The sequence below is a fragment of the Pomacea canaliculata genome, linkage group LG2, assembly GCF_003073045.1.
Source record: "Pomacea canaliculata isolate SZHN2017 linkage group LG2, ASM307304v1, whole genome shotgun sequence".
NCBI classification, from domain to species: Eukaryota; Metazoa; Mollusca; class Gastropoda; order Architaenioglossa; family Ampullariidae; genus Pomacea; species Pomacea canaliculata.
This window is the reverse complement of record NC_037591.1, coordinates 36,716,470-36,788,558: the sequence shown is the minus strand read 5'-3', so window position 1 is coordinate 36,788,558 and position 72,089 is coordinate 36,716,470. Positions and strand designations below refer to the sequence as shown.

Sequence of the window (72,089 nt, the reverse complement as noted above, 5' to 3'; positions counted from 1 at the left end):
GAAAAAAGAGCAGATTGAAAAAAAAAAAACTATTATAAGGTGATGGAGGGAGGGAGAAACCTTTCAGACTTGAGGTGAAATTTATGTCTTCAGTAGTTCAGAGGCGCAAATTCTGTATTCTTCAGTAATAATTCTCACCTCGTGACATTGAAAGAAACAGAGAGAGGGGGGGAAATGATGAGGACTGCTGTTGGTAATGATAAATAGTCGAGGAAAGGCTGTCGTTGTTACACCCGTGAGCAAGCGATTATCGAGCGCGAGACCACAAAAGACCCTCGACATGGTTGATTGCGCAGGAAGGCGCGAAGCTGGGCATCTTCTGTGGTCCTCCCGCACACACAGCCTCCCATCTGTTCCGCCTGTAGCTCAGACTTCCCGCCTGTTCCACGGGGAGTGGCGCGAGGTTCGATCAACATCCCGTCTAATGGATCCAGAAGTAGATGTTGGTTCAAATCCCCGTGTGGGAGGGAAGGGGAGAGAGGGTGATTCGTCTCGAATGTCACCCGCTTACTACTCTCTACCCTTTCTCTCCACAACTTACAGCCCTTAACCCCCTGCCCAGTCCCTCCCTCTCTTTTTTTCACATTTCAAGCATGGCGGATACGTGGGATTGATTATGCAAAGCAGGTGTTGTGAAAACACGCATTTCCATACACTGATGAGCTTTTGAGTGGCCTATCACTAAGATCCAGGTTCCTTCTGTCGGAAAATGAAAAGAAAAAGAAATATTTCCAGCTGGAAAAGAAAAAAGAAATGTCTCCCGCTGAAAAAGAAAGATGAATAAAGGCTCTCCTGCCCAGACCGTAGCGAAGACGAGGGCCAGGTGAAAACGCGGGTGTGGGCCGAGACAGCAGCGTCTGGATTTTCACACTCGATGACAAAAGCGAGGAAAGTTGAAGCTGCACTAGCGATGACAAGATGAGACCAGCCTGGCGGGGGAGGATTCAGGCAGGCAGGCCGTGACCGCCGGGTAGGACCGGGAAGCCACTCACACCGCAGCCCCACACGGCACAAGGGAAACAACTCATATTTCTTGCCAACGCTGCAACAACCAAGGTTTTACTAATTTTTTTTTTATTTTTACTTTGGTAGTAGTCCAGTCTGCATTCTTTAATTACAAAGAGGGAAGTTCTGTAAAAAAATTAAACCAAGAAATATATATAAAAGAAATAGAAAATAAAACAAAGAAGGGAAAAAAAGAGAAAGGAGTAACAGAATTGTAAAATAACAGAGAACAGAAAAAATAATGACAGTAAACATTAATACATAATGGCAAAGTTAAGTGAGTTTGTAAGATCAGGTTAAAAATAGCAAAAAGAAAAAAGGAAAAACGAAGAAAAAAAAAAGAAAAGAAAAACAACTGTGCTTTCTCGCCTCAGGCCAGGATGAGTGATGCCTGACATTATGTATCATTGTTGGCTTGAGGCTGTCAGACTGCCGTTGATACTGAATGACAAGAACTCAAGAAATATACAGCCCACACCTGCTGTCTGACAACTCATTGTCATAATGAAAAAGTTTTTTTTTTTAACAATGCATATGTGCGCGCGGGTGTCTGTGTGAGTGCGTGCGCGGGCTTGTAAATATCTATGTACCTGTATGTGTGTGTGGATAGAATATTCAATGCAGAACTTTTTCTTCTGAGACGAAAGGAGACACCTTTATAAATGTTTAATATCAAGTTGTATATTTCTTAATGTAAAGGTAAATATGGACAGATCACAATCTATTTTTTCACATTGCTATTCCAACAACATTCCACAGTAAGTCACAAGGTAAGTATTTCACTCAGCTCTTCAGTTTCTATATTTAGACTGGTGGTTGCGTGTTTGAGTCGAATAACTATGTCTAACTGTATGAGAGAAATAATAAACCCTTTTAAAATAGTTTTTTCAACCTTTAAAAGCTTTTCTCTGTTTCTTTGTTGGAGTGAGTGAATATTTCAGTGCTTTACTTATTCTCCAGTGTGATGATTTTCTACCAGGAATAACACAGAATCTGCCAGAAACATTACCGGCGGTTATGGAAGAGACAGAACTACCTGGAGGCCTGACTTCTACTGACAGATGAACACAAGCATTCTGGTGTCGACTTCCACCTACACCCAGGGTAGATTGCTTTTCATTGCTCTTCATCGGACTCCGACACACTGGGCCCCTCGCTCGCTCGGCATCGAAGACATACACGCCGACAAAACATTATTCGCTCCTCCATCGCTCCCCCAAGACAAACAGCATAAAACACAAACATGGTGTTAGAAATACTGTCAGGGTCTTTCAGCGGTGAGTGTGCAACTCGTGTTTGTGAAATCCCTCCATCTGTTTTTGCGGATTCGGAGTTCTTTCTGCATCTTTCTAACGACTTTTGCCCCAAGTAGACTCAAGATTGTTTGTTTGGCCCGACGGTTCCCTCCTTCCCTAGAATCATGGGAAGGGGAGAGAGGTCTATATCCCCAGCCACCTCCATCCCCGACAGGTCTGGATAATAACATTTTTTTTCTTCTCTCACTCTTTCTCCTATTCACTGATCTCATTTATGTTTTCGCTAGCTCGGTCAGTCTTTTCTCTTTTTTAACTTTCATGCGCACTCACATACACACGCACATAGATAGCAACGGACGGACGAATATACGGCTTTCAAAATAAAAGCTGATACATGCACTTTCTGTTTGTTTGTTGTTGTTTTTTATTATTTTTTTAGTTTTTTTTTTTAACTCTGTTCCTCGGATTTTACGGGGTCTGTGTTTGGAAGCGAACCTCGCCACTTGCAGCAAAGGTCGGGGTGGCGAAGGAAGAATAATTATTCATTCGTTCGCTTCACCACAGCTTACCACACATGCGCGCCGGAAAATACATCGTAACATGGTCCTCTTCATGGTTCACCTCCAGTTCAAGCAAGCTTCTGAGGGATAGAAGGTATTGGCTGTTCTTTCCTTCTGTAAAACAGAAACATAAAAACAAGTATTATGCAGCCTATGTCACTGTGTCCTAGTTGCGGGCTTCCTCACCTAAGATGCTTATTCGGAAACCATTTCTAAAATTCACAACCTTAGCAGATTTAAAATAGTCTTGACTAAAACTGTATTTTAAAACTATAATGTTCATATTATTACATCTATAATATATATTATTTTTAATGAATCTGCCGAACTATTTTGCGTTGTATTTATCACTCTCCTTGTATTTTCGTGGAGGTTTTTTTTCACCCGTCTCGTCTCCTTCATCAGGATTTTGTACCTGCAGCCAGGTTTTCTTTCCACACAAAAGTTTACTTTATTACCAGTTTATAGTTGTATCATATGTTGCAAGATTGATAAACTATTATCTTACCTAGCTGACTTCATCAGTGTAAGAATATAGAAATACAAAGAGATAAAAGAGGTGATTATGTGTCATCTGAACACCATGAACCACTTTCGGAAATGAACTTCTTTGCTTGTGATTGGGTAACGAGAGTGAGGGATGAATGGATGGAGGAAGACTGTCTTCACTTTGACCTCTCCTACCCAGCCTCTACACTTATTCATCATACAAGTCAATAGGATATGTATAACAATAAACTGTTTTCACTTCTCGTCCTGAAGCATTGTCAACAAACATAACAAACCTAAAAAAGAAAACTTTCAAATGTTATCTTCACACCATTCAGAATTCCATCTTTTTTTTTTTTTAAATAGCAATAGTGAGTGTGGGAGTGCCCAGACACGACTCAATCAAGCATGGTCAACAAGCATGGTTACTCCAGACCAAAGCCCCGGGAGTCCGACACACCATGACCGAGAAGATGTCAAGCGATGGAGAAGGAGAACTTTCAACTCCGGGACCCACCAGATCCTTGCACCGACTCCTCTTCAGAGCGCCCTAGGGAACTCGCCGGCTGCTGCAAACATTTGAAAACGTCTCTTTTCGTCTCGCTTCTCGTCCCTTCTCGCTTTCTGGTGCCACTTGTCCTCGCCCGTCTCGTCTGGCCGACGACAGACGAAGTCGAAACATGGTGATTGATGTAAACACCGTGCAGCAGCTCACTCCTGCCAGACCACCCGACTGATCTCCCCTTTCCTCCCTGCCCCCCGCCGCCATTGTTCTAGCTCGCAGCTGCGCAAAGACAAGAAAGGAGAGCAAATCAGGTCTTTCGAGCAAACAGGTCATGCCGTAATGGCCGCGAATTTTGACAGGATCAAAATTAAAGCTTGCAGACAACCAACGTGTCCGGAGACAAAGAGTAATTTTCCCCGCAGGTGGATGAGAAAAGGGTGGAGGGAGGACACACAACGGAGGGGCTGTCATGGCGGAACGGATTATCGACTCAAGTGGGGTCGGGTGGGAGACGGACATAGCAGTGGTGATGGTGTGATGGTGGGGAGGAGAGGGGATCCTCCAACTGATTCGATCGATTAAACACGAACAAACTCTTCTATCCTCACCATCCACCCCGACATTCGCCGGCCACGATCAAACGGTGATTGTTGTGACGAGTTGCGGTAGTCGTGGTGGTCGGACAAACTTTAAATTTCAATACCGCAACATCTTATTTAGTAGGTAGTCATCTGGAGTCCAATGGGTGCCATGAAACTGCGAACAGATAGGTGTCTCTTCCATCTTAGCCATCGGATATGCGATTTGTATGTATGTTAGCCCGCTTGTCCACTTGTTCCACCGCTTGCCTCTTCAGTGCTGGAGTGTAGTTTTCATGAAACTCTAAATTCTCATCCTACCACTCCATCCATCTGTAACAGAACCCTCTTTGCATTTTGTGTCCCGTTAGGTTTAATTGTACAATGGAACCTGTGCCTTCAAAGATGTGTCGGCTGCTTTTGAAGTTACAAGTTAATTAACCTGTTCAGGGATACGTGATGAGTAATGAACAATGGGAAGACTGAAGTCTTTTGTGAACTTGACATCGAATTAAGAAAACAGAAATTGGTCTGAGCCTGGTATTGATTAGGAATGTCACGTGTCTAGGCAAAGCTCTTGTTGATTTTATTATTTGTTTATGTGTTTTGGTTACAGTAGTTGTCATCAGTGCTTGACAGTAATCTTGAATGTTGTTACCACCAGACTTCCACATCCACAGGGTGTGCACAGTCCTTACATGCAAGAGCGAATGCTTTACGAGTACAAATTATCTTAAAAGTCATTTTTTAAATATTGTTATTGTTGCTGATATGAATCTTAAAAACACTCTTACAACACACGGAAGGAACACAGAAATATTTTGGAAACAAGAGCACACAAACACTTCGACATACACACCCTCCCCTTTCCAAAAAAAAAAAATTCACAAAATGGACAGGCTTTAATGGCAATGAAAACTTCACAAAAAATTAATACGAGGATACACGACAAAAAGAAATGTGGACACGTGACTTAATGGATGGATGGGTGGGCTGACGAGAAGGAAAAGAAAATTCACATGGACATGAGACAGTGGCGCTCACACCAGTTCCAAACTGCAAGTGGGTGTTGCAGGAAGGGAGACAAGCCGCGGTGTCAAGACAGGTTGCTAAATACACCGCAAAAATAATGAGATCTTGAAATTCCCCATAGCCACTCTTGGGCCAACCATGAGGACGTCTGATCGAATTCCTGGTAAAGCTGTTAGACTAAAAACAATGTCTCGAGCAGGAAGACGGGGGAGCGAAAAAAATCGATGTTTTCTTAAATTCATTTTCGGACAACCAAATCGGCTTCTCCTTCGGATCCAGCCCTTGCAAGGGTTAACACGTTCCAAGTTTTCTTAATCGAGATCTTGAAGGTTTATATTTTCATGGACATCAATAATGTTTCCATCCCTTTCCTGATCACGCGTTTTCAACGAAGTTTCCCCAAAAGGTCTTTCCTTTCTTCTCCGGTTCTTCAGAACTGGACTACATCTTTGTTAAAAAAAAATTAATACAAATAGAAAAAAGAGGGCAGTATATGATCAGGATTTAAAAATTATTGACAAATATTGGACCGATGTTTGATTGTACATGTGACTTTTTTTCTATGATTTTTCCCCGAAATATTTTTAATGTCAGTAAAAATTTTCAAACGATTTGAGAAAGCGATTTTTTTGTGTGATCTACTTTTCTAAAAAAAATTTTTATCTTAAGTAAAACAAGGAAATCATTGTTTTAGCAGTTTCTGTTCGTTATTGCTATTTATAACTTGATCCCGTGACCTCGTGTCAAAGGGCAACGCGTCAATGATTGTCAGGCGGAAATGACGCAGGTGATTGACATTACTGGGAAAAAATGACACAACTGATTGACTTCACGTGGCACGTGCTCAGGCTTGTCAACGATTATTTTAGTTTGAAATGGAGACATGCAGCTACTGTGGCACGCTGGGAAAAAGCCTGGAGAGGAAATGCTTGGTTGATGGCCGTGAATAATTAAGCTTGCTGCAAGCGAGCAGCTCGTGAGCGGCTAAATGGCCTCTGAAGCTGATCACTGCATCCCAGTAATGCACGTGCTTCTGCCTGAGTACTGATGAACACCGACACCATGGCCACAGATGGCGTTCACACGGCCGACTGGACGTACAAGCACTCGACCAACGGACAAACACTAAGGTCATGGCCGAGGGTTACGATCATCCAAGATCTTCCTCACATCGTTGGCACGTGATGCGGATTCCGAGGGAAGACGATGTGGTGTAGCTTCAACGAAAAATAAAGATGCAGGCAGGAATTCTGGGAAGAATGGTGGAAAGGAAAAAGCTTGAGGGTCAGGGTTCGCGGAACCCCTTCTCAGAATCTATGGGTATTCGCTGACATCAAGACCTAAATCCACTTTGGAGGGAATGAGATAGGGAGCAGGAAAGACACGTGTGGAATGAAGACAAATGACTGGCAATGAACCCAGCGCCATCGAAGCCATCTGGTCAACACTCCCCCATCAAGACCCGCCATATTGCTTTGAACAAGGTCCTCTCCTTACTTCATCACTCTCCTTGGCGGCAAACTTCACAAGCAAACATCTAGCAAAAGATCTACGATGCCAGGAATTCTTCAAGCTGTGAAAAAAAAACTAGGTCTCCAGTTATTCTTCCCCTGCAGGAAAGAAATCCGATAAAAAGGGAATCTCTTCTTGTTGCTGTTGTTGTTGTGGCTGGTTGTTTGGTTGGTTAGTTGGTTTGAATAAAACTTTTTCTTCTTGTATCAAGTGAATGTAAACTAAACTAAATACAAAATTCTATCCACAAACTATTTAGTTGAAGAATGTTGTCAATAGAAGACCAGACTAGATGCATAAACACTCCTGTTACTCCTTCTTTCTCTTCTCCCCTGTCATTTCTTTTCCTCTCTCTCACTCAAACAAAGGCACCCACTAAAATTCAAAGAAACAGTTATCGAGTGTGACATAAAAATACTCTTGTTGTAATGACAACAACATAGTGATAATAATAATCAATGATTGCTGTCCGACACACCTCTAGAGATGTCTTTGAAAGGTGAGACCGACATACACGCCGATAAACATGCCAGGGGAGGAACCCGGGGGTCGGTAGTCAGAAACAGGTAAACTCATTTAAAAGCAAATAAGATTTCTCAGGCCGTAAATTTTCACTTGCTGTTGGGTTTCTCAAGCCAGCTCTTCGAGAAAATAGTCTGTTTTCACCTTGTAAGCCCGCTTGTGTGTGCGTGTGTGTGTGAGAGAGAGAGAAAGTGAGAGTGTGTGTGTGTTTTGCATGCTTGTTGTGAGTGTGTCCGCGAACAGGTAGTCATGTTCATGCGACTGAACCTTTGGGTATAAATGTCTGGAAATTCCAGCACTTATTGACTAGTGTAACTTGTAATTACTAAGTCTGGAAGTTGTTCAGACATACTTCTGGGGTGGAGTAAGGTTAACCTTAACTGTGCAAATGTTCACTTTTTGTTTCTTTAAATACTTGTTTACTATATATATGTAATGGTTTGTAGTCAAGCGAGAAGCGACTCAAGAGGCGTTGTCATTCAGACTCCATCCTCCTCTCAGATGCAGGGAACTCACCGCCCTATTTCACCCGCCCACACTCATACTAACTTTGATATCTGACAAAAATCCGACAGTGAATGATCGGGTAGCTGATGACTTCCTGCACCCGCTACGATGCTCGCAGATACATCCACATGCCTACCCGTGATACCCGGTATTCTTAATGTGTGGAGTCCCTGGTCCCTTTTCTGTGTTTGTTGGTTTCCGCCTTCCTCCATTCTGTCCCACTCCTGGCCTGCAGTACCATGCAGCGCACCACGTGCCCAGTGGCGGCCAATTACCCAGGGCGACTGCACGACGCATGCGCGCGCAACCACGCTTTTGTTTTTCGCACGTGCACGGTGGAGCGTCCTCCCACTGTGTGTCCACCCCATGGGAGAGAGCGCGGCACCAAAGGGCGATTACTGAGGAGAACTGCAGCCTGGATAATTAAATCCGGAGTCTTCTCCGTCAACCTACCACAACGGCAAAGGGACGTGATCTGAAATTGTCATTCGCAGTTACCCCGCTTTACTGCTGTGCTCATTTGGGCCAAAAAACCACGTATAGCTAACATGGCGGCCGCCACGGGAGGCGAGGATGATTTTTTGGGGGGTGGGTTGTTTCAGGGTGAGATTAGAAGCGGTCTATTGGTAAAATGATAGATGTTTTAATCAGAAGTGGAAGCAGGAGGACATGACAATCCAACGAAGAAGCGGGAGGATTAGGGTTTGATTACAAGGCCAACTAAGTAATGAAAATGTTTATGAGCAAAAAAAAAAAAAAAAATAAAAAAACAACAACAAACCATGTCTACAGGTATAATTCCTGTGTATGCTGTAGAGTTCTTGTTGATCCATTTTGAAAACTCAACGCATCATCCCACATACAAATAATGAAAAGAATCACTATTGCGCACTCATGATCATACCCAAGCGGACATTAACACCCATACAGACACATTCTCATAGACATTCACATCAAGTGAGTCAAGATCAATGTGTACCTAGAATTCCTCCAAGACTTATCTATGGCTTCAAATAGAGCGGGAGGGGTTCATACCCGAGGAAGAACTGCACTTGACAAACTCCAGCCACTCCGACCGAGACATACTTTTGCGACAAGTTGGACTTCAAGTGGAAGCAAGTCTTCTGGAAGTAGTGTTGGATCCCTCAAGAGCGAGCGTATGAAGAGTTGTCAGAAATTTCTCAATTTTCTGTCTCTGATTGTTAACACATTATAGTGCGTCTGCCATTTGCTGGTGTTTGCTTGAACCTTGAGTGCATTACCACCCGGAATTCTTGGATGAGACTGGTCCTGGGTGACGATACTCAACTCCTCGGCATCACAAGATGTCTGACCTGATTCAAACACATCTGAGCTTATTTATCTTTGACTTCTGCAAAACCTTTCTCTGCTTATGGTGCAAGACTTCAAACAAATTGTCGAATCATGATCTTTTCTGATGATGTACGGATTCAGACCATCATCAACAGCTGTTTTCAACAAGACAATGGCACTCTAATCCTTAAAGTATTAAAAGTTTGCATTATGAGATGAACTTAAAATAACAAGAATAATACAAAAATTCACGATCTCTCTCAAGTTTGGGATTGGTTTTTTTTGTTTTTTTTTTTTTTTTTTTTTTTTTTTTCTTTTGTCTTTGTTTTTAAAAAGGGGGTAAAAGCACTGTGAAGAAATGTCAGCGAAACAAGAGAAGGTAAGAAAGTAAGATGACAGTAAGTTTTGTATGGCTGTCTCTTTCGGCAAATTTATGGAAAAATTGACCAGTAGATTAAATATCTAAACTGCATTGGTTCGTTAATGAAAACACGACCGGAGGCAGCCCACTGGAGGCTGCTGATCAAGTCGCGATGGCGGCCAGATATTCATTTCCATCCGCCGCGGGTGTAGAAGTGAACACCACCAACACCGCCTCTCGAGGCCCGTTTGCACTGGGGATGAATAACTCCAGGAAGCAAAGCACTCTCTGCCCCTTGGTCTGTGGCATCCACAACAAGAACCAAACCTGATTCTTTCGAGTTTAGCTTGCACTCGTCGAAGTAAGTTTATCGGCGATCTTCGTTGTCTGGCAGCTTGACTCCATGATCAGGGTTAACGGACCTGTTGGCATTTTCTCTGAATTTTTAAACATCCGTTTGTGTCAGTTCCTTTCTGCATTTCCAGAGGGATGCTTGATTTTGCATGCATGAGACGGTTAAGAAAACACATTTGTTACAAGCATTGATTACTCTTACAAAAGTTGTCAGTGAACGGGTCAGTGAGTTACAAAAGTTAGCAGACCAGACGACCTGAGCTAAGTCTCACATCTCAGAGAGATTAGTAAGTATCAGACGCTAGTAAGCCAAGTAGACATAAAAGGCAATAAACCACATAGATAAACTTTGTTTTCACTTACAAGCCCATTAGAGTGGATAAGAGAGTCACATGAGATGTTTCAAACCACGAAGAAAAGACATGAGCTACTGAATCACTATTAAGAGTACATGGGTTAAAGAGCCAACCGGGGTCTAGTTATGTTAGTGAGACCAAGCAGTTTCCCCAAGGCAAAATAGGGAACTCAACGAGAAGTGCCTTGTTTCCGAAATTACAAAACAATGTCCAGGTCCCAGTGACACTAATTCCTATAAAACATATATAAGTACGTGGTGTTAGTTGTGAGACATAAAACTGCAGATAATGTGGATGACCAACACCTAGTTTGTTGATGATGATGGCGATGCGCTTTCTTCATGCTGAGACAAGAGGTGGAGAAGTACAATTACCATACTAATCAAACGAAAAAGCGACCCCTTGAGGACACTGCGGGAGGTGGAGAAGGACGAGTGGTGAACAGAAAAAGATGAGATCAAAGGCCCGCCGCCTCACGAGGGGTGTGCTATTACAAACTACTCATCGAAAATTAAATTCACAAGACTCCTTAGTTTGGGGCGTGTGAAGAAAACGAACAGTTTGGGTGAACACGTGAGGCTGTGAACAAATTTAAAAAAATGAACTGGCTGGTTAAGCGGCGACAAGGGAAACAAAGAGCATCCGAAACAAATCCACCCGTAAGCTCCGACTGGCAAACAGAGAGGAAGAAACAGAATCTATCAGTGTCCACAGTGTCTGGAAAACCTCCCTGGCCAGCCTCCCTGCTGTCTCCAGCCATCGAGCTCTAACAAGCGATTCTTCTGCTGAAAACGAATAAGTAATGGTCTCTGGTCCGCCTGAATCTTCGAGAAGAAAACGACAGCAACTTCTCCGGTTAATAAAAAAAGGGGAAGAAAATGGTGAGTGATGTTTGTAACCCTCGGAGTCTGTCTTCGTGATGATGTTCGACACTGTTGACCCTTTATTATAATTCTTCCGTCAAGACTATCATTTTTCCTCCTTTTGTCCCCATCAACCCATTGCCCCTGCACAGTTAGCCTGGATCCAAATCTTTCTCATCATCATCATCATCATCATCATCATCATCATCATCATCATCATCATCATCATCATTTCAATCAACTCGTTTATTTATTTCATATCGTTTCCCTTCCAACATGCTACCTCAGTCGCAGACTCGATGTCCGGCTCCAGCCATCAGCCAACCAGCTTCCAAGATGGCCGACCTCAACTGTTCTTGGTTACGTACAGCTCTTTGAAGAACATCACCTACCTACCCGTGTGAGTGCATGAGGATGGTTCTGAACTCATTTTCTTACACACTAGGACAGACGGACACCGGCCAATCAATGCACAGATCGATGGCCTCCAAGCAGGCCCGGCCTGCCCCTCCTCGTCATCAAACTTAGCTTTCCTTCTTACAACCAGTTATCTCCCCCCGAGTGGTCCAACGAGAACTTGAAACGCTCCTCCGTGCCGTGGTCAGTGCACGCGCGCCGCAATCCTCCGCAGATTAAAGGCGCGAGACCGGCGAGGGGATTAGCTTTAAAGAAGGAGAACTTTGTCCTACAAGTCTTCCTAGGTAAACGTTTTGCCGGCATTTACATTGATAAGTAGATTATGGATGGTGAGTGGCACGCCTGGACTTGGGAAAAAACATGAACAGCTTTCATGCACAGATGTTGAAAACGGTTGTGATTGGGGGTGATGGGGATGATGGAGTCATTGGTGAATAAGGATGTGATTCCGTTCAGTCGAAACTAGCCATGAACACACCGAGGATTCAAGAATTTAGAATTCTCTCTATGCAAAGCTGCTTGTTTATTTGATTATTGAAAGTTTATCCGTTTCTCTTTCCCTTTCTCTCTATCACACACAAACACACATACAATGCACATGCACACACTTAGTTTTACAAACACTGAGAAAGAAAATAGGAAAAAATGAGAGAGAAAATAACATTTCTTTATTGACGAGGTTTGTCAAAAAAGTAAAGGATGCTTTTTTTTTCATCTAGCCCTCGCTCTTTACAGGGAAATATTTTAATAGGTTTCTAACATGACATCAACAGAGAGTGGATGAGAAAATCTGTTCAAAATTAATAGTTATTAAGTTATTAATATCTACATAATGGTCCTGAGGTCACCAAATATTTCTACGGCTCCATCTCTTTAAACCATCATGCAAGTTCATTGCACATCTTGGTGCGAGGCTGAGGACAAAACAGGGGTGAGAGGTCTCAGCATTTGATCATAGGTCTTGGTACAAGCCTTTTGAGTCATTCCTGTTGGAAGCAGGTCAGAGTTCATCTGCCGGAGATGAAGAGGGTGGCCATGTCTGGGCACGCTCCTTGACTCTTCCAGACTTCACATTTAAAGAGGTGGAATGAAGAAGTTACGCTTGAAAGATATTTACATATTTTTATTTTTAAAAATGGTAAAGAGAGTTTAGTAGACAGTTCACCTGTAAGTATCTGACTTTTCAAAAGGGAAAAAGCAGGGACAGAGAGAGATTTGCTTGAAATGATGAGCCAGCATAATATTTACGACAAGAGAAGAGTATAATCTACCTGAGCAGGTGCGAAATTTACGACCAGCCCTGTTCGTGCTAACAGCTTTACAGTCAGATAAGCGACGACAGGTTAAAAATAATTAAAACCAAACCAACCTAACACCAGCAAGAAACACGCCAACGCTCCGTAGTTGAATAATGCTGCGGACGCGGTAGTACGTCAGCCACGTGACGACAACGTTTCAACGTGGCGTCCATCTTGTTTTACGGCTGGCAGTGAGACAACAGAGCAGTTCTGCTCGCACGGCTTGTCCGATCTGTCCGATAACACAGTGCAGGCGGCATTGGTGAGCGTGCTTCCCTTCTGACTGCTCTCACGCGCGTGTGCACTCGCCAGGTGGAGATGGATGTCGCTTGCCGCTCGCGGTGCCGCCTGCCGCTCATCTACCGCTCGCGGTACCGCCTTCCGCCTCTCGCGTGGCTTGGGACCATGCAGCACCCATGCGACCGTTTGTGGTACCATAATGATCAATAACTCGTATTGTATTGTTCATCCAGTGTGAGGACAGGTGAGCGCCGGATAAATGCACACCTGGCTACATGACTGAAGGATGGCGGGAAGGAGGGACTGGGAGGGAAGATGAGCGGGTATTGAACCTGTGTCTGCAAACTTTGACATTTATGTGAGTGTGAATGTTATAACACTAGGTATTCCATTTACATAATACTCTGACTTCCGAGCGCGTTTTTTTAAAAAGAAAATTTTAAAGATGCTCAACACTCACCTGTACGCAGGTGTGTACAGTGCAAAGTGGGATGAAGCGAAAACTAAACAAGACAAAGAAAGGTACAGGTATGGCTCAAGGGGGTGTGAAAGATAAATTAACAAAGAATACAGAGAAAAAAAATTAGTAAAAAGTAAACAAAGAGCCACAACTCCTGCCTATCAAACGACCTGACAACAGAAAGTTACAAAAGTCGTGAGCGAGGAAGTTTTCACAAACGATGCGAAACTGAAAAGACTTATAAACCAATCAGAGCCTGCCACACAACAGTCCTACCAACACTAAAGTATGTCACATCAAGCCACACCTCACGATGTTGTATTGTCTTGACATCAATGCTATCATGTAATCAAGTTTCACGACTCATTTCCTGCTCCTAACTGTGCGTGCAGGGGAGGGAGAGATGAGAGAGGGAGGAGTGAGGGCGGTGTGAGAAAAGAGAGAGAGAGGACAGTGAAGGAGAGAATGAGAAAGACTGGTGGAGGGTGCAGTGAGGAAAGATAATTACGGACCACCAGCATCCAGGGTCCCACGTACGAGTCTGTTGTAGCGAAGACAGACAAGTTGCAGGCCGCTCCTGTCGTCTTTGAAGTCAGCGCCAGAGCCTGAGTACAATGAAGCTGAGCAAGGCGCACAAAAAAAAAAAAAACGACATGAGTGCAGCAATTAGGAGAGGGGTTGCCTAGGCAACCTGGTTGAAATAAGTGAAGGTCAAGTTTTTCTAAAAAAAATTTTTTTTTAAAATTTTTGTGGTCATAAACTAGTCATTGTTTTTGTTTTTTGTTATTGTTTTGTTTATTTGTTTGTTTGTTTATTTTGGGAAGAGGGAGAGTAAGAGTGAATGAAAAAGGCCAAACACATTGCTAGTCCATGTTTCTGCAATACTGAAAAGATTTAATATAAATAGTTAAAAAATAAAAACAAAATCTTAAGTCTTGGTTGTCGGGACATTTCTGGAAAAAAGAAAACAGTAATCCCACGATTTCTTCCATTTCATGCTGAGAAGGTGGGAGTGAATTGTATTTTACTGACCATTCCGGTGAATCTGGCAACACTTTCCTCTCAACTTCCCACAAAGTCATTCTTTGTATCTTTAGCTCGTCTGTGCCTGGCGTCCTGCAAGTCATAATTTGTCTAGCTAAGTCGACCCACCTCTCTCCTCTCCTTCCACGAGACATAAATTGTAGAGAGAGAAGTGCAGCAGAGATTTCAGGGAAGAGGGTAATGATGTACAGGAATCCAGCGACCTGTAAGTTTTTCTCTGATGTTTGAGGGTGAAAGATGTATAAGGCTAGGTCCAAACATGCACATCTGTATTGTTGTTTCAGTGACAGAGATGAGGGAACTACTTCCTCCACTTCCAGTAAAAGGTCTCTGGTTAGTTCTATGGTTGTTTGTTTGTTTGTTTGTTTGTTTGTTTGTTTGTTTGTTTGTATGTTTGTTTGTTTGTTAGGTTGGTTGGTTGTTGGTTGGTTGGTTGGTTGGTTGGTTGGTTGGTTGTTATCTCGCTCACCAAATAAATGCAAGATTTTATAGCCGATGGCTTTTAGTCTTCGCTTCTGATGGTTGGACATCTGGTTTCGTCAGGTAAAATTCCTGTTTTCTCCTTGTAAAATACTCGTGCTAGTCCAGGACCCAGTAGTGAGAAAAGATGGTTACAGTGAACTGTCAGTGCGATGGTCTTCATGTCCCTGTGCAGTTATGCTCGTAAGATCACATTCCAGCTGCACTCAACCATAAACTTCCCTAGCTCCGACTCCGGATTTTTCCCCAAACTATACATGTATAGCTCTTCAATATTCGTTTTTTTTTGCAATTTGTGTTCCAGGAGATTCCCTTTATTGTGGAACTCGTGGTCAGATCGCACTAGGGCTCAGTTTTATCGTCCGGGAAATTCCCAAATTTAAATTTAAAAGAAAAAAATGAGGATAGCGACAATGGCAATCTCCAGAAGCCTCCCTCTCCTCCCACCACAGCCCTCTGCATCTCCTCATGATAGCTTCTCGCTTCTCCAACTCGACCCGGGCCTGGCGGTGCAATTTGGAGAGAACGAGACATCAGAAACATCGATTGACAAGCAGAATTTGAAAAGCTCTTTAGAATTTAGAAAGAAAGAAAAAAGCAGTAAGGGGCGAAATAAGAACACATCAATACTGTTAGCCATAATAATATTTTTATGAACTCACGAAAAATGCGCTTGATGGCATATTCTGTCACTTTTCAAATCTCCGTATTCTGAAGGCGCCGCAAACGGTTGGAAGAGAAAAACTGTCAAATGAAAATGGAATGGACAACAACAACAAATAAAAAAAAGGAAGTTTTCGCGGACATTAACTGCTTTGCCAGAACACCATAGTAATTCTTTCTTTTCTCTCTTCATTTTTTTGAACACATTTTTTTTGAAATACTTCCTTAGGGAAAACATTTTGTGAGGAACGTTTTATGCGTTCTTTTTTGCGCATGCGCTCTTCAATTTTTCATGCAATTCAGTGTCGTCTGCAATGATCTGTCTGAAAGGCAGAAGTATTTGTGTCGTCTTGCAAACTTCACAACTCACAACAGAGTTCCTTCACGAGCGTGGACATTTTTTTATAATCTTCCATCCATCGGGTATATGTCACGGAGAAAAAATATTGCTGCTTACGTATCCATCTTAAATAATATGAAGGTTGCTTTAGAAAATTATTTTAGAATTTTCGCAGTTGTAAGATATTTTGCTCATTTCCTGTACAAAATGAAAGGGTAGGAATGAAATCGTTTAAGAATTGATTAGCTTTCATTGTTATCTTGTTTTTCTTTCCTCACTCATTCAAAACTTTGACGGAGAGAATGTCTTTTGTGTGTCAGAGAAAGAGAGGCCGAGTTTCTTTCTCTGTCACTCCACACTCTTTCTTTCTCTGTCTCTCACATTCTCACCCTTTTTTCTCTTTTTCTCTTTTTTTCTCAGTCCTGTTTCTTACTGTTTAGCTTTCTTTTCTTGGCCTTCTCACCAACGAAAAGATGGGAGACAGGGGTTAAGAATGTTGTGGTGAGGCTGCGGCATACTTATCGTGCGAGCTCCGAGGAAAGAAAACACAGACAGCCCGGTACTTCATTCGAGGATTGGACGAGGCAGGCAGTGAGTTAAGGGCAGTGAAAAAAAGCTTTCACCAACACAGCAAGGGGGAGAGAATGCATACAAAAGAAACCGGAAGTCGTGCTTGCGCAAAGTCTCGCCAGACTGACGAGATGTAGGTCATAGGTGGCGCTCTCGACTCATGCAGACTGGACTCGAGTTGCTTTTCTCTTCCAGTCTCATCGTTGACAAAGATTACATCTTTTGCGAACACATTGAAGACAGAAACATTGAAAAAGACTTCAAATGCTCATCTTAACAGTTGTCTCCCTTCTCCCCTTTGTTTCTAGTGTTACAACGTGAACCAAACTCAAAACATTTACATCTTGTGTGTATGTAATGAGTATTTCTCTCGAGAATAATGTTGATTGTCGAGGAACTAGTTTTGTGTTCCCGTGAAAAGTTGTGAAGTTTTCTGAAACTAAATCAACACTTTAAAAGTTAAGATTTGCTGCTTAAAATTTATAAAATATTTTCTGTCTTGAAATAATCAAACAAAACTGAAGGAAAGAAAGAATGTGGAGCTATCCATCTATACGGGAGGTTGATGGCGTCTGATGAAGGCGAGGTTAACAGGATGACAGAGCCTGGGGAGGAAAAGGAGAGACAAGATACAAGAGAAAATGGGGGCAGCCGAGGGGTTAATGTGAAAGTGCAAACAGCGGAAGAATGTGTGTGGATGACGTCACCGGCAGAAAACTTCGGTCTTCCGCCCGCAACCTTGGGAACATTTGAGGCCTTCCTGTCTTTAATGATGTTATCTTTCAATTAACCTTTGTGCTCAGTTTGCGTCCGCTTAAGTGACAATGATGCTTTTGGGGGCATCGAGCATGCGCAGAGAGTGGACGGCAGGACATGCAGGAAACAAACTTGTGGTGGGACTGTCATGGCTGACTTGGCTGGAGGAGCGATTGGGGAGTGTTGTGTTGTGTGAGTGAGCGTACTTGCGTGCATATTTTATTTATTTTTTGATTTATGGTAGTCGGCAACTTTATCACTTATTAAATCTCGTAGACAGACATCACAATGGTCTTCAGTATGACTGGGTAAGACTTACCGCAAGATACTACCTAGAGTTTCAGCCATTAGCAGCTCATTTTCGGGGTACAAAATGTGAGAAATCATGTCCAGAAACCTTGGGTCTCCACGAGGTCTTCGAGTGCTCCCAGTAGTTGTGTGAGTCTCCAAATGCCCGGAGTCCCTGAGACGATGTTGAGTTGTCAGGATGTCTGGGAATCAGGCCAGGACATCTGAGTCATGCCAAGATGTCTGAATCATGCCAAAAAGTTGCTCGTAGGCTCATTGTCTCGTCCGTCAGAAAGTGAAGGAAAGGTATTTTAGAATAGCAGAGCTCATTCACGCCTCCTCCCACACAGAGAGATGTGAAAAAAAAACCACTTCAGGTAATACAATTGTTTCATTTTAATTGGAGACATTCTAGCATGTCTGCTCCAACCATCCTTTCTTCCTTTTCTTTCTCTCTCTCTCTCCGATATTTTCTCGCTCTTTCCTCACTATCTCTATTTCTCTTATGCTTTCCCTTTCTCGTGTCTCTCTCTGTATATTGAGTCCCCCACCCCACCCCAACATTAACATGCAACGTGTGTCTGAAATGAAAAACGCAAGACGATGAGTTCTCAATACCCGACACTCAGCAAAGTCTGACTGCATCAGCGTTACCAATTCCACAAACTGCGTTACCTCGCTCTTACTCTTCACCACTTTATCAGCCATTGTACACATCCTCATGGCTTCAGTGCCGTAGCCACTGTCACGTGACTACCGCCTGGACGACACTTCTCGAGGGCGATGGCGGGCGACAGACGTTGTCCGCAATCCAGCTTCTCTCTCTTGTCGATGACCAGGTCATCTTATTGCACTGATGGATGAGGTCGAGTCGGGAGGAGGGAGATGGAGGTTACCTGTCCACTTCTGTCCTGTACCACAGACTCTCTTTTACTGGTTAATTAGTGTCTATGTCTTGACATACCCTGGGCCAGCCCTCGTGTAGTATTACAAACAGCAGTCGCGATCACTTTTGGATGTTGTTTATGACGAGGCTGCACGTGAATGTCGGGAAGATGATCTGAACTGAGTACCGCCGTGTACACGATAGGTTCTGTGGGACTCGGTAGCTATTTGCCAGAGTTGGACACACACAGAGGACAGGACACAAACACACGGGACTAATCAACTTTCAAGTTGATTCCAGCTTTGACATGAATCTGAGACCAGGTGCACAAGTGACCAACGAAAACCACCAACAGCGTCTGCTTCCCCAACCCTCCCATAGCGGGTGAATTCAGTTGACCCCCTCCAAGTACTCTTACATTTGTTTACTAACTATCAATTTACCTTCCGGAAGGGTTAGGGTTAGAGGATCATCGATTTCCATTGCGAAAATCAATGTACAATATATCGAACTAATTTGTAAACAAAAATAGTTGTGAATGTTTTAGGAAAAGGTTTTAATTGCATGATTGTAATAGTAATGCATTTTATTTTGTATTTTTGTTGAATTTATTTTTATCCCCTGCTCTCTCCTTGTCCTTTTTGCACTCGAGTTCTGTCTCTCCTGGAAGGATGCCTTGGTACGTATTCTTTTGTCTGTTTAGTGGAGGAAAATAAATTAGTCCTATCTCCTGGCGTCGGTGACACCATGTGACAAGGACGACAACCTCTCTCACGCCAGTCGTCTCCCTTTCGCTTATCTCTTCCTCGCTGTAGTCAGGGTGGAAGCTGTTCAGCATGATCCCAAGATGCACGATGCCAGCATTTTGACGATCAGAAGGTGAAAACAAGTTGGATGACACCCTCGACAAGAATACATGGCATCCTCCTGGTGCCCCCTCAGACCTGTATGTTAGTTACGATTGTAAGTAAGCGACTGTTTTGCATCCCGACACTTTGATCAGAAACGATTCAAACCGTCAGTATCGATCATCTTGCTGTCTCCCTTACTTTTTTCCTTTAATGGAATATTTTTTTCTTTCAAGAATGAATTGAGACCCTAGGAGATGGGGGAAAAGGTCTAGTCTTGTCTCGACAAAAGCAATACAGCAGCACAAAGCACCCAACGATTATTAACCGACAGAATTTGAACAAAGACACGTGTGAAATTTTTTTGTGTTGCGATGCATGTGAACAGGCAAAACGATTTGGTTCTCCTTTGACCACATCTGCACCAAAAAAAAAAAAAAAAATTCCCGACATTGTTTGACAGTTGCAGCTCCTCCTTCTCCTCCAACGTCCCAACGGTTGTGTCTTCCCTCCCAGGAAAGCTTTATACGCCCCCACCACCCTCAACCCCCTTCTCCACCTTTCTTCCTCCACTCTGTCCACTCACTTGCTCGAATCCATGCTCACTCACGAAGCTCGACATTGGGGGGTTATCTCCCTTGTCATGCTTTCACCAGCAACCTCAAATATCCTGAGGGAAAGATTGAAACAAAACATGGCGGTCATTCTAACGCCGCCATGCTTCCAGCCCAAAAGATGTCCCATGAAAGCCAAATGATATGCATGGGAGGCCCCCGAGCGTTTGTTTTTTGAAGAGCACATAGCGATAGACTTCCGTCTCCGGCCCCAGGGCGTGATGGGAAGGCAGCACACGCGGCGAAATGACCGGGGCGAGCGTTGGAGGGACTCGATGGTCGAGGGTGAGAGAGAGATGGAGCTGCCATTGTTTCTACTGCTCGTCGTTGGTGCTAATTGCGTGTGTGGAAGAGAGAGAGAGGGAGAGGAGGAGGGTAGTGTGTGTGAAGGGATGGGAGGAGTAGGGGGGATGGGAGAAGGACGGTAGCTAATGGGACGTGCAGGGTGTCCTCCTGATTCGCTAATTGCACTGATCATCTCTTAATCGCGCGCTGTGCTCCCTCTGTGCGCGTGGAAATGTAAGACTAGCGAAGACTCCCACAGGATACTCTTAAAGACTCACCTGAGTCAAATATAATCGTGAGCTCAAATATGCAAGCATGGGTATGTTATAGGTAAGTTTTTTGTTTGTTTGTTTGTTTGTTTAGAAACACATATTTAAAATAAATTATTCCGACTACTGACGCCACTACGAGAACCTGGAGTAGATGTACTCACCAGCCGTTACCATGAGTGATTCTACTCCTGTGACGTCACTGCAGCTCGAGCGTAAACTCTTTCCAGAACCTCGGTGAAAAATGCGATGTTAAAAGGTTTGTGTCTGACGAAGGGAGCAGAGATTGGGGGGAAAATAGTATCTTATAATAAATAAATCTCACTCGCTTGACAATAATTTTAAACTCGTCATCGCCTTTAACATCGATGGTGGGAAAGGCGGACAAGAAAATATAGAAAAGAAAGGGAGAGGGATGAGTGCGGAGGTTGTTTAGCAGAAAACCAGCCGAGAGATGTGTGGCCGGGGTGGAGGGCGCGGTAGTTGCGGGGTGGGTGGCACAGCGTCGGTTGTGACCGCTGTTGGTAGAGATCGATCATCGTGATGCAGGTCTGGACGAAGTGCTGGGCGTGGAAAAAGAAAAAAAAACTGCAGAATAATTACCAACAGGAACACTCACTCGGAGCAGTTGACTAACAGTCTTGAACTTTCTGGAAAACATGGAAACACAGATATCCCGTGTTTTATCATTGCTTACACTCACTATAAATAATTTGTCTGAACGAGCTTTAAATTATAAAGAAGTAATACGATCTTCCACTCTCTAAAAAGCCTACATCACTACTCGGAAGTATACTTTCACAAGTATAAGCTGTTTGTGGTGGATGTTTAGTAGTGGTGTTGATGTTTAGGCACGATCTCATTTACTTTTTCTTACACGGTTGCATGAGGTTCTACTTTTATTAATTATCTGATTGAAATTTAAATAACAATGTTATTCGGTCTAGTCCTGTGAAAGGAAAGTTCCCACCAAATAAAGTGCGAAGTTTAACATTCTCTCTTTCTCTCTCTAGGTGCAGTCCCATGGCGCAATTTAACGCCTGTCACCAATACAGTGAGGGTTGGCTGTCCTGGGTTGAGATCTCGCTTCGGGCACGGTTTTTTTCTGCATGTGGCATCTGTTTACAGGGCTGGCTGAATTTTCATGATATAGCCTTAGTTGCTGGCTCTGTGTAAAACACGAATAGTCCTTCCTCCACCTCTCTCTCAATATCTATATATTTGATGTGCGTGTTTGTTTGCGCGCGATGCTTTTCTAAATATGCATGACTGCCTATCTTTATGTGCATTTATCGAGCAATCATATTCAGTCGCAGATGCAGCTTACCATAACTTGCTGTATTTTCATACTTATTTGATTTATGAACTAGTAATGAATCATATTTATCCTCTCCTCTTACCTCCCTTGTCCCACAACAGGCGTTCACAAGGCAGCAATGAACGCTCATTCATGTGGGTGTGACCTAGCACATGTGTGTGACCTAGCACATGTGTGTGACAGAAAACTGCTCACCTTACACTAGTCTATTCACGGACAAAAGATTGTAGGTGTGTGATTGCATCTGTAATTTTGGTTGATCAGCTTTTTTCACACTCGCATGTTGTTTGGTTTTGTGGAGGTCCACTGATGACTCCTGAAAATGAACTGAATATCGCTGTTTTCTCTTTCGATCTGTGAAATAAAAAAAAGATAGAAATCTGCTCTCTTTCAATCACTCCTGTTCCTCCTCCATCCCCTACATTCATACATATATAATATATCTTAGACACATGTGGGAGCAGTTGGAAGTGCAGGTGAGTGTTATGTCCATGCGCGTGCATTGATGAACAATTTCATTATCTAATTACACACATGACACAATTTCAATTCCTGAAGTTTAATACTATAAATCCTGCCTTCATCTTCCAACTTCTCTCTCACAAGCCAACAGCCAGTAACCGACAAAAAAAGTTGTTGCACTGGTGTTGTTTGGACAGGTTCCAGACGCTCATCGCCTGACAAGACAAATGGCGGAGTTGCTTAGATTACCGAGCATGATACTGCCTCAGTTCTCTGAGGAAAAGCCCAGTCCTCACTTTAAAAAAGCATCTGTAAGATAAACGACAAGAGCGAGGATAGTGAGGATAAAGAGTGCAGTCCCCCACAAATCTCGTTAGTCTGTACAGACCTTACAGAAAAGGATGGCGGGAAGCGACAGAAAAATAAACGAAAAATAATAAATACCCTAATTTTTTTCTTAGTGTTTTGAACTGTGTTCTTTCCAGGATTTAGTTTTTGTTTTTTGTTTGTTTGTTTTGTTTTGTTTTTTTGTTTTTGTTCGTTTGTTTGTTTTGTTTTGTTTGTTTTTGTTTTTGTTTTTGTTTTGTTTTGGCTGAGTAGTTCAAATCGCGTTCATTCTGTTATTTTTCGGCAACGTTCGCAAATAAAGTCGATCAAAGCGATCGTGTGGCAATGTACTTTACAGCTGATTATTGCAGTCAGGCACTGAAAATGTCTAAACTGGTCTGGAACAGAAATAACAGCAATACTTTGTTATATAAATATGTCGGTTTTAGTCTTTTAAACTTTTAGTTTGTGCGCGTGTGTTTGTGTGTGTTCACAAAATACAAGGCCTTACGTACGTCCATATCATGAACTATGAAAACATGTTTTTGCAGATTGGCGATCAGTGATGACTCGTCATTGACATTTGTTACCGATAGATGACAGGTCGACTATTCCCTTGCTTAACTGACTTATAAATTGTTTTAATAAAGACTTAATAATATTTTCTGTTCTCTCAATACTCCCTCTCCGCAGAAACTGAAATGTGTTCCAAAGACAAGATCTTTCTTTAAGAAGGAGGAAAGAAGAAATAAAAACGAAAGTTAGGTAATAAAGAAAAGAAACAAATGAAGAAATGAAGGAAGAAAGAAAACTAAAAGGTTGGACAGAGAAACAGGCAGATTGGTAAATCTTTGGGTTTGGAAAACCAGGAACCAGAGTTCCAGACAGACAAGAAAACAGTAGATGTAGCAAATACTCGCCAAAAAAATGTATGAAATAAATGGAGAGACTGACAGCAGCAACAAACAGAAATCACAGAAGAAAAAGAAGCAGATGACATTACATTATTAAGTCATTGGCGAGCGTGTCTCGGAGTCTGTCTCAGCAAGCACGTGTGAGGCCGGCAGTTTACTTTCCAATCAAGGTAAGTAACTGTCAGTGGTCAGGGAAATACTTTGTAGTGATCTCCCTTGCTGCTTTCATTTGTTCCCTAGAGACAGACCGGGAGGGTCAGGTTACCCATTCCCAGCATCGTGTGCCGACAGGTCTGTGAGATGAAGAGACTGAAAGAGGGTAACAAGGCACATCAGGGTGGACACCCACAAGCCCACCCGGCGATGAACTGAAGGTAATGATAGGTCGCCCTCTCTCCACAGGACTCCTCACCTACTCATCCATCAGTAGTAATTCTCTGCCGCTCTGTGGAAATTGGACTAAATCTTTCAGGAGATGGATTTTATATGTTTAGAGAACAAAAAATAACCATCATTCATTCATAAACCTTCTTAGTGCTACGTTTCCTCAACCCTCTCCAAGAAAAAAAAAACTGTTGCCAGTAGATGGCAGCAAAACAATTCCCAGACCCACACCCGAGCTTAAGTGAGTTCAAATCAGGTTAATCCGGGTAACCTTAGCTTACCTATAACTCCGACCCTGAAAGTTAACGCTGGAGGTTAGAAGCTTCCGAACGGATTACGTGATCAGCACGTAGCCACAGAACCACTTCCGTCCTTCGCTACGTCTTCGCGGTTTTTTTTTGAAGGTTGTGGATTTTTAAAAATTATTTTTTGATGCAGTGCTGTAAGTCTTGCGGACGTGTAAGACAGCTTTAGGAACAACAACCAGAGGGAGGATTCTAGACAAGAGGAGGAAAGGGAGTTACGACTCTCAGCTCGCGTCTGTCGCGGCACGCCCTTGCAGGCAGCTGAGACGGGGAACCAGGGTGTAGGGGGTAAGGGTGAAGCCAACTTCTTTCTTCCCCCTCCTGTCTGCCCCATCACCCCCCTGCCACCACCCCGCCACTTGTTTGGACAGATGACGAACGCTGATGGAGCGGAATCAGGCACGACGACCAGGAGACAGCAGCTTGCAGGCCGGTCACAAACAGCATCACGGACTTGAGTCACTGACCGCCCAGCAGGCAGTCCACCCAGCATGCAGTCTATACAGTGGAGCCTGTTCATCAGGCCTCTCCCTCACCCCACCCAACCCCACCCCCGAGCCACTCCAGCCACTGATCGCTTCATATGCACGTGCACACATTTCTGAGGAATAACAGATGAACGTAAACAAAGAGTTCAGAGCCGCCATTATCAGACATCAGTGCGGTGTTTGATGTGCCATGTAGCCGAGAATAAATAGTTTTCACGCACTCGACAAATCACCATTCGACCTTCAGTCGAACTGCAGGAAGATAATAGATAACAAACCGCGATAACGCAGGCATTAAAATGTATAAATAAATCGTATATAGTTAGTTACTTATCGCTCAAAAGCAAAACAGTGCGGTTCGTTTCTCAATCTCCGATTTTACTATGCGACAGAAAATCTCTCTAAAGTCTCAGCTCGTGTTCGAGAAGTAAAGGAGAGTGGACACTGTGGACTACAAACTCCATGAGTTCCAGTCTGGTAAAATCTGTCTCAAAGACTGAAACTGGAGTTCTAAATATAGCTCACACTTAGCATGATGGGACACCGGTCCACGTCTTTGCGGTGGCTTCCAATCTCAGCCTCTATTTGAAATCAAGCGATTCTGCAAACTTGCCCTTTGCCCTCCCTGGCTCCCACGATGGTTGCAGGTCGTCCAGATATCGGCAGACAGCTATTTAAAAGATGAATGGGTGACACATTATTAAGAGATGCAACTCCGAGGGCAGATGTGAACCACACCCTTTCATCTTCATGATTTTTATTTGTTTGTTTACTTTCCAGAGGAAGTGGTTGGTGTTTGTTTTGTGTCTGCGTTGTGGAAAATACTAGATGTGTTGTTAGGTAATTTACAAAGAAATTTGTTAGACAGAATGTAGAGACAAGAAACTTCATCAACTATCTTCTTCCCTTCCTTTTCCTCCTTTTGTTCTAGTCGTTCTTCCTTTTCAACAATACTTCCTGCCACAACGAAGCATGGCTAATTATCCGTTCACCACTAATCTAACGACCAGCAGCTGCAGACGATCTATGACGTCATTAACAGCCTCCTCCTTCACCCCACCCGCCACTACCAATTTCAAACTGAAACGCTCCTATCCCTGCCATCATTCTATTTCGCGCCCGCAGCCTTCAAACACCATCCGGGTACGCGTGCGTGACACCCGGTGATTGAAGCCGACGAGCGATGCGAGTAAAGACCCTTCAACAACCACCCCATCGGCGTGGACACCCAAACGACCGTGACGCCTGGTGACCGCCATCAAACGAGGCACCCTGACAAATTTAATCAGAACCAGCTTAGATAATGCTACTTGCAGCCTTCACCCCACCCCTAACTCCCCCACCCTTAACTCCCCCACCCCACACTGCCCTTCCCCTCCCTTGACATCGCCAAAGACTGGCAGAGCCACTTATTAAAGTCGGCCCATCTGCTTAGTCGCTGTAATCTATCAACAGCTTTTCTGCTGTTCGAGCTTTAATGTGACACGTCTTCAACGGACGAGAGGGTTTAGCTGTGAAGAAATGAACTTTGCCCGCTGTCGACCTTTCGTGGGGACACTCAGGTTTAAACAGGCAACTGCCAAACACGAGGAAATCTCCATACAAATGAGATAGAAGCTCGTTTAAAAAGAAAAAAGAGAAGAGAGTGTCCCTAATTTCCAAGTCCTATGTGTCCTTTGAAAAAAAAAAAAAAAACAATTCTCGCGAGGCCTGGCGAGATTCAACCGGAAGGATGATAAACTCTGGAAAAAGAGTTCAGATCTATCACCTGACTAGGAGATTGCCAAAAATTTGTCACTCGGCAATAGAGGTCAAAGTTTGTCAGCCTTACGCTTGATTTGGCACAGCGATGCCTGCAACTTCATCAACGTCAGCAGCGATTAGACCTCGTGGAGGAGGAACGAGATGTGGGCGAGGGTGGAGGAGAGAGAGAAATGTGAGTGACGTGTGCCTCGGCGTCCATCTTGATCTTGCTGGGGGTCATCACACCTCATCACATGCGGGTGCCACTGTCACTGTACCCGGATAAAGGTGATCGGGGTGTGGATGGCGGGGGGACAGTCCAGGCTCACAGTGGACTCAGGGGCTCAAAACGACTTTGGGAGTTTGGATATCTCTTGCTGGCTTTTTTTGTGTCACGTGACTTGTGTCACAGGTGTCAAAGGTGTCACTGGCATGTAAAGAACAAAATTCGTCGTTAGTCATCGTCATCGCTGTCTTTCGTGCTTGGTGACGTCATCTCTATATTTAGCACGATGGTGGCATCGATGTATGTTGTGTAAGAACGAGCAAGCACAGGTAAATGTGTTGGTCATGATGACCGATGACTAGCACGTGTATGTGTATATAAATAAGCATACTGTATGTGTGAGAGAGAGGAGAGAGAGAGTATTTTTATTTTCTGTATGATCTCTCACTCTCTCTGTCTGTGTGAGTGTGTTTTCTCATAGAACAAGGTAGGAAGAAAGTTTGAAAGGACAGGACGGAGACAAAAAGGGGAAGGTGGCGCCACTTTACAGCACGTGGCCAGTATCATAGCCAAGAAGATTTATGCGAGGAAAGCAGGAAGGTGCAGGAAGGAACATTCGGGGGCCAATGGAGGGAAGGAAGGACGCGACGCTGGCGCTGAAGCGAGGCTTAGTGTGAGATGATCCAGAGACAACCTCGGAGGAGACTTTGCAGATCGCCCTCACAATCTCCTGCTGATCCATCTGCACCCGAATAATTCGCTTAAAGCGCTCCTATCTCTGCTGATTTATGATACCATGCATCAGTCTTATCTCCTCCGGATATTATATTGTCTGATAACGATCGATGACTAACCTTTTTTTTTATAATGAGACTTCTTTTTAATCTCTTCCCACACTGCATTGCACAAGATGTCAGAATGTACAATTTATACTCACGGATACTCTCCCCCACCTTCTCTGAGTTTGTGTTCTCTAACCTTTCTTGTTTCTGTCAAGAGTTGATGTTATACCTCGTGGATATTTACAGAAATATTTCTTGTAATCCACATTTGGATATTATCATCAATAAACAGTATTGAATAAAATACGTGTTTTATGTTTGTATATATCTCAAAAAGTAACAAAATGTTTAATTGTTGATGTAAACAGCTCAGGAGCAGTCTGTCAACTGTCGCTTGTGGGAATCGATCCTCAAGGATCTTGTTTATCAAAGAGTGAGGTAGGTCTTGGTCAAAGTTACAAGTCAGTCAGTCCTTGCCCTACTTTACCCTGGTTCACCTCCACTACCACCTCCATGACCGACTTAAAAATAAGGAAAAAAGAAAGAAAAGACGATAACGGTTATATTTGTATGTAAATTCTGTTTCTAGCCATACTCTGTGGAACCGAAATTCAAGGAAAATCACAAAGGCAATCTATTTTCGGCAGCTCTGGGATAAGAAAATGTCTCAAGAGAAAATTTGTATGGACGCCGATGTTTCTCTGAGAAAAATTACCGTTGAAGTTGAAGAGATAACTTGACATTGTTCCACCGGGGAACATACAGATCCCAGATTCCATCCACCCCAAAATATATTGGAACATGATTTTAAATTTTAACAATTAACCGCCCGTATCCTACAACTGACCATAACCATAAAATGTCGCTTTATTTATTTATTTTGATCGGTCGTCCTGTTTTTATAGGAAGAAACATTAAAAATTAAGAAATATGGCTCACACTTTCACATGCTTGCACTTTTTCGTACAAAACAGAAAGTGGATACACAAAGATAATTATTAAATCTTGATATGTGACAATGTGTTGTTGTTGTTTTCTTGATGTGTATGTGTGTGTGTGTCAAAGATGAGTAGGGAAAAGAAACAAAAAACTCGCATGGAAGAAACTTAAGGTTGTGTTTCATAGAGTTTATAAACAGTACATACAAGCACACACACATGCATGCTAACGCATTAACATACGCATACACACACACGCACACATCTGCACAAACACGTGAACAAACATTATACTCATATACACACATACGCACATACATTATACATGCATGTATACATACATATGCAAACACGACCTACTCGCCGATTCCAAGGATTAGTTCTGTGTGCAAAGGTCAAAGGGTACAGTCTACAACACTCACACGGAATATTAATTGCACATTACCGTTACCCACATCAGCAGTCAGGTAAGCAACACGCCATTAAGAGTTCTGTTTCTGCATTTGAATGAAATAAAGGGAGAAATAAAAGGGGCATTGTGCTACTGCATTACATTTCAGTTTGGCAAACAGAAGCCTCGGATATCTGTTAACAAAAGCCCGGCATGCTTCAACAACAATTGATTTCTTTTTTTATCCTTTGAGGGTGTTTTTGCTTTTCATGTCGTCTGATCCACTGTTTCCATCGCCGTGTTCAAAGGAGATGCGTGTAAGGGTCTCATGTTGTGGAAACAAGTTTGTCACCTGGGGCTAATTCTGGCCATGTATTCGAGGCTGTTTCCCAGCTATCCTCCCCCTCCTCCTCCATCCCTTCTCCCCGTTCCTTAGCTCCGCGACCAAGGCTTTCATCCTCTGAGCCATCGAGGACAAGCTGCTGCGCACGCGGTGGCGCATGGGATGGCGATGGTTTGAACATCCCGCGGAAGGGACGGCCGGCATTCGGGCTTAACTCTACACACACAGCAAAGTTTACAAAGCCCTCGAGAGAAATAAAGTCAGGCTGCGGGAATTATGGGAGAAATCCCTCATCAGCATGACCAGAATGTGCGGTGACCGGCGGGGAGGGACGGTAGCAGAGTTCAACCTGCTGAGGTTCCATTCTCTGGAGTGTAGACACCATTGTTCGAGGTCTACGCAGGTCTACACAGCTGACTGAAAATTCAGGAGAAAAAAATTGAAATCAGCTTGAGATGAACACCCGTCTCTCCGCCTCTACTTTTACTCACATTTCCTCAATTTGTCTTAAAATGTCCGAGTGGATGTGTGCTTGTGCAAGTACAACCAAAGATGTATTGCAGACCAGTGGACTGGAAAAATGTGTTTTCATTAAACTCACAGACGTCTGTTCAATATCTTTTTTTTTTCACTGTGCCGCAATGTTCGTCAGCAACTAATATCAGACAATCCGACAAGCAAATAAACAAGTGTGCACGCAACACACACACAGGAGTACAAGTTCACACTTACCCCATTTATTATATTTTTTTCCTTCTGAGGTGATTTTTTATTATTATTTTTCTCATTTTCATCCCCATTTATCTATATCTAAACCTCATCACCTCCCCTTAGGCACGAAAAATCCAGACCATGCCACCTCTCCCTCCTTTCATCAAAGCCGCCATTCGTCTAACATCGCTGATGTCTCCCCACCCTACACCCTACTCCTTCTCTTCTACAAAGCGCCTTCCACGTCCGCCCCTTACCCTACCCCTTCCTCCACCCGTCCTGCTGCAGCAGCCACCCGATGCAGAACCGTAGGACATAGTTGCACGCGCAAGACTAGCGGTTGCGCCGGTCTCGTCCCATCTGCTGTTCAACTTGTGCTAAAACAAACACCACTCTCGCCCGCACCTCCGAGATGTCTGCTGGCACGACTCACAACAAAAGTAAATATCACCAGGCTACCTACTCAGGAAGGCAGTGACATGTTCACGTGCAGGCTATTCCGGGCGCGAGTGCGCGTGCATGCGAAATGCGGCGTGAAAAAAAGTGAACGTGCGCATGCGCGGGTGCTGGGTTCTTTTCTCTTACCTCCACCCCACCATCACCATCCCCTCGCCCCCAGTTCCTTTTCTGAAGTGTGAGGCATTTGTTGGAGGGGGACGTGGGAGGTGGGACTTGGGTAGAGGAACTACTAATTCTTCTTCTTCTGTGTCAGGGTATTGTTCTCTGCTTTGACGCGCACCCGTCTACATAGATCTTCCCGCCGCCTGACAGGACAGAATTCCTTTCTTCGCGGCTTTCCAAACCCAGATGTTCCGCCATTCGTTACTTTTCTTGCTAACCACAGACAACCTTTGGAGAAAGTCAGTACCATATATTTTAAAAAAATCGTTTTCGTCTAATTTTGCATCCTTCTCATCTTCCCTTCCCGTTTGACTGAGAGGAACAGAACTGGACTTCCTGAACCAACAGCCTTTGAACATCAAACCTCCGGGGCATTTTGAGGTTTTAAAGAAATTTAAACATTAATCTCTTTACATTATCGGTTTCAGGAACAAAACGGACAGACGAACGGAGCACCTGTGAGCCCTTGTTATCCTCCCGGAGATGGCATCATCGAAAATGGCTGCTGCCGCCACCCTCTGCCAGGCCTGTGCTCGGCCGTTATCTTTCAGAAAGAAAAATGTTTCCCTACATACGTAGCTAATGATTGTAAACTGTCTGTGATCTTTGCGATATCGAAGCCCACTTTGCGAATATCATAAAAAAAAGTCGATGTTGGCTACGAGGTTGGAACGGGATACACCAACCATCATCTGAAGGATGGAGGATTTCCTCCTTCGGCCGAAACTATAAACAACGAAGACTTTCGGTTAGTTCAAACAGCAATTTTTCCAGCCTACCTGTAACGGATTCCAGGCCTTGGAAGTTGTTCAAAACACTGATTAAAATTACTGGATAGTAGAATGAAGCAACCACGCAGCCATCTTGTACTTCTAGTGACAGGATGGAAAGTAAACAGGCTGACAGCCATTTCTTTAAAATCCAAGTAGTCAAAAATTAATGTTCATGAAAACGAAACGTTGACAGTGTATGAAAAATGTAAACTGTAGCCGGGTATTCTAATTATTAAGACTAGATCACCTTGGGTGAGACAGCATGGAGGCTAGAGGCTTCAGAGCCAGCCACCATCCATCCATTAGTTACAGAAAGTTACAAGTACAGAAGGTTACACAGCTTGTTGAGATAAGGTAACTATGACCACCTGGCCTTGTCCTCCTCCTGTGATGAAGAACACACAGCCTGGGGCCTGCGCGTGGAGCACTGATGCTCGAGAGGCGGCGCTGCCACATCACCGTATCGACACGCGGCAGTTAAGGGGGGATAATTTCAACATGAAAATGTCACGAAAATGAGTTATTTCTGCATCCTGCGATGCTTTGTGTTTGTCTTGCTATGTGTTTTCTTTCCTGAAGGAAGCCCGCCGCTCTGATATTTGCACTGTCAATAGCTTGAGCTAGAAGTGGGACCTTGTGATGATATGGATAAAGTAAGATTACAGAAAGAATATTTGTTAATGTATATTTAGAAAAAAGGACTTCGGTTTTGGTGGTGGGCCAATGAACGGGCAACAGTGAGAGAACAAACTGAGGAGACGACGACGACGACGACGACGATGATGATTATTATTATTGCTGTTGTTGTTATTATTATTGCGAAGGAAGTAGCTGCAATTGCTTTCCAAACAAACGATAATTTCCAGGACGCAAAGAAAAACATAATTGAAAACTAAAAACAACTTGCAAATAATGGAAGCCAGGGGAGTCCTTACATCGAAACTTACGACATCCTCGCTCTTTGTTCAGCATTCGCTGTCTCTTGTGATTCTTAATGGAGGCTCTGTTCGTTGGAGTAAGTTGCAATATCTCCTCCCATTCACGGCGGCGTGGCAGGCGGTCCCTTTAAAGAGTCTGCGGCTCCATTACAGTGAGCGCACTTCACGACATTCTGTGGAGGTTTGGTATCACAAGACTTCCCATAGTCTTAGCTTGCTGGCTCGTCTGTCATTAAATTCGAGGGGGCATTCATTTCTGTTCCGTAAGCTATAAAGATTGTTAAAATTTGTTAAGATTTTGTTTCTTGTGAAAGTGCTGAAACGGCGAGTTTTGTCGGTTTAAAATGTGGAAACGAACATTGTGTGAGAAAGACAGAGAGAGAAAAAAATGTGAAAGGAATAAAACTCATAGCTATTATATACTTTCTTTCTTTTATGAAATGATTCGAAAAGCTTTCTGGAAGGTGAATAGCTAATCTGATGAACACGAGTCTCACAAGAACTCGGAGAACCCGCTCCTCCAAACCAACTCATCTACATTTTTCATGGGTATCGTCACGGCTAATTCTAGCAGACACACTTTCTCGGAGGATGAATGAGAGCTGTCTATTTGTGGATTGTAAAGTCATACCAGGGAACTCCTGTGTCCCAGAGGCACAAACGGTTTCTGTTTCTGATGAGTTTGTCGTTGGTGCCATGGTTTTCAACTGCTTGGCGAGACCCAAAACTATTCTGACAGCTATATTTGTTTTTCAAAATTTTGTCTGGACCGCTGGGATGTACTTGGAGGAAAATAAGTCCTTTTCCTGAGACCTAGACCTATGTACACGAACCTTAATTGTCCCTGTTCGCCCTGAGGAATTATTCTGAGTTTTGTTTAACTGGTTTTTTGCTACAGGACTCTGTTCATAGAAACTCTCATGGATGCCTGAAAAATTAACACCAGCGACTCCAACAAGGAGACGATCCTGCATCTTCTTGTCAACAGGTCATCAAAACAGAGAGACTGGTAAACAAACAACTTTTATCCTTTGTTTGCTAGGTTTGCTCGGTAGACGGGAGTTCAAATGTCAAGGTTGTATCTTGCATTCATTTATTTTCTACCAAGTTTATGTCACGACCCTTCCAGGTGAGTGGAAGTGGCAAAATGAGGCCAAACGAGTTTCATGTGGAGCTGTCTACCGGAAGAAGTGGGTGAGGGAAGTTATAAAACTGTTATTTAGTGCCGTGGGAGTTATTTTTATCAGTCATTACATTTGCTTCCTTGAAAATCCGTTCCATCTCTTTATTCTTCTCCTGAGTCCTTTTGGCTGATGACTCACAGACCAACTCAAGCATAACTATGAATGAAAATAAGTAGATGAAGATGGGTATATCAAAGTTATCGATGTGTTATTGATGTTTTTTTCTCTTTGTGTCCTAGTTAAGTGTATGTACATTGTAAACATACACACTGATATATATATACGTGTATATGAAACTTTTGTCCATGTCCTCTAGAGAAGCAGTCAATATGTCTGCCGTCGCTGACCGTGTAACTTAATAAAGCGCTCGATCCAACGGCAGCCATGTTCTCGGGGAACTGCCAGGAGACTGTCCGAGGGCAGGCAACTCCAGCACACTGCTTTCTACCCGATTACCTCCTCTTTTCAGCTCTTCTGCTTACCTGCATCAGCTGAACGAAGTCTGCTGCAACTTTTAATTTATTTCATCTAAGTCACCATCTTTTTTAACACCTTCCCTCTAGCCGGGGTTGTACTAGGCAGGCAGTCGTCTGGAGAGGTTGATGCCGATGTCAGCAGCTTTGCGGTTTTACAGGAACAGTGAGAAATGTGTCGAGAGAACACAGTGCGGAAATGATTTTATTTTACGAAAGATGTATGGTAGGAAATAAAACTCTCTGAAATGAGAGTCTGGTAAGTCGGGGGAGGTAAAAACGACGGAAGGAGAAGAAAGGGTTCGTCCTGTCGGCTATGGGACGACAAACAAACTGAACACAACTGAACACAGTGTGGTTCGGTTAGGCAGATCCACATGGGAACATCGATATCAAGAGAGATTATCGATGGATGAGCGAGACGTGTTTGCCCAACAGCTGGTGATGTCGATGGAAGAGGCCAAGCTTTCTTACAGCAAATACACAACACAGGTTAGAAACTGTATCCTCCAGTCACGTGATCGCACGCTGGGGAGCAGTGGCGAGTTGTTGGATCTTGATTACGAGGATGATCATAGTTCCACACTCGTTTAGACAAGTCAAAACCGTTGTACACAGGGACCTGGTCCGGTCACGTGTCTGATCTTTATTTTTTTTTTAACTGACACAATCGCGGTGAATTTCTTTTTGTAAGCTTCTCTGTCGTTCCTACTAAAAACGCACCCTTACCCCACCTTTCTCATCCCTCGCTCTTACCCTTGATATCATTTCTTGCTTCTGTATTTGGAAGTCTTCCTTCAATGAACATCTATCAGGAGAGATAACTCCCTCCTTTCCTCAGCCTCCTCTTGTGTTGTCTATCAGCTATCACCCTCTCTGGGAAATGGTATGCGTCACGTGACCCTCACCATCACTATCACAACCACTCCTGCTGCTCCCACCACCATCATCACTACACGACAATACAACCGACAACCTCTCTTTGTCATCTTTTTCATCTTTTTCTCTCGGAGACATTTTGGGATACTTTGCAAAAAGTGCGTGCGCCATCTTGTACCCAGCTGCAAGCAGCTTTATTCCCTCCCAACGGCCAGCAGGTACAAAATTCAAAGCTGCCTCCCCGCCCTGTTCCCCCCTCCAGGGAGCGACTAGCGCATACTTTTGCACGCGCCTCCCTACCCACCGGTGGCCTGGTCTTTTGCAGTGTGCGCCCTGGAGAGCTGCAACATCTGCTGAAACGTGTTCAAAACCAGCGTAGGGAGTAGTCCGTAAACATTGTAAACAGGTTCTTATATCACAGGGATTTTTTGTCTCCTCCGTAGTCGCTTTGGAGCGGGAACAGAAGGTCGGAACAAAAGTCTGATAGCCAGAATGTCTGAAGAGAAATGGAGTTGAAAGAGCGGGGAGGAGTTTTTGTTCCCAATTACACTTTTTTTTTCTCTCTCTCTCTGTCTCACACACTCACAAAGAGAGAGGAAGGGAGAGAAAAAAAAAATGAAGAGTACCAAAATTAATGAGTTAGAAGACGCACCTAAATCACAAAACAGTGCAAGAACACCAAAACTCTGACCTACAACAGCTACGGAGGATTGGTTGTCAGTCCTCACAGACGTAAAAGCACCTGAATACCTTCACCCCCGAAAGGCCATCACCATTCTCCTCTAGGCAGTTATCAATACAGCTTCCGGCAATGAGAAAGACCGGATGTAGGAAAAAAAATTGGAAAGTGGGTGGGTGCGTTCGGTAAGGGGTGGGGGAGGGAGGATCATGCATCCATCACGTGACAGCACATAATTATTATTTACACGTCGGTGTGAAGCTGGTCATTCTTCGCTGGCCCTGGCCGGGAGAGGCCGGTACTGCCAACTACAGAGGAAACCAGCGAGCTGGGACGTCCTTTGTAGACTTTGCAGACTTGGCACTCGGCTGCAAACTGTCGTCCTCGTGCAAACATTTGCCTCGTGGCCGAGTCGAGCGATGACGAGGGGGCCCGCCAAACATTCGCATCTGATACCTTTAGTTCTGCACGCTGGCCGCACGAGAGGCTGCTCAATACAACGGAAAGTAACGACCCACTGCAGAAAACACGATAATACACCTGATTATGACTGCCGATGTAATTAAGCTGGAAGAAAGTTGTTTGCGTTTAATATTTCTTTTTCATGAGTAAATAAAATTGAGCCCCTGCAGATGTAAGTGCGTTTTATTATCAAAACGAAATCATGGTGATGACGACAGACGATGTGGGAGGATGAAAGGAGGGAGGTGAGGGAGGCTGGTGGTGGTGGTGGTGGTGTGTGGGGGGTAATAGCAGCAGATGGCCATGAATGTCTTCAAACACTCTAGGATCGCGTCCATGCAGTGACTCTATTCACTTCTCTCTCATCTCGCCCGTCGTTCGCTGAAAGGGAACAAAAATAACACTCCACTTTTTGGGGTTCCTTCATAGTATCAGAACCAGGGATACAATTCTAAAAGGCCTCCAGACTGAGAAAGCGGTTTTAAAATCTTCCTCTCTCTTCCTCGTCGTCGTCGTCGTCGTCGTCGTCTATAACTGATGTACAAGTAGAATCTCGGTATAAGCGAAGACCATCGGACCAGAGAAAAAAATTCGTTATATCGGATTATTCCTTACATCGACATTCGCAAAATTTAAGGAACTTTCTATAATTTTAGTTTTAAAGCATACTTTAATCATTTTCACTTCAGTAGGGAAAAGAACCAAAACTTGATGAAAGCACAAAAACAGGAATTAAAATATCACTTTCCCACTCAGTTTGAATCGAAATTTTATATTGAGCTCAATGAGAAGCTGCCGGCACTTTAGGAAAAAAAATTTTTGTTGAATAACTGTCGTTATATCGAGATTCTACTTCATTAATAATTATTGCCTATCGTGCATACCTTTACTTATTTCTGTTCTCCATTTTTTTTTTTCCTCTTAGACATGTGCTCAGTATTTAAAAAAAAGCTTTGTTTCCTTGTCATATTTGGTTCGTTATAAGGTTTTATTATTATTTGATTGGATCCTACTTTATTCGTTTTTTTGTTTTCTTTTCCCTCATCTTATGCGACTTTTTTCTTCTCTTGTCCTTCTTTTCTCTCTAAGGCCTACACGTGTAAGCACGCACAAAAGCAGTAACCGTGACAGAGATGTTGATGACGAGGAAGTTACAGTTGGTTGCACTGCCGCCTGCAGTAGGGCAAAAAAATGTACATCAGGGTTGGGTACCACTACTACTGATTGTAAATACTTTTCCTTCTCTCATCTTTCATCGCCAATATTATTTATACACAGATCAGGACAACCACTTCCAACACCACCGAAAACAAGTTTCTGGGGAGGTAAATCGTCTGTCCTTGCCGAGGAAAAGAATGACAAAGAAAGCAAGAGAGCCACCCACCCACCATCTTGCACCCACCCGGTAGTCAGAACGTTTTACGACTACCACCCTCACCTCTCAGAGTGTAATCTCTGAACAAAATGCCCTCCAGACTCTTTATTTACACGAGCCCTGAAGAACAGTGCGGCGCAGACCGCTTCATCAACAATTTACTCCTCTTCTTCATCGCGTTAATCCTCGCCGTGAAGTTATTCATTTGTGTAACTGCTGGACAGCCCGGCGCCGGCGGTCGGGTTCAATAAGTCTTCATGAACTTGCCTTAGGTAGAAGACGGTAACCGGGGTAACAGGATAGCATACCGTCTGCTTGGATGCTCCTGACGTCAGCAGAAGACGATCGTTCTCGCATCGGACGGTTGAAACGAGCGTCAGACGAGTGTAGTAACGGACAAGCGATGCTGACGTTTCGCCGCCCCTTGATAAGTGAGGAGAAGGCAGACAAGTGAATGAGCATGGTGTGTGTGTTTGTGAGAGTGTGTGTGTGTGTGAGAGAGCGTGTGTATGTGTGTGTGTAGCTCAGGAAAGGGTGCCTGCACCAGTCCACCCTATCCTGTCGAAAAGCATTCAGCCAGAGATCTTGATTAGTCAGCAAAACAAAAAGAGAAGAAGAAAAAATAAACACCAGGTCTGGACAAGACCCGTTGATATAAAACTGTTGATGCACTTGATGATCCAAGTCAAATTAACGATGTGAAGACTTGTAACTGTCCCTGCCAATCCCCCTTTTTCCTCCCCACCACAGGTTGAAGGAGGAGAGATGCTAGACTCACTGTACCCTCAGTGCCGCAATAGGGAAGATGGCGATGATGGGAAGGAATCTGGTGATGTAGCAGCGGAATTGTGTCGGGGGTTGTGTGTTGGTGCACACGACTATCGGAAAGCTAAACTTACATGTGTCAAGTTTTATGTACCCACACACACACAAACACAAAAACGAATTGATGGAAACAGACCGGCAATAATTTTTATGAAGATTTCTGATAAATTGTCTCTTTTAATGCAACTCAGATGCTCTCTACGAGGTCAGAAAAACGCCTAAAAAATAATATTTGACATTTTATTATCAGTCGTCGAGTTCAGGTGAGGCAGAATCTACTTTTATTTTTCTGGAAATAGAAAGAGAGAATGAAAAATGTTTCTGTGGAGTATACTTCATCACCTACATACAGTTCTGAGATGCGATTAGTTGTACAGAGTATACAAGTGGATTAATAATTCGTTGTTGTCTTGTTTATTCGCGTTTGTTGTAACTGAGAAAGAGGCTGCAGTAGTAGCAACAATGATGCTGGGTGGGGTTGGGTGATTTAGCAGGTCAGTACCCTCACCAGACACAAAACTGTCTTTAGTCTCTTAGTTTGCAGAGCTCGATGGTCAGACACAGACCCTCGCTCGAAGAGATGATTCACTAATCCTTTTTAATTACATTAAACGGTGCCCTTCCGCTGACTTCGGTCTAGATAAACCACTGGCAGCAACATTTCTTGGCACCCTCAAGTAGGGGAGGGTGCCGGATGGAGGAAGGGAAGGAGGGGAAGAAAGAGAACCCAGGAGACGCTTGTCATTCCTTGGACCACGGAAGAAACCCTAAGGGTTGAGTGCTTCTCCAAGATTTCATTTTCTTGTCTTCCCCGCTTTCCCCCACCCCCACACCACTTGTTTCTTCTCCGTTTTTTCTGGAGCGAGGAAAAAATGGATGAGGGGTTGAAAAGACTGATATGACTCCTCGCATGCTTGTCTTGTCTATCTTCTTCACGGAGACTGCCATCACCCCGACACCCCAACCCCAACCTCCATCATCGATTGACGTGTGGTAGAGATTTAACACTGTTTCACAATATTTGTTAATTTATTTTAGACGTGTGACGAATAGTGATAAAGATCTTCCTAGATATTTTTATTTTGTGGGCTCTCGTGTGTTTTTCCACGGCCTTGGAAAAAGTTTTGTGACACATATGGTGACAAAAAAGATGCTGACTGATCGGTGTCTTATCCCTTGTCTCTGTCCTCCGCCTTCAACTCAGCTTAGAAACCAGCTTCGTATTCAAATCGACTGTAAGAGTTAGGTAGTCATCTCACCATTCACTGTTACCGTATTTCCTCAAAAATAACATAATAGTCATAGCTGTTATTAAGATTACTTTCACAAAAGTGACCAAGATGACTAGCAGAAGATTAGTGATTTACATATTAACCGAACCTCTTGGTGCTGCGGGCGATATGCAAGCTTATGAAGGAGCGACGAAGGTTTATTTCCTCCGCCCTTTCTTCCCTCCCGATGACTCAAACTTTAATTAAACGCATTTGTCTATTTAACTTGTGTGAGTCAATGACTCACATGGATTGCAGCCTTCTTTGAAGGAGGTCCACTCGCGGACCCTCTCGTGGTCACGTGACACGTGCAAGACAATATCGTCCGGCGCAGCGATGTCCTCCACCGTGTTTACTTTCCTCCCCGGGCGGCCTCGCCTTCAACTTGCAAGATTTCCTGTCACTTTCCGCAGCCAGAGGGGCAGATAGTCCACGTTGGAGAAACAAAGCAATTCTAATTATCTTCCTTTGTGCCCAAGTGCCCCCGCTCAAAGACAGTCGATTATGAAACTCAAACAGACGAAATGAAACAGAGCGATTGGACAGCGGCCCTCGCTCATCCGGGGCTCCTGGAGCGTGACTACGCATGCCCACACTCTGCTTAACGCCGATGGGATGGGGGAGCTTACAGGTTAAGTTCGGGGCTAAAGATGAGCAGTCCTGGAATAAATAAAATGACGGCACAGCACACGTTGAGGGAGGGAGAGAGCGGGGTGTGACTGACGAGAGAGAGAAGGAGGGGTGTGTGCTCGGTGTCGGTGAAATCCCGCACCGATTGCAAGATTCCAACCATCCGCACCCACCCGGTCTAACCTCATCTCTTTCTCTGGTTTTGACAGGCCTTTCAAATTTAATCAACAAAATCGATCGATACGTAATATTCCGCATCTGGACCTTCTCAGCGAAAACTTAGGCCAGCACGTGCATCAATGAGGTGCAGCTGGAGTAACGGATCAATGAGTCGTTCTCACGCGCACACGCCCACACACACACAAAGTTCACAGATTGCAAACGAGATGGAAAGGGCGAAATAGGGAGAGGAAGAGAGAAGGACAAGATAAAGAGACAGAGATCGGGATTTCTGCTTGCTCTCATTATCTTACTTCAGAGGGAACGGGTTGCCAGCATGACTAAAAGCATTAGCACTCTGCAAAGTTTGCACTTGGGGAAAAGTTAAACCCGACTGCATTACGCCAGACCTCACAGCTGGAAAGTACGGCCTATCTTTCGCCATCAGCGCAGGATGTTGTGCAGTTTGTCAAGCTCCGCGTGGACTCTTGTTTAAGATCACACAGCTGATTTATTTAGAGGGCTCGACAGAACTTCAACAAACACATCACAAAAGGCAAACACACGCACGCACGCGCGCGTGCACGGACGCACACACACATCGTCCTGTCTTGCTGCAAAAGTCAAACAGCGAATGTTTGTATATGTTATATCACAGGAGTCTTTAGTTATACTGTTTGAAGAGCGCGATTATCGAGATACAAGAAGTAAAAGATCGGGGAGGGTAAGGATGGCAGGGAAGAAGACGGATAAGGGAATGCGAGTGAAGATGCACAAAGTCATGCCAATGGTTCAGTTTCAAAGATGGGGAGAAACAGAGAGAAAGAATGACAATGACAATTCTTTATTTAAGGAAGTAATAGAATAAGCAAAGCATGCTTTTCTTCACATCTTGCGTTTCCCTAATAAGGCGGAGAGTATTCTTAATCCCAAGACTCCTACAATAACAAAAGAGAGAGAGATTTAGAAGGGATGGTTAGATGTTCGTCCTGGAATATTCAGCCTAGCACAATCTCCTCGGTCTCACTGTTCTCCACTATCAACCTCCCCTCGCATTAAATGCGTCCGTTCACTCCCACAACTGTAATCTATGATCGCTACTGGGTTGTTCGTATCTGCTCTATGTTCACAAAAACAAAATACTCGTGAATTTCTAACGATAAGTTGGCTTCGTTCTTTATGGACCATTTTATGTAAGGAAAAGGAGATACCCGGGTTCATGGAGCCCAATGATGGCGTTAAGTGCTAGCTAAACGTACAAAAATCCCGGCCACCAACACCGTTTCATGTAAATTATCTTTATTGTCAACGTCCATGAACCAGCCATAGCAAGATGAATGCACTAGAATGCTCCGAGGTATATAGATACATCAACATCACTTCGCGTTTATCAAGGCTCCACGTGTGTGTAGATAGTTATCTCTTTAGCAGCAGTCAGTGATCAGGACTATTTTTCCATCCCTTCGTCGTAGGGTCATGTAGGGCACAACACCACGCAGCTCTTGCGCGACCTGGTTTAATGTCGGGAGGATCCGTTGGAAAAAAATGTAACGTGTTATGAATGTCCGATAAAGACCCTTGAGATTTCTGGTTTTATAAATTGTAGCAACACTTGCCTACTCACAAAAGATCAATTAAAAATGCTTACGGCGTTTCCTATGTATTTAAATAATTAACTTTGCTAGCCACACAGCACTAAGTTTTCTTGCAGTTCATATAAAGTAGATTTAGGGGATAGGGTAACACACTGACTGTTAGTTTTCGTTGTATCTTCAACCCACGGCTAATACAATGTGCACCTAAAATATTGCACCTCAACTGCAACCGTTTTCACGATGGCTATAGCGGGCCGCAACATTCCAAAGACTAATGCAAGGGAGGTCATTTCTATTATTTTAGTCAACATGGTTACCTCCCATATTCAGTTCTGAGCATGAACAACAGTTGCTGCGACTATCGTGTTGATGATGCTACATGGGATTTGTTTGTTGTTCTAGTTCTAATTGACTACTAAAACAACAAAGCACATATCTTTCTTGCTTTTAAAATTTGTATGTCCCATAAGACCGCTTTATTAATACATAACCGATCACTTGTACAATAAAGATTAATACCAACTTACAATCTTACCGTATGTAATCACACGCTCTCTCAACTTTTAAGCTACCCACGTTCTTTATTATTTTTATTACTAATAACTAATTTTGATGTCAGCATGCCCTTTCTGCAGCCGTGTAAGCAAAAGAGCTGCGATACCTGTTTGAAAAATAGGCATTCCATAGGTATAGGTATGAATCTGGCTCCCCAGGAGAAAAATGTCCCCTTCCCATTAAAACTTAATTAAAACAGACAAGGAGGACTTTTTTTAAGGACTGAGTCTACAATTGCTGCAGTGAGTAATTTTCAAATATGTAAGGAATAAATGAGAAATAATAAACTAAAGAATAATATTATATTAAGGAACAGAAATGCTTAAATATGCACATTTTTTACATGAAAGCAACAAAAGGCAAACATTTTCACAATCCTACCATATCCACAAAGTGAATAAAGTGTGCAAAGAAGTTAACACTAGAAAAGCAGCATATCCCTCTGCCTTGAGACATTTCCAAGTGAATACAGAGGAAAAATAAAATTCAAAAATTAAAAGCATAAATTCTAGTCTTGCTATAACTATTCTCCAGTGGAAGAAATATGCCCATTACACAGTCTTTGTACATACTTTAATTTTCCACCTTATTTTTTTAATTGCCTAAATGTAAAAAGGCATAGCATTTGCTTATTCTGTCAACCTCGTAAATAAAGTTTTGTCAGATTTGTCTTATTGTAGTACATTCCATTCTTCACCTGAAAATCACATGATATATGCACATTGGTATGAAATATGCAATGTTAAAAACTTCTGGTGTTTATACAATGCTCAAATTGAGCAGTTCATCTCATCACTCATTAAAATTAAGCAGAAAAATTTTTAAGTGCTTGGTCTGAAAAGTTTTTCCCCTCCCATCAATTTACAGTTTCTTATCAATGCCACATGTCAGCAAATCTAAATGCAGGTGGTTTTCAGTCTTTATGACTGTGGACCTTATTTCTCTTTTTTCAGATCAGTTGAAGTAAAAGGCAGCGGTAACAGATCTGAAAGCGGTTTCATTAGGAAGCTTCCATCAGTCTTTATCATGTAGACCTTCATGTCCATGCTGAACTAGAAAACAAATGAAAAATTGAATTTAAAGTTACTAAGACCTGATATCATAAGTAGTGTTTTTGACAAAAAGTAGTGGACAAGCAGAAAAATCCAATCATTAAAAAAATTCTAAATACTAAATTAATCAGCAAGAACTGGGGATTTTGTTCAAACTTTCTTATTATTACTTCATTTGTTACAAATAAAATCAAATTACAAAACATTGCCTAGTCAAAATTTTCCATCCATTTTACATTTGCGTACAATATGCTACTATATTTTTACATATTTTTTTACTAAAAACATACGCTATTTGTACATGAAAATAATACAGAATTAATAAAACCAATAGTCAATATGTAGACATTACTGACATGGAACTGTACACGTTGTATAGTTGTCTAAGGGCAACAACCAGTGCGACATATCGCAACAACAAATACAATTGTTGTCTCCCTTCACATAGGTACGTTTCTAATTAAAAATTAGAAAAAATTAAAAATGCTCATCTGACCTCTGCCATCACCTGCCGACACGATCCACATGGACTGGTGAATCCATCTTTCACATTACTGGAACAACACAAAGGACAGATAAAGTATGCTGATGGTCTAACTTCATTCAGCAAGTGCTCCTCCATGCAAGTGGGTCTAAGCTTATATAGCAAGCTCTGACTGGATGAATTGCAAAAAAAGAAGTAATTATGCTGTTTCTAAGAGCTTTACAAATCTGCCCAAACTGTTCTAAGCTTTAAAACAACTTCTGAGGAGTTTTGGCAATATTGTGGCATGAAAATAAGTTTTGAGTGTTGTTGCAAAATATGTTTTATTTATTTTGTCTTTTAGCTCAAATGCTTAGAATTTGTGATTCTTTGCACCTTGAGTTTCACAAATGGCGCACCACCCTTCCATATTTTTTAGTTGTTTGTTTGAGCTTGAACTATATTTCTAGTTCTCCATATGCCACTCACCATGACCTTCGTGGCTGATAGGGCTAGAAATTATCTTTATGACCCAACAACTACACAGTTCAGACTTTAAAAAAGATAGCAAAAGAAAGCCCATAAATCCTTAGCATTGAAGGTCATGCTGACAATGTGGCTGCACAAGGTGAATTTTTTTTTTTTCAAATTTCTGACAACAGTAAAATTAAAGTAGGTGAGCATCTACTGTGTTCCTTAAAGGCTACAAAATGTAAACAAATAATAAAGCAGATGCATAATGTCTTTCAAACAAATCTGTGGTTTATTTAATGATACTGATGAACATCTCTAGACTTAACTTAAACTGAATGCTTCACTTTAAAAAAAAAAAAAAAACAACTTTTCTTCTACAGCATAACTTAAAGTTGTATGGAGTAGCAACTTTAAAATATATTTCAAAATATTTAACATTAAAAGTATGTCTTTTAACTTTCTAAACTACAAAGTAATGCGAATGAAACTCTCCTATTTAAGCTGTATATCATACTACCACAGATATTTAGGTCAACATCTATTAACCCTTAAAAGCTTTCAAAATGGGTTTTTAAAAAAGTTACAGTCACTTAAACTTGAAAGATTAGAGGTAAGAATAACTAAAACAAAATCCACACCTTTCATAATCTCCGTTTCTATTTCTCTAGAAGATAGATAACATTTCTAAACATGTGTCGCTGCATTGATTGTAGGAAGATCTGATTTTGAAAACAAAAAGAACAAACCTTGCAACGGCTATTGCTTTCAAACTCCCGCTCTCCTTCTGACACAGCTTTTGCTATAGCTGTTCTTTCAGCACAGATAGACACTGAATTGACAACGTTCTCGACATTGCAGCCTGTAACCCATATACATGCATTTGACATTAGAGTGCATGCCTGCATACAAACATAGGAAAAAAATTAGTCATGTGAAAGTGAGAAGTGTTCTGCTGTGTGTGTTATTGTGTAATCTTAAGTGATGACTTGTACACACCTTTAAAGATTGTGCCTTTACTTGTCAAAAGTGCAGCACCAACAGGAAAGTTGCTGTAAGGACAGTACGCATTATTCTTCGCTTCAAAGCATGCATTCCAAAGGTCTTTCACACTGTTATCTGGAGCTGTAATCAATCAACCAATCGCAATTCCAGTCCATCAAAAATCAAATTATCTATACAGTATACAAAAACTAAAAGTTTGTTTGGATTTCTGGCTGATTAGAGAGACCTACATCATGCTAACAGTGTTCAAACGGCATAAAATAGTAATTGCAACACAGAATGGTGTCTCAACACAGAATACTTCAGCCCAGCCCAGCCCAGCAGTTCCATGTCTGCACACCTCCAAACAAATGCCTATAGAAGAATAAAGAAGGGGGTTAATTTTATTTAGTCGTTGATTACAGTGGCACCAATCCAAAAGCTGAGAATCTTCGATGCCACTAGATGACCAATACCAAAGAGTGTCTATAGACAAGTCGTGATATACCATCTTGGTGGCTAATGTAGAATTAAGCAGATGACAATATTATAATGAATTTTTTATCTTCCTATTCATTATCTTTCCTTTCTTGTTACTTTAAGTAATAAAGGGATTTGGTCTACACAACAAAGGACATCTGTAAACTCACGCAATCTAAATGTTCAAGCATATATTTTGGACAGCTGCACGAAGACAACTGCACAACATTTCTAATTGTAAACACTTTTTATGCCTTACATTTCATTAGATAAATCAGTTTTACAGAAATGGAATGTACAACACAATTTTAGAAGGTTTCTTTAACTAAATTTTTAAAAAAATTTTAAAATACTGTTTAGGCCAGACTTTCGCTCGTATCCTCTTTGCCTGGACTACTGAGATGTAAGGTGACCAGACGTCCCGCTTTTGACCTCGTGTCCCGCCTGCTCATCGGGCGGAACGCCCAATGTCCCGCTTTCTGGCTTTCTGGCAAGTCCATCAAATGTCCCGCTTGTCTTTAAAAATCACTTTTTTCGGCGTTCTTTGACGGTGATGACACCATCATCGGCACGTGTCCCGCTTTCGCCCCCGAAAGTTCTGGTCACCTTAGAGATGTCTAATGACATCACAAACTGTTTCCAATACGTTATGCTGAAATCTCTATATACACTCTCGTAGTGCACCCCCACACACACACACCTCACTTGAAAGACTTCTACTGATTGCGCAACGGTATCGTCCATCCCATCAAACGAAAGACGGAAACTTCGAGGTTATCTACCGACCTCACGGGTTTGCTGCACCTTGCGGACCTCGTTTTGTTTCCGGTCTTAACAGCCACGGATGTTTACCAGATCGAATGAGCGTTCGCACTTACAGCTACCACTGAACCTCTCTGGTTGTCTAAGTAGACTGTATTTTCAAGGCTTTTTATGAAAACCTCCATAGGACGACGGTCTCCTCTTTTTCTTACCCTATTTCTCTCTCTCTCTCTTGAAAGCTACTACAATACTTATCTGAAGGCCAAAGGATCGAAATGCCACATATAAATCATATTATATACTGTGTGTGTGAGAGTGAGAGAGGCCGGGAGCGATGTCAAAAAAGAAAGGGTTGTGGCAGACTTCTGTCTAATAGTCCTAATGTCCACAGCTGCTTGCCATTAACCCACCCACTGAACGCTCACAAGCCATAACCGTAAATTACAGGTCGACTGACGTCAACGCCGCTGACTGCACGTGTCTGGCCATAACTAACAGCCACAGCCTGACTTTCTATGTACAAAAGTATGCAAAAAAAAAAAGACAAATTTATTTTCTATGAACAACGAAATCGCGAACATCCGAACAAAGAAAAGATACCAACGCATGGAAATGTTTTCGATCAGGGGTAATGATAATAAAATTGTACTTTAGTACTTTTCATTTCATCGGTGCATTGGTCAGTCTGAACAAATGATCAACGCCTTGTTTTCTCTCCTTCCCAGAGAGATCCTGACAAGCAGAACATGCGTAACACTAATTAAATTATTGATGCAGTCTTAGAAAGGTCAATTATACAGTACTTTGCTTTTTAAAGGAGCGACAGCAGCATGTTTGAAAGACTGAAAATCGACCTCTAACTAAAAGTTAATTGTTCTAGAAATAACGAAGCAGCCGGCTCATGTAAGAGTTAGGTCAGTCGTTGAAAGAGTATCCCTCTTCAGTTTTTCAAATATTTGGTCACTGTGGTAAGTGTGGGCTTTAAAAACCTACTGTAGCAGTATATCGCGGGCTTAAAGACTCAATGTAGTTGTAGCACTAATTAAGGCCTCGCAAAAATGATCGTTTTTGAGAAATAAAATAAAATGTCATAACTTTTCAAATTACAGTACTAATTTGACATACGCACGAGATATTATTTTCCCAAAATATAAGTGAATAAAACTTCTCTGTTCTTCAAGTATCTGCAAACATTACCATGCACAGAAAAACGTTAAACCTTTTAAAGGTCAGTTAAAGTGCGGTCCCAGCTCTATGATTAACAAGGTAAATATATGTATCCCTGTATATTCTTATTGACCTTTCTCTATGCGAAATAATGTTTTGTATGCCTATATCTAGATAACGGAAGAAGGGGAGGGGGTTACTCGGCAGAGTTTGTAAAATATTGTCTTCACATACTGAGAAACCCCGCATTATTTGGGAAAGAAATACTTCTATTCTAGACCGTTTGCTGAAACTGCGGACTCACGGCGAGCACAATTGCAATTACTGCGTTACAATTATTTGCATAATTCCATGTCTGCCTCCTGACTTTGCATACTGTAGACTTACGTTTGGTACCTTTAGTCGGTCGGAATGAAAACCAGTATACTTCGCTTGAAAGTATGCGGACGACACAGAGATAGCATATAGGTCGGCAGTTTAGCCTAGCCCAAGACTAAGATAAGAGTGTATCTCTCCCTAGTGCAAAATTCGAAGGACAGATAATGTTATAGTTGAGGATCCTCGTAAACCCTCTCTAGTCCAGTAAAGAATCTAGTGGAAGTGGCAGTTAAACTAGTCGAGTATAAAGTCATAATAAAAAAAAGTTGCAGATAACGTGGTCACGAATATGGCCGCACTCAGACTGTCAAACTTCTAGTTGAACATGACTGCAGGTCTGAATGTTTGCATAAAAAACAAAATATTAAGTTAATACACAAGTTATATTACAGCAAATTTAGCCTTTAAAAAATATTTGAGGAAAGAACTCTTAGAAAAATGGAAGAAGGAACCAAACACTCTTGATTAAATTTGTGTCCCAAATGTCGCAGATTTCAGTCTGTCAGTGGTTCAAGTGCTGTGTGTTTTCAACCATAAAAAAGCAATCTTAATAATGTAAACATTAACTCATATGACAAAATTAAGCCAACGACTATGAAAATGAAACAATATAGCATGGAAGATTAAATTCGTAAGCATTTTAAATAATATTTGACCCCAAAAGTCGAAAAAGGAAATATTTTATGTTCTATTTAGCTAACTCGGTGTTTTTCTAGTCAGCGGTACGTATTACATACGAATGCTAAAAGCAAATCGTTTTCTTTTACAAGTGTATGCTCATTAGTATGACCATGGATGTGTATCGTTCGTGGTATGACTGGCTTCTTATTTAGTGGATGCAGCCCAGTCGACCATGGCTCGGCTCAAGCGGTAACACATCGCTCGCGTTCAAATAGTGATAGGATAACTATGATAAATATTTGAATGATTCAATGCATAATTCCTATAAAGCTTCATCCTATGTCCGTTATCCTATAAACGTGAGGTTCATCCTATGTGCGTTATCCTAAACGTGAGGAAGCAGCACGCGGTCTTAGATCTTGTATACCCCGGGTACATGTCTCAATAAACACATCTCTAATCGCATTTGAGATTTAGGGTTAATTTTAGGCTTTGGGCTTGGATTAGATTTGGATTACACTTTGAGGAACAACTTTCGTTTGGGGTTGTTCCAGGCGCATTTATACACACCATAAAACCAGAAAAATTTCCAACTCAACCAAATACCACAAAGTCAATTTTTTTTTTCTTTACAGTTTTTAACAGGTGTCATGGCGCCCTAATCCCTCTAAATTAAATCTGTGTCCTGTTTTAGGCAAGAGCTGAAGCAAGTGAACACGGGTTTGGGGTATAGGCATTCACATAAATAATATCGAAAGTTAATGAGTATACTTTCACAGTGCATTCAAAATGCAGACGAAACGGAAAAAGAATTATCAATGCATCCTCATAATCGCGCGGAGGGGGATCAGCTATCAGCTATCAGCGCTGCCACCCAGTATATTCGTTTAAAATTTAAATATGCATCGATAAAGAATTCATTCAACAACATATACATTCATGTACAATGAAACTCTTTTATAGACAAATTTGTGTCTAAACTTCTACTCACAAGAGCTGATGTTGTCTATTGACTGCGACATTATTCGGCATTTATCGCCTCAAATCGTCAGTTCTGTCGTCTGCATCATATAAATGCAAACAGAAGACCAAGGGAAGTCACTTCCACCTAACTTCCGGTAATGGCTGCCTCCAAGACAAGCATGCGAAAAAAGTACGCAACCTTTTTTTAATAATCTACTCATGGCCTCTTTAATACTCGCATTACTGTATGCGTGATACGTATGTTGATCATTATTGCTTAAACTCTAGATTATGAAAAATAATTGTTAATCTCAGTTCAGGACTAAATTAAGCCAACAAAATGCGACGTGGCTGGTTTAAGAATTAACTAATTTTATACTGCTGCTAGTTGTTTCTCAAAGTTGGTACGAATTCATCGTATTCGTGAGTTTAGTCTATCATTAAGTTTCACAAATCAGTTTTGCAATTTCAGTTAATCACTTTTTGGTGGCAGTATGTGGTACTCGTATTTAATAACAATTCTCTTAAAAACTTGTTTAAACTTTAATGTATGTGCATAAAATAGTAATGGAAATTTTCGAAAGTAGCAGAGAATCTCATTTTATTCTTATGCAGAAATCTAGCAGATAAAAGTGTGGAGGAGTTTCTGGCAGAAAGCTTTGATTCAGATTCGTTTAGTGAAGGTTCGCCATCATCACCCTTACCTAAGAAAGTCTCCAAAATGCAAACCTCTTCATCGCAGTCCCAGAATTTGAATGGGAAGAAGTCAAAGAAGGCTGAAGCAAAAAGGTATGAAAGACAAGTAAAGTAGAACCTCAATTACCCGGTTTAATCACCGGCACCCATCATCTGGATTATTGAAAATTGCGGAAAATCAAAAATAATTCTAAAAATTTGCAAATGCTAGAATAGGTGCTGTACAGTGAAATTGTTCCCTTTCTTGTGTTGTTTATAAAGTTTTCTAAAAAAAAATGAGACAGGAGATGCTGTTTTGTGTACTTGCAACATTTTATTGATGTGTGAAGTTTGCAAAGTGTTAGGATGTCACTAAAATTTGAACCCTGCTCAAGAAAGTCTAACGATGTTTCGGCACAATTTAGTGCTTCTGCAAGCAAAACTTTATTTTCTGAACGTTTATCTTCAACTGCCATGTCATCATCGCTTTTTTCTGGCAATACCCCACTTGACTTTGCTAAACAGTTTTGAGATATCTGGCAACATTTTTGTTTTGCTTTTTTTTTCTTTTCTAAGTGATCCCGGAAAACCGAATGCACGGTTAATTAAAGACCAGATAATAAGGTTCCACTGTAATGATTTCTGCGAATCTCCAAAACTGTTGTTGATAATGGTTAATATTAATATTTATTATTACTAAGAACAGATCTTCCTCTTAAAATGTTTTAACTGGTCAGAAGCAGTGTTAAAGAGAACAATCTTCAAAATCAAAGTTAAGAAGGGCGATTATGTGCGTTCACTTTGTTCTGAAGAATATGCAATATTCAACTATATGGTTCATAATAAATGAGTTTAAATCTTTATTTTCTTTTCTAAATGAGAGCGACGCCATAGGTTACTATAGTTTTGTAGCTTGTTAACTCTAAAATCATTTGCAAAGTTTGACTTAATGCTACTCCTCTCTGGTTATCTAAAAATGTAGATCTCTTCAACTTCAGAAGTCGCTTTTTTTGCTTTATTGAAGATTACTGGACATACATGGCAAGATTTCACCTTAAAGATTTGTTTTTTTAATGAAATTTTATGGACGGGAGATGTCTGTCACAATCTTTCCTTTTAACCGTTTAAAGAAATGTGTCCATTTCATGTTGCTTTTATTTAAATGAAATATTATTCTCTTTAAGCCTAACACAAAAGAAGGTGAAGGATAAATCCAAATCACAAAAACTCACCAAAGCTAAAGGGGACAAGAAAATACCAGAATCTGGTGCTTTATCGATGAAAAAATCACTGCAAAAGCTGAAAGATACAGATCCTGAATTCTATGAATTTTTGAAAGCAGAAGATAAAAGCCTTTTAGAGTTTGATGATGAGGCATTTGAGGAAGATGTTGACCAAGCTGATGATTTAGACATAGACGAGGATCATGTGCAATATTCCCGGGGGATTAAGGAAAGGAAAGATGCTAAAGCATTTGAGAAGGCAATACTGGACATGTCAAGTGGTGAAAGTGAGGGCAGTGATGAAGATGATGCACAGGAAGACGATGACAAAGGCAGACGCCATAAATTGCCATCCAAACTTGAGGCAAGCTCCTTCTTCCTATTTTTTAGGTGTGAAATACCACATGAAATTCATGCTTTATTCAGCACTATTTTGCAGCATTTAGTGACTTTGGTTAATTGCCTGTTGTCAAAGCCACATGATGAAAAAGCCATATATGTGTTTGCACGCATGCATGCGCACATGCATACAGATATCTCTAGGTAAACTTTAATTGCCTGTTACAAGCTAATGTTAATGAAGTACAGGTGCCAATAAGCATATCAAAATGCTGGTTATAAATTGCAGCTGCAATGCAAAGATAACAAACCTTTTTCTGTTGAGCACTCACAGGCCTTTATAGCTGGTATATAAAACAACTGCATTTGATACTAATGAGACTTCCTTTTGCATAGGTTGCTAGTGATGATGAAGAGTTTGAGGACAGCAATGATGAAGGGAAGGGTAAAAAAAGAGGATCTGGTGTCCTAGTCACCATGGCAATGATCAAGACATGGACTAGCCAGTTACAGGTTAGTTTTATTTTCTTGTATATAAACTGGCGTTTATTTTTAGTGTGTGTTAAGCTGCTTGAAAGAAAAAAATGACTAGAAGGTGAAAATTGCATCATAGGATCGACGAGACAGAAAGTGCTACAAGTAAAGGTGAGAAAAGTGGAGGGCAAGAGGCCGAGATGGCATTCCAGTTTTCCAGTTTTGTTTGCTCAACAAGGTGACAGTGATGTTTCTTTTCTTTTTTTTTAAAAAATGCACCAATTCATTAAGTATGATACTAAACTACAGTAATGAGCATAAGTATTAACTAACTTGATAATCAGAACCGTTGATATGATTTTTCTCTGTCAATTAGACTATTCCTACTTGTGGTTTATCATCATGTGACATCTCTCACATTCCTAAGTGCAATCATACTGCTTCTGGCTGTTATGCATCCATTACCTTATGTACAATCACACTGAAATTCTTCCTAGATTAAATATATCATTCATTGCATAAATTTTATAGATGACCTTGTCTTCCTCTGTGAATCAAAACCACATGAGAAGTTAAGAAATAATTTTCTTGTTAAAGAATGCTTTCTGAAATATCCCTTTGCCTGCAATCAGGTAAAATGCTTTTCATAAATTAACTGTTTAACTAGCATGCTCTTTATATAATTAAATTGCTTGCTATAATTCAATGTAAGTGGTGCAGTATTAAATTAAAGTCCAGGAAAACTTTTTCAATGTTTCACAGAAAAATGCAAGTGTGGAAGTTATGAGGGAAGCTATAGCAGCACTTGCAGCTGCTATTCAACAAGCAAGCAGTGGTGGTGAGACTGGAAACCTGGAAGTCGACACAAAGTATAGAGTTGAGAACAGCACAGGTATAAATGAATCTTTAGACCTGATCTTTAGAAATCATATGTGCAATCATAAATAAAGAAGATTTCTTTAAAAAAAAAAAAAAAGTTTGAAACATCAAACCAAAAATAAATAGGAAAGGTTTTTAGGGTATTGACATTTTCTACCACTACATTGCCAGATTAAATGTAGCTGCTCTACCTCTCTTTAAAAGGGAAAAGAGAAAGAAGTCTGCATCTTTATCAACTGTTAACGATGAATTTATTTTTCTCTCAGTATTCAATGCTGTCATCCGCATGTGTCTCACTGAAATGGCACCTGCTTTTCAAACTCTTCTCGGGCTGTCATCATTGAGTGACGCACAGCAACGCATCAATCATAAGAGCAAGAAATGGAAAAGTTTACGTGGAACAGCCAAGAACTATTGTACCCTACTGCTGCAGGTACACATTTTTTAAGAAGGCCTTAAAAACACAACTGAGATTTTTCAAACATCTTCTAACAGATTCTGAAAACGTTTCATCACCAGAAGTGCATTTTCACTTAAGATTTTCTAGTCAGTTGGCTGGTGATATTTTTTTGTAATGTATTGAGAAAATGCTGTGATTTTAAGAAATCAGTAGTAGGAATTTTATTGTATACATGTTTTGTATTTGAACTGGAGTTATTTGTTTCCACTGATGATAAGCTAATTTTGAGGAGCAAACAGTCTAATATACTGATTTCATGCAATGTTTCTTTACTAAATCTGTCAAATTTTTTCAGCTGACAGGAGAGCTGTCTGAGGCCGGCATGATCAATGTTGTTCTCAAGCATATTCACAAACTGGTAGTGTGCTACGCTGGTTTTCCAAAACTGTCGAAGGCGTTTATGAAGGTTGGTTTTCAAAATAAAAAATCTTGTGCCTGTTGTCAGGGGCAGCTATGGGCAGAGAAAGAATCAGTGGTGCCTTTGCCTGCCAGTGTCAATATAACCACGTGGCAGCCCATGTTCTCATTACGACAAAATGTTATAATACTACATATATCTTACTGCTCCTACTCTAGCAACATTAGTAAATACAGCATACTAATTAATGAGAAACAGTGTTTTTCTGCCACATTGCAGTCATCTGTGTCATCTTCTCTTTCTCTTTTATATTCAATATTTATTGGCATGGTGGCCCATTTGCATATGCCTAAGGCTGCCTGTTGCCATGATACCTGAAGGGGATATGAAAAAAAGCTGTCACCACAGTTTTGTGTAATTTGGCTTTTCACTTTCTTGCATTTTTTTATGTTTTTACTAAATATCTTGCTATTTCTGACTATCCCCACTACAGTCATTATTATGCCATATGAAAATCACTTATACTTTTTTTAACAAGTATAGACAAAGAGATCTTTATTGCTTTTTCATTTAAGAAGAGTGCTAGCAGCTATGCCACAGATATTAAATAATAACTTTAAGTATCTGTTGAAAACTTCTTTTATGCAGTTAATATTTTAACTGATGTTTACACACAATAATTCTCCCTTTAGAGATAATTTTATATTTCGGATTTTTTAACCTTTGTTACAGAAAATGATTAGTATATGGAGCTCCGGAGAAGAAACAACTCGTGTTCTGGCATTTCTGTGCATCATCAAATTGGTTCGGATGCAGCAAGAAAATCTTCTTGAACCATGCCTAAAGGTTAGATGGTCCGATTAAGAAGTGTTCGGTCTGCCAAGTAGCTTAAACAGCATGAATATGTAGGCAGCCCATATGTACAAGTTCATATGCAGGCAGAAGTGAGCAGTAGAATGAAAACTGCCCATAATCCGATATAACAGTTCTGTGTGTTTTTTTTTTACATGCAACTGTTCTGCTGTTTTGCATGCTCGTTATTATTCTGCCTTATATTTACTCTAGTGTTAAATATCTGTGCAGAAAATGTACATGGCATACGTGAGCAACTGTAAGTTTATCACTCCTGTGGCTCTGCCACTCGTCAACTTCATGCAGCACTCATTGGTGGAGATCCTGCTAGTGGACGAGGTGCTAGCATATCAGCATGCATTTGTTTACATCAGACAGCTGGCTATCCATCTTCGAAATGCTATCACCACGAAGAAAAAGGTGACATTGATTATGATGATTCGAGGTGTCTAAAGTTTTGTGGCAGCCTAGATGCATTAAACGTTTTTCTTGAAATGATGGAGATAATTATTTTCTTCCTTATATTCTTATGTAATAATATTTTGTGTGATTGTTTTTGGAGGGATCTGTTTGTGCATACATATGTATTGGTGGATATAAGGATTTCTATTGTAAATGTGTGCTTAGCCTCAGGTTTTTTTTATAATTTTATTTTGCTTCAGTATTCTGTGGGTATATCGGTTGAACTGCAGCACAAGAAATTTTGGTTCCTTGGTGATAGTGGTCTTTTTAGAGGGAGTGGAGAACACAAGATAACACAAGATCTGTATGCTATATAGGATGAACATGTTGGTTCATATTTCTACAGGAGACGTGTCAGGCTGTGTACAACTGGCAGTATGTGTTGAGCTTGGGCCTTTGGACACGCATGTTGAGCACTGCTCATCCCAGCCCTACCCTTCAGCCTCTAGTTTATCCACTGACTCAGGTCATTATTGGCACTATTAGGTGAGAACACATCAGCTGTGTACGGTTTTACCAAGTAGTCAGAAATATTTTAATACTGGGCATTTCACTTAAGTTTTAATGACAAGGGAAGAAGACATTCTGCAGCTGAATCTTAACTATAGCTACTTCCGTTAAAATTTTGTGCTAGTTGTGGAAGAGAAGATTGTTGAAAAACTTGTCGGTCAAGTTCTCTAGTGAGCAATAGTCTGATGATTTATTTATGATGTGTTATTAATGAGTTACTGTAGAGTTATGTGGTCCTGACTTTTTCCCTCTTATGATTTTGTGATAAGGATAGTGTTGAAAAACAGCAGCTTTTTATGGTTATATCACAATTTAGTGAAGCATTTACTATTGTCTTTTTTATTTGTTTTGTTTTTAGGACAGATAACCTATTCTGCCCCATTGACAAACAGTTTAGTAATGATGGTTTGTTTTGCAGATTATTACCAACAGCCCGCTACTACCCTCTGCGCTTCCACTGCCTTCGGTACCTGACCAAGTTGTCTGGTTCCACAAACACATTCATTCCTGTCCTGCCGTTTCTTTTGGAGGTGAGATTACAAAATCTTCTTTCATAAATGAGAGATGGGTGGGAGAAGGGGAAAGAATGTCCTGAAGAAGCAATTGAAAATTGTTGAAATGTAGTTCTTCTTTCCACAGAGCTCTATTCTTCTCCAAACAGTAGCACCTCTGCATCCTTTAGAAGAATGCAGAGAATAGGGAATTCGATACTGTAACTATGCCTCATTCTCAATCCAGCAAAGTAGTGGTATTAAAATCTCCAGTTCCCCTGCCCCTATTTTTTTTTTCCTTATTTATTTAACAATACAATCCACAACGTCATTTTTGTTCATCTGCAGATGTCAGTTGAAGCTAACGCAGACTTCCACAAAATTCAGTCATATAACACTAAACACTTTAAATGTGGACACTCGCCAGACACTGGTATCTCTCTCTATCCATATATATATATAAAATCATATTTAAAAAATCATGGCAGTTATCTCGTGTACATACCTCACTGTTATTGGTGCACACACATACTTAAATGAAAGAGGAGTGTGTTACTGAAAGTGCCATAATGGCAGTCTGTGTTAAAGTGAAAAATGCAGCATGTGGAATACTTTGATTCAAGATTTTCATTTTTCCCTTCTTTCATACAAAGTGGCTGAGTCACTTATTAATTTGTATTTTGGGGATTAGTAAGTACTTCATAGAAATAGGCCTTGGCCATAATTTTCATAGGAGATAAGCAGAGTTATGGCTATATAGGCAAGCTGTAATAACCACAATTTGAGATAGGTGGTAATTGGGAATTAAACTCTTAGCCTGTGAATATTTTAAAATCGGTTTTATTGGAACTTTTTTTTTTAACTATATTTTCTTCCTTTTAACCTCAGGTACTGGAGCAAACTGATTTTAACAAACGTGCAAAATCCACCAGCTTCAAGAATTTCAATATGGCATGCATTCTGAAGTTTTCTAAAACTCAGCTTCAAGAGAAAGCTTTTAAGGTAACTAGGTGATTTCTGCTTATGATAGCTACCCTCCTTTTCCCTACAAACCACACGCACACATTCACATCTCCATGACTTACAGCATTTACCTCTTGTAGAAGCTAACTATTCTACACCACTTTCATGAATTGTACTGGCTGCCAGTTCAGGCCTACCTCAGTTACAAAGTGGCCACATTTTCCTATGGTAGCCCTATTGCAACAGGATACTGTCTCAGATATCAAGGAAAATCCCAACTGAATTATAAGGCAAATGAGATTTGCTTATTAGTTGAGAAGGAAAACGACAAACTTTATTAATATCAAATGTCAAATCAGTTTCAAAAGTCTATTGCTTCTGTATACAGGCATAACATAACATTTGCCTAAATTGAATAAAACAAATTTCCCTGGCAGGACATTTTCTGATACGGACAAAATGCTGGAAGCCTTTCTGACAATTTGCTGATCACAAAAATAAGCCAGATTTCTCTGATTGACACTAATGACCTTAAAACAAATATGAACAGTACCATTCAAACTATTTCTAGAAAATTTGAACATTTTTGTCATTGAATAGAAATCGTATTTGTAAACGCTGGTGTTGTCTTATTCAGCTCTCATTGTTGTGAAAGAATCATACAATGTGTCAGTCTTCTGTGTACAAATAGAAGGCAGATAATTCATTTCAATGTCAACCATTTTAATTAGTTGATTTGCTTATAGCGCTTTTCTCTGCCTTTCATTGTGATGTTTAAAATACCTTTGGCAGGATGCACTGATAGACCAGCTGTTTGAACTGATGTTGGATAATCTACATGTCCATGCCCACAGTGTTGCTTTCCCAGAGCTTGTTGTGCCACTTGTAGTACAGGTAATACAGAATCTTCACCTCATTCTGCTACAAGGAGAGTAAACAAACCCCTGCAATCTCTTCAGCATGTTTAACATTGTTAGCCATCACTTATCAAATGCTGTAACAAATTATTTTGCATTAAATGTACTTAAATGTTATTCTTATAAGACACTCTCTTTTTTTTTTTTTAACATGGTACTGTCAGTCATTCCTGAATTTAGTGGTCAGTATTATGTAGTAATTATACTGGGTAGGGTATAACAGTGCCCTGGATTAGAGATGCTAACAGGCTTGATTTCAGTGAAGAAACAATGGAAGAGAGCAACTTGTGTGTTCAGAAAATGCAATGAAATCAAATGCAAACAGAGTGGAATGCTTATAATATGTTTATATGACTTCCAGTGGTTTCTCTAAGTGTACACTCAGTTCAGGGGCAACTAGAAAAGCATGTTACTGTTAAATAAATGCCTTTTTTTTTCTTTTGTGCGTGCATATATATGTGTGTGTGTGTTCATTACTTCAGCTTCGGGACTTTTTGAAAAAGTGTAAAGTAACCACCTACTGCAAACAGCTGAAACAAATTCTGGATAAGGTTGAGGAAACCGCCAAATTTATCACAGCTAAACGGCGAACAACAACATTCAACCTGACAGACACCAAAGCTGTGGTAAGTCATATTGGATAGGTTGCTGCATATGTGTGCACATAGATTTTAGTAATGCATTTATGTCCTTTCAGGGAGACAGTTTTGCCTAGCTCAAACCATATCTTTGTTTACCATTCTCAACAAATCATGCATAATTGCCTTTTCTGTGAAGGACTTGTGGGAAGCTAGGAGCAAAGAGGAGGGGACTCCTCTGGCAAAGTATTACAGCTCTTGGAGAAAACTTCGAGACAGAGAGCTTCAGCATGAAATTGCACAAAAGGAACAGGTATTCCACAATTTCTCTTTCTCTTGTCATTGGCCAAAACAGGGGAGGCAGATATTCATTGCAGATTTAGCTGCTATGTTTCCTGACAGAATAAATACCTATTGTCATTCATAGCATCAATCTTATAACAAGCACATAACTGGCACCAAGTGCAGCTCACAGAGAAACAGTCTTACAGAGTCAGTCTTCCAATTACGAAGAACATTGAAAGTAGTACACCACAACCTTACCCTCTTCCTTTCTGACATCATAAATTTAAAAAATGTTTAGAAATGAAATAAAGCTAGAGTTAAGCAGCTGTGTTGGATCAAACAGTAATTCTTCTGTTCTGTTGATACTGAAGATATCGGGAGCAGCAGAAGAACTGCCTGAGATTATAAGGAGAAGGACTCCAGCAAAACCCACTGAAGATGAGAAGAGGGAGTTTGGTGCACTTTTTGCTGATGATGTTGAAGAGGATTCTGAAGACGACAATATCAGGTGAAATCTTTTGTAAGGCTATATATGATGGCATAGAAACCAGAGGCAAACATTAAAAATTGGTGATTCCAAGATTTGGGGAATCTTAAAGAAAGTGGTTCATTTTCTTTTATAAAATATTAATATTAACAAATGTTTAGTTCAGTATGCTGCACTTTATCAAGATCTTATTTTCTTCTTAATTGAAAGAAAAAGGATTATGTAACCAAGTTGATCCAGTTGGAGCAAAGAAAGATGAATTCAAAATGTTATTGACAGCTTCACAGCATATAGTGGTGTTTGATTACTTTTTGATCAGGTTCATGCTAAAGGAGGAGAGGGAGAGCTATGGAAAGAAGAAGACTGTCAATGGTGCAGGGACTGATTCTGAGGAAGAATACAGGTACAATTTCAGATTCTTTTAGCAGCAGTACAAACAACTTAGCTTTCACTATATGGCACCCTCTATTTTGAAAATACTATATGATAACTCTCAGTTTATTTTATTACTTTATATTAAAAGTTATTTTATTATTTTAGGAGTACTTATAAATGATTAAAAATTGTTGTAATTGTACTGAAGTAATATTTTAAAAAATGATATATGTGTAAAACAAAGAGATGTGATATAGGGGAAAAGAAGAACCACTACCCCTGAAATATTTGGAGGGAGGGAGAGCAAGTTTTCTTTTCTGATTGTTTATTAGATATGTCATTTTTGGACTCTAGTTTTCTGCATTATAGTTGGTTCGAACTTATTTTTCAGTGACTTTGACAGTGATGAATTGGAGCAACTTGCTAAATCTGCCAGTGAAAATGATGACAGTGATGATGAAGAAGAGGAAGAGAAAATCACACCCCCACAAAAGCCAACCAAGAGAGTCAAAAGTTCTCAAGGTGCAAGTCAAGAAGTGAAAAGAAAGCGAGCAAAACATGAGAAAAACAAAACAAGCAACCTGGATGATATTGTTGAAGACTTCAAAATGTCTGATTTAGAATCTGACTGATGCCGTGCGCAATTTGTTTAATAAAAAAAAATCTTGTGAATTATGAATTCCGTGGATGTGTATAGGTGGATTGCTGTCTGTCTGCCAAGACCAACGCTTAGCTTCTTGTGAAGTTTTCCACTGTTAGTTTCTGTGAACCTAAACAAAGAATTTGACTAAACCGGAAGCTTTGTACAAGCATGCCTCGTTTTAGTAGTTAATCTGAAATGTGAATAAACCAGAAGCTTTGTAGCCTAATGCCTTGTTTTAGTAGTTAACTGGAAAAAAATCGTCTGCCAGCAGTCGGGTAATATAAGTTCATATGAATACAGAGTAGAGACATTTTACAGAGACATCCTTGCAGTTTTACATGAACTGGAGAAGAGATTTGGTAAAAAAGTGAATTTGGGGAAGTTATGGCGATAGGCAAGAGGAGTGCATCAAATAAAGTGATGTGAACTGGTAACCCTCTTAACACGACATAAGTATTACAAAGACTGGCAAATAACTGAAGATGATGGTAGGCGATGTTTGTTTATTATTGCTTATCTGAGGTAAACATTAGACCAAGAAACCTATCCATTTTTGGAAAAGAGAAAGCTTGAACATTGCTATTAAAGTAAGGAAAATCGCCTTTCCTGTGCTTCCCCGGCAATGCCACGATCAGGGTTACTTGTGCTATACGGCTTAAGGGGCCAAGCTATCTTCAGTTTAGAAGTTATGTGGCTGTGCATCGAGAAAAAAAAAATGAAGTGGAATAGAAAATGAATTGGCAAATGATGTTCAAGGGCTACTCGATTGTTTAAAGGAAGCAAGCTCAAATACAAATTTAAATACTGCAGAAACTTAATAAAATTTTATCATTAATGATATTAACTATTTGAAAGTTTTTTTACAGAATCATTAAGTTAGAAGAAAGATGATGATAGCACTGGTTTGTTGAAGAGGTAAATGTTTTATTTCTAACAGCAAACAGTGCCTGAGAGATGCATCAAAGTTTGTGTCAGCATATATTTTTGTCAGAATAGTGCTAAAGGAATAGCTCTTGCATAAACTAAACATGCCGCGAGCGCGTCCTGTAGGCTTGAGGCTGCAAAAAGAAGAGTTACGACCCATAATAGAGCTTATCTCCCCTGGTCCGCATAAAATCTTGCGAGGAAACGAGTTTATGTTTTTGTTTGAGGGGGGTCTTACTGTCATCATTCCTAAAGCCGCTTTATATATGAACACTGTGTCGGATAGAGGCCATGGTCGGTTTCACTGAATTTTGTTTGTTGTGTGTGCTTGGTTTTTTTTTTTTTTGTTGTTTTTTTTTTTTTGGGGGGGGGGGGTTAGTGGTTGGAGATGTTTTTTTCTTTAAATATTCGTCTACCAGCCTGAAATTTCAGCACCATATGTCGCCTACGTTTGGCTGCGCAGCCCCGTCTAAATTCCTGCTTGCATGTTTTCATAGGGATGAGCGGTCTGTCTTCTGCATTCTTAAAGAGTAATCACAACACTGACAGACGAGGCGAGTACGGAGGATGTGGAAACTGACAGAATATAACAAGATACACAGCAGCAAAACAACCGTACGCGACAAGCAATTAGGCTTATACAATGACATGTAAAAAAGGTCGGGAGGTGGGGACTGGAGATGAATACAGACCCAGCCACCACGGTTGTATCCTGCAGATAAAAAAGTATTGGAGCTGAAATGGGATTTAAACCCAGGACACGTGATCATCGTCAGATTGGTGACTGGGGCGGTAATAACCATTCACTACGGGCTGCTCCACATACCTTAGACTCTTCAAAGTGCACGTCTGGCCACACTGTGAAGCAAGGTTTAACAAAAAGGTTAATACACTTACTTATTTCGGTGAAGAGGCTTTCAGAAAACATTAGAACATTAACAACTCTTCATATTGCATTATCATTTTTAACTACCTACATTTACCTCATGACGTCACCAATACTTACACCACTCTTTACATCTGATGGACACTTAGGAACAATATCTTCGTTAAGAATATTTCCTAACTTTTTAAAAATGGTAAACAACTTCCTTATGAGATGGGATGTTATGTACTGTCTTATTCCTAATTTAAATAGATGAATTTAAAAACCTCCAACGACCTTGAATTTTTACATCGCGTTTCGTAGCTTGTGTAAAAGGATTTTGTATTTGCCATACTTTTCACTGAGAGTGGATTTGTCATTTTTGTCACATTAGTTCTGCGGGCCCTTGCATTAATCATAAATTACAATTGTAAATTATTTTTTCCAATATTTGTATTGGTATGTTTCATCGTCATTGTTAATATCTACATTGTGTTTAATACTGTAAGAGTTAGCAAACGTCTGGAAAAGAGAAGACTAGAATCTACTATACTCATATTACAGTAGTGAATCTGACTTAAAAGAATAAAATTTGTCGCATCCCCTCCTGTAGGAGAAATCCCCAGAGAAATAAAGACATAAAATGCTCTGAGCTTCTCTCCTCCTACATTCCAGCCAACTCCGCTCATCGTCCGATGACTATGGTATTCCTGTCACCAGAGCAACACCATATCATGCTCACAGGATTATTAGATAATGTCAGGGCCTCCGACAACCAGCACAGGCCCCGGGGTCAGACGACCTCTCCGGACTCCTTGTAATGGTAAATTATTTTCCCAGTAGATAATAATAAGCTTACAATCTCTCATGCAGTCCATGTCTTGTTTTGGTCTCCAACTCTGAGAACATGCTCCTTCATGAATGTGATCAGGTATATATATATCACACGTGTATTGTTATTATTGATCCACATAGAGTGCAGCAAGCTATTTCTGTTATGTTCCGCAGCTGGGAGAGTAAATCTGTTGTGACAGCTTGACAATAATAACAACAATAACAATACCCAAACCCCTTGACGCGCGGGTAGGCTCAATTCCTTTATTTATTTTATGGATCCAGCGACCCTTCTCCCAACAACCAGTTCAGGTCAAGCGCTTCATTTACCTATTTGTCTATTTATTAATTCCGCTATCTGCGGTCTTGATAAAATTCATGTTTTTATTTTCAGGAATCTTTTAGCATGGCATTGAGCCGCAGAGCACGTGACTGTCCTTGTCAGTCCTCCGAGGCTACAGCAGTTGGAAACATCGGTGAAGGAGACCCTTGCAGTTTAGCAAACGACAGGGGATTATTATTTTTTTTTTTACTTTAATTTATTCTCCATATTCAAGCCAGCAGGTGATTGTTTAGAGCATGTGTCAACACCTCTAGCACTTGTGCACTGCAACTGGGAGACAGGGAGTAACCAGAACTGTTGGCCATGGAAGGCATTGAGTGTAAACAAGTCTCGTCTCGACCTGCGAACATTTGCATGCACGTGGTGGGGGATGAGGGGTGGGGATAAGGATGCTGACATACTGTGCAGCATCCTCCCACGTTTTTGTCACCGCGACATTGGCAGATCACAGCGAGGTGGAGGCTCTCTCGTCGTTACCCAGACTTCTCACCTTTCTGCTCTCAAGCACCTAACCTTTCTCTGTTCACCTTACCATCGCTCTGTAGAGGGGAGGGGGATGATTGTGCGTGTGTGCGTGTGTTTGCAATGCTTGTGTGTGTATGTCTGCAAAGCGTGTGCGTGCGTGTATCTGCAAAGCGTGTGTGTGCATGCACGCGCGCGCGCGCCTCATCAGAAGAGAAGAGGGGTGAGGGAGCCCGAGTCTGCGAGGCCAGCATGCCGGCCGTTGTTGTTATTTACCACAGTCAAGACTCCGTCCTTGACCTACAGAGAGCATCATAATAATGGTTTTGAGTTTCCTGCTGCTCTGTTCTCCCATGAAGCCCCAATTTGGACAGTTGGACCATTCTACCACAGGCATCAGTCAAGAAGTGATGCGATTGTCTTAAGCAAATTAAAATTTTACACTCGTTTAAATCAACGGCTTAGGTGTCGCACTATTGACAGACATCAAATCATTTAATATTATTGTTCTATATGTTTATCTGTGTACAAGACATGCAAGAATCGGATATTTTTTATAATGTGCTGACAGGTGGGCGGACCAACAAACGGTGTGTCCAGTGGTCGTGACACGTCCCTTCCGTATCGCTGTCGATTTAATTCTGAAGGTTGATGCTTACAGGTGAGCAGGTCTCACCGTGCACAGCCACTAGACGAGATGTTAATGCCCTTTCGAAGCAGGCAGGCACTGTGAGCGGTGTTATTGCGAAACTGCGACTTGGCTGGTTGTTAATAATGGTGTGTCTGTGTGTGTGTGGCTGTGTGTGTGGTTGTGTGCTGGTGTGTGTGTCAGTGTGTGTGTGGCTGTGGTCTGTGTGTGTGTTGGTGTGTGTGGATGGGAGACGCATAGTTAACACATTCAACAAGCTGCAGGCTTATTTAGCATCATGCAAGAAGGTTGCACAGCTGCTAATTGAATTAGAATGTAAGCAGCCGTTGCATATGACTTCAGGCTGGCTGCACTCTCTCCATCCACCCACTCACGACCCCGCCACAAAACCTTCCCCTCTCTTGGTATGTTTCCACTCGTACATAATCAATACTGCAGCAGAACGCAACTGCAGACGGTGTCCTTTGCTTGTGGACGACGAAGGAGAGATGAGGTTGGCGGGGTGGACTGACCCCTTCGCACCGGAACACACCTCAGTCGCTTGACAATTCCTCCGAACGCTCGACGAAGGAGCTGCGGCGGAGGGTAGCCAGAAAGGTCATGCCAGAACTTTTGGCTGTCTTCCTGCAAGCTGAACTTTGTGTCCTAGACTCCTAGTCAGCAGTCTGGTAGCTGCGCCACGTGAAGTTTGTGTTTTTGTTTTTGGTCCCCGTTGACCCTTGTGAACACCTAGCCATTCCCTTATCCTCCTTTACTTTTCAACTGCTTGTGTGTAATCATCTGTTTCACCTACTTTTTTTAAAATTTCTTTTCTGATTCGTTCAGTCTGTAAATACTTCTCTTTACTCATCATCGTCAAGGTGATAATATAAGTTGCATATGTTTTCAATAGTGACCCCAGTGTTTATTTACTGCGATTAGGTTAGTACGCAGTAAATATGCGCTACAATGATACACTTTTCAGGGTCAAAGTTCAGTATTCTTGTGCTGTGGATAGTTTACAGGCAGAACTTGGGATGGCCAAGATGATGACATTGTCGGGCTTCCGGTATGATCGCGCATCAGCGTGGTGAGTAAACAATCTTCGAAGGTCTGCAGAAGCCGGACACCTATCCCCTGGACACTGCCAAGGGGTCGTAGTTGAGAGTAAGAAGTTTCCCCAGGTCAAAATGCGAACGCAAGGAAAAGCATTTTCTTTCCAAAGCTATAAAACAATATCCAGACCCATAGAGCACTATTTTATGTTACTGTACCCCAGGCCACCATTGTTACCGCTGTATAACCAAATATAAAACATCCACGGTTCTAGACACCGCCTTATAATTTTTGCAAACTAGATGGTCTTCCTTGAGTTCTCCATCATGTCCAAGGGGCAAGTGTACCCTCGTTTCATAATAACCTCCTCAGGGGTGAGGGGTTGGGTAGAGGAACATCATGGTTAGAGATCATGGTTAGTCTCTCTTACTGCCTGTAAGGTTATCCACTTCCTCGCAAGAGGATGCAATAGTAAAGCAAAGGCCAAGGGATAAACTTGTCTCAAAGCCACGCGCATATTCCTCTGCTAGTCAGCACGTGAGGAACGACAGCGCGTGCGAGCTGCACACCGTGTGTGGGTGGATGATGGGATGTGGGGTATGGGAGGGTAGTGAGACTGCAACCAGCGAGTGTGTGTAGGTGACTATGTGGGGGAGGGAGAGAGCACCCACCTTCGAGTGACTCCTAGTGACCACAGAGCTGCCGTGCATCACCCGTTGGACTCCGTCGTCTAGACGTGCATCCGTTGTCGTAGATGCAGGGTCAGGTGCGTTTCGCACGTGCGAGCAGACACGTCTTGGTCATTCACCGCCATCACTATTATCATGACGGAGATACAAATCTGTCTCGGGTGTCAGGCTTGAGAAATCGTGCGACCCGTGCATAGCTGCTTGAGGTTTCGTCTTCGTTTATTTGTTTGTTTGTATATTTATGCACAAATTAGGTAAAAGTTCAATTTTGCCAAAAATTGTTCACAAACATGTGAAGCAGTGGTGTTCACTCTGACGAACAAGTAACGCGGTATTACGCGAGAATCACGTAGCGATGTAATTGTTTGAAAAACAACTTCCCGTGAGTCAGAGATGGAGAGGAGTAGCATTATTATTTTTTTCTCCCCTTCCCCCTTTAAAACAATTACTTTCGCATATTTCAAATTGCAAGCAGACGCCAAACGGAAAGTGTAGGATTGTCAGTTGATGGTGTGGAGGGGTGGAGTTGTCGCCCGCATGCCACAGACTGCGTGACCCAGACAACAGCAGCAGCAGCAACCAGCGGTAGCAGCAGAGAAGCAGACCAAGGTGGTTCCTGACTTGTCTGCACCCACATGCATCCACAGAAGATGCAGCCAGCATGTTACCTCCCTTTGTACGCTGCTTGCTGTCGTGGTGTGAGGGAGGAAAGGGCGAGGGTGGAGTGAGGTGATGATGGAGAGAACAATTGTTACATTCTGTGAAATCAAGGAGATTAGGGTTCAGAACTCAGACCCTTCTTTGCAGGGTTGAAAAAAGCGACTGCGCTGTCAGAACAGCCTTCCCCGATCGGCAATAGTGACAAATGCTTTGTAAACTGCTAGTTGAGTTTAACAGGATTTAATTTGCTGTTGTTGTGTCTAAGTAAAGGTAAGGAACATGGGAGAATACCTTAACATTCCCGCCTCTTTTTTTTTTTTTTTTTTTTCAATCACCGAACTGCGTAAAGGTCGAACGGGATTTGGCCCTATGGACCTAAAAATTAATAAACAGTAATGTGTGGGAACCGCAAAGAATTACTAATACTACTGGAATAATAATAACACATTGCTTCTTTTTGTTTTTATACGTTCGCAAGGATATTAGCATCCATGCTTGCTCTCTCTCTCTCTCGTGTCCTGTCGTGTCAACGTTTGGGAATGTTGTCAGGAATGTTAATGCCAGCTATTATTAATCCCGACATTTAGGTCTCCACATGCTCTGTGATGTGGTACCAAACTCTGGTGAGTCACATCTTGTTCTGTGGAATGGCGAGAGCTGTGAACAGAATCAGGTCAGGATGGGTCAGGGTCAGGGGCAGCCTCGGGTGCTTCATGCAATATAACAATTATTGTAGCGAGGAGGATAGTGTGTAGGTAATCGCTGTATACATCCTGCTGTTCTATAAAGAAAGTGTGAGAACATCCGTCAAGCACAAAAGACGGGTCACACGTCCATCACACGGATGCACATACATAAACGAGCGCAAATATGCATGCATGCGCATATAATATTCGTGCACACGCACGAACGCGCCTACAAATGAACAAATCCGCATTAAAACGCATAAACCAAGACAAACACGCACACCAACGCAGGAGAGGGAAGTGTAATCAGGTGTTGGTGTTAGCTTTCAACGAGGAATGCAGTCTGGAATAATTAATTCTCCGCCAAAGGTCGCTCCAGCCTCGGGCCAGTGTGGCCTCCACGTCAACACAATACAAAACCTTGTGTTGATAAGGACATTGTTTCCTCATCCACAACTGGCCAGTGTTTTAAAAGTTTTGTTTTTGTCTCCGAAAACAAATTGTTACCAGAAATAACAGATGAAACATAACAAGATAAATCAATGGAGTAAAGGTTATCGAGGGTGAAATATCTCGAGAGATAATTTAACATTAAAAGGAGCAGCAGAGGAAATGTAAAAAGATGAAGAATGAAAGTAGAGGATGCTCACATCTCTTGTTAACTTCGGATCGAGGCGGTCAGAAGTCACTACACTGTGTTTAGGTTTATTCATTGCTGGTTTCATATTTAGTATCCATGGATATTTTCTGGCTTTCTTTTTCTTCCAGATCGAGCTAGTCGACTAGTTTTGACTACAAATTTCTTCGACTGTCAATCAGCACCAAACGCATACATCTGTATTGAGTTTCCCCCTCTCTCTCACACACACATACACATACATATATACATACATATACACGCACGCACTTAGCGCTTTCACTAGGAAAGCAATATGTCATCTCCAAACAAGTCTATTCTCTGACCTTTGAGCTTTGTAAGACATGTGATTTATATTATGCCTTGATTGTATTCTCTACTAACAAGCACCTACCGCGACATAGCTGACACGTGATTTAGTGCTTCTGTTATTTGTTGCTATTTCTGTATTTATTTATATGGAAAGATTGATCTCGTGTAGAGACTTCTTCCGCTTTTAGTGACATTTTTCTGTTCTATAGCTAAAATTAGACATTTCCTGGAAAAAATACAGAATGAAGCGCTGTAATCACACAGTTTGGAAACTTCCAATGAGGCCAGCAAAGCAGCTTTTAATTTTACTTACAAAATAATTTAAAGTAGTGGGTTTAGATACAGCAGGGCGTGGAACTGATTTCCAGTATTTACTAGCCACGTGTCCTTTGTACCCGGACCGTTCTGTATACAACAGAAGAAGGCGACAGGGGAGATAAGCCGTCACAGTACAAAGGGAGTGAATTGAGATGTCTGGCTGTAGCTGCTGCTGCTGCACTGTGACGAACTTGACAATATTCCATTGTTGTTGTTCTGTTTACGCACCCTGAATCATGTCTAAATAAAGGTGCGCGCCTCTCAAAGTAGCTAATCTCATCGATCCCCCGGGGAAGGTAGGTAAGGACACCGGTGACGCATATAGACCACGGCACATGCGCAGATTTCTGAATTTCTTCCTTCGATCAGTTTGAGACAGGAAACGAAACTCTGTCTGTGCACACTGCTCATTGATTGACGTAATAAGCTCCACTAGTGACGTCACGACGTCGTTATTTGTTGCTGTTGCAGTTGCTGTGTGTTCAGCGCTCGAGCAGCGCATTGTCGAGGGATGAGCAAATACTGCGCCACGTGACGACAAGAGCTTGGAGCAGGGTGGGTGGGGACAGGGGTGGGGAGAAGAAAAGAAGACGGCAATGTAAATATCAATGTAATGGTTTCTTAGAACTGATTTCTTCTAAGGTTGATGTTATGTCGGCCACCCGTAAAGATTGCGTTGTTGTTTCGACACAAGGGGTGTATGACACATATATCCTCAACGTTGTGGGACAATGGTCTACGAAATGAGCCAGATGATAAAAAGGTGATAAAAAAAGGTGTGTTCAGTTCTCATTGGTCAAGTGCCCACTAATCTTGTCGTTCTGACTGGCGAAAATGTCAAGTGTCCTGACTGTTGTATGACATCTGTGTTTGGACTTCTCAGTGCTGTAAGGCTTGCCATCATACAGCCCTAGTTGCTGGCATGGCGTAAAACACAAACAAACAATAAACAAACAAACAAACAAACAAACAAACATTAGTGCTGGAAGGTGTCGTGATTATTGCGTGACAGTTGTCTGGTATCCTCAGTCTCGTATTTAAGAAAAGCACCAAGTATCGTGATTGTTGTATGACCACGAACTTGTATTGCTGGACTGCTGGCAGAGGATTTTTTCAAGTTAACTTCTAAAACGAGGCATGCTACTACAAAGCTTCCGGTTTAGTCACATTCTTTGTTTAGGCTCGCCGAGACTAACTTCCCAAGAGGCTAAGCGTTGGTCTTGGCAGACAGACAGCAGTCCACCTATACACGTCCATGGTGTGACAGCTGAATCCCAAGTCGTGGTTGTCGTGTGACAGGCCGACATACAAAAGCATTACATGTCCTTCAGAGAGAACTTGGAATAGATCATCGACACGGTGGCCTCAGGTGTGTGACCATGAATCACTCGCACCTGTCAGGTGCCTTGTCCCACAGCTTTTCCTCTTCAACCCCACCGGCCACCCCACTTGTTTAACGTTTGCAAGACATCTATGTATTTATAGGTGTGCATCTGGCTGAGTTCAGCCACTTGACCTAATCTGGTCGCCAGGGGCAATCTGACGAATGCATCATCAGCTGGCGAAGATTCTCCGAGCTGGAGCCACCCTGGAACTTGGGGTCGGTGTTAATCCGGGCCTCAAGCGATGTGATGCATCATATATAATTTTAGTTTCTTTACTGTCGTGTCATTGTGTCAGTGGGATGTACACTTCGTTGCATCCATTTCTCCAGGTAAGACTTGATGAAGACGGAAAAGTTTCTTTACGGTGGACTGACACCAGGTGACACCAAAGTACCCGAACCCTAACCTCTTTGCACCGTAGGTCTCTCAGTTGTGGCTTATGTCTTGGGGCATGGGAACAGGTAGACTGCCCTCAATATTCTCCACAATTTTAATCCAAATATATATACTTCCATATGATACATGTATTTCTTTCCAAGTGATCTCCAAGCTTTATCGTTCTGTTGTCTTAGAACTGCGTTGTTGTCTCATAAGCAATGAACTGTTCAGTAGATGTCTGTAAGTTGTATGACTATCGCAGCATTTACCAACCCACCCAACCCCGAGACACTAAAAAATATCCACACCTTGTAAGCTGTCTGTTCCACCCAGGGTTAGCTATCTGCCCTACACTTTCTTGGACATTCACCTGCTGTTCAGGTCGCCAAATCTGATGTTTTCATGTTCCTAGGTCCTTGAACTTTGTAAGTTCAACAGCTGTTCAGTGTTGATCCTTAATCCTTCTAATTATGGTCATTCACTAAGTGTTTTATCAGTTTATCTTATCTTTCTATTCTCATCCGTGAGCTTCTGGACAAACGCGGGTAGGTCCCAGATTCTCACGGAGATGAAAGGTTTCGAACCCCACACGAAATAAACTCCAAACAAATAACAAAAAGCAAAACATAATTTAAGAATTAATCAGGCGGGCATGTCAACTGATCTGCAGTCCTCTGGACATCGGTGACTGGGGAGGTGGATGTGCCGACGACGACGGGAGGAGAGGGAGGCGGGCCGGAGAGGGGGGTAGGGATGGGGAGGGAGCAGCGTGCACGTGGCATGCCGTCACACAGCATCGATCCGCCGCTCGCCTCCCCACTGCACGGCGGCTGATGCAACAGCTCGTCTCACTCCCCCACAACGCCCTCCGACAGCAGCAGCAAACCTCTCGCTGGCTCCATGCCAGGACGGGAGGGAACTCATGTGGGGTAGGAGTTGGTGGTGATGGCGGACGGGGAGGTGGTGGAGGTGCCGGTGGGCAGTCGGCGCAGGTCACGAATGGAAAGGTCACCATGCGTTCATGGTCCCCCTTCCTCTCCACAGTCATTAAAAAAAAATCAATGGCAGGAAGACAGGCAACTCTGCTCTCGAAAGTGGTGTCTCTTCTTGCTTCCCTTGGATGTTCTGTTGGATCCTAGGGTTTGCTCGGGGGCTCTTTGAGTATCCATAGCAAGGA

At 41.8% G+C, this 72,089-nt stretch overlaps 2 protein-coding genes and 1 long non-coding RNA gene across 3 annotated transcripts; 2 read left to right on the top strand and 1 right to left on the bottom strand.

Moving 5' to 3' along the window:
- The first annotated feature begins 57 nt into the window (after positions 1–57).
- LOC112558280 lies at positions 58–5,996 on the top strand. The gene is made up of 3 exons (XR_003098121.1): positions 58–1,056; positions 1,985–2,915; positions 3,677–5,996. It is a non-coding gene; the product is annotated as an uncharacterized LOC112558280 (long non-coding RNA).
- Positions 5,997–42,313: 36,317 nt separating this feature from the next.
- LOC112557151 (cytidine deaminase-like) lies at positions 42,314–49,920 on the bottom strand. Its single transcript, XM_025226809.1, is given in 6 exon segments — positions 42,314–43,475; positions 43,972–44,029; positions 45,159–45,178; positions 45,180–45,271; positions 45,409–45,534; positions 49,793–49,920. Coding segments are annotated over 6 exon segments (444 nt in total). The 5' UTR covers positions 49,824–49,920; the 3' UTR covers positions 42,314–43,358.
- On the top strand, positions 49,822–60,764 carry LOC112557150 (nucleolar complex protein 2 homolog). The gene is made up of 18 exons (XM_025226808.1): positions 49,822–49,954; positions 50,380–50,553; positions 51,624–52,026; positions 52,398–52,514; positions 53,238–53,367; positions 53,621–53,787; positions 54,110–54,220; positions 54,905–55,018; positions 55,256–55,444; positions 55,833–55,972; positions 56,415–56,526; positions 57,376–57,489; positions 58,243–58,344; positions 58,850–58,993; positions 59,145–59,258; positions 59,602–59,738; positions 60,037–60,120; positions 60,484–60,764. Exons 1-18 carry the CDS (start codon positions 49,923–49,925, stop codon positions 60,722–60,724), a joined length of 2,625 nt encoding a protein of 874 aa, XP_025082593.1. The 5' UTR covers positions 49,822–49,922; the 3' UTR covers positions 60,725–60,764.
- The last annotated feature ends 11,325 nt before the right edge of the window (positions 60,765–72,089 follow it).

Bases quoted from the DNA above. Each gene is read 5' to 3' on its own strand.
- LOC112557150 (XM_025226808.1), top strand. From the start codon at position 49,923: ATGGCTGCCTCCAAGACAAGCATGCGAAAAAA. The intron at 49,955-50,379 runs GTACGCAACCTT...ATTCTTATGCAG, and splicing joins AAGACAAGCATGCGAAAAAA to AAATCTAGCAGATAAAAGTG. The intron at 52,027-52,397 runs GCAAGCTCCTTC...CCTTTTGCATAG, and splicing joins AATTGCCATCCAAACTTGAG to GTTGCTAGTGATGATGAAGA.